General features: G+C 38.2%; 1 protein-coding gene across 1 annotated transcript; it reads left to right on the forward strand.

Moving 5' to 3' along the window:
- Positions 1 to 24,156: 24,156 nt before the first annotated feature.
- On the forward strand, positions 24,157 to 24,957 carry LOC110932518 (proline-rich receptor-like protein kinase PERK9). Its single transcript, XM_022175846.1, has one exon. The coding sequence runs from the start codon at positions 24,157 to 24,159 to the stop codon at positions 24,955 to 24,957; it is 801 nt and encodes a 266-aa protein (XP_022031538.1).
- Positions 24,958 to 72,089: the final 47,132 nt, after the last annotated feature.

Consider the following 72,089-nt stretch of genomic DNA (forward strand, 5'->3'; position numbering starts at 1 on the left):
TCATTTATTTAGAAACCCAACCCTCTGCGTTAAATTGAGTCATTTATGGGTCAATACTCAATAATATTTGCTTATTGGTGACATATATACGTGTTTTTAATTTGTTACCTGGTACATGTTTTTCGTAACGTAAAAAGTATTGATAAGAAAAATCATGAAAATAGACACTTCATCAGTGAAATTACCAAAATAAAGAATGGCCATTGCCCATTGATACATACATACTGTTATCTATGTGGGTCTGGTTATTGCACCGTCGAGGGACCCAAACAACACTATGCATGGGTCACACCAATATAGAACCAAACAGTAGAATAAATAAAGCAGCTAAACAAATGAGAAGTTACCTCTATGCTGGACGACAGAGAGTCGCCGAAGTGCGCCAGTGTGTGGGAAGAATAGCAGATTAGGTATCGCAGATTCACGGGAGTAAACGGAAACCGACCACTGTGAATGCAAAAACATTAGGCATTAAAGATAATGGTTTGAAACAGTAAATCCGCAATAGTTTTGCGGAACATATACAAAATGAATTGACAAAGATAACACACAACAAACCCGCATGTATCGCTCAGCCTTCGTATCAACTATTCTTGCACCCTAGTATATAACACAAATGTAAGAAACTTAAATAAAGTTATGAAACCTTGAAATTTGGTAGTAAACTATTTGAAAATGGTCAATCAGGTTGAAAGTTGCCAAGAGCCGATGTCAAAGATTTGCATTGTCGTAATAATATTGTACATGGTTAATATAACTAACGCATTAACTATTTATTAACATAGTTTCAACAAATTAGAAAGAAAGAGTGTTTTAAAGCTCAAGTTATAATATATTCAGTCAAATTAACAAAACCCCATGTCAAAGAAAATAATAACACATAACAAAAGTATATCCGATCAAATGTAAAACCCGTTAACAACGAACACATCAATGTTAAATATCAAAAACCAACCCATATCAGTGTAGCACAATGGTAAATATTAAAAATGTTCTTCAGGCATTTCATCGAACAACACGTATGAACATTCCTAGTCACAAGATTTACCAAAACCCTCTGTCCCCATCGCATTCATGTCACTTTAAAAAACCCTAATCTGAACAAAAAAAAATGATGGAGAAGATAATTGACCAAAAAATGGGAACACACCATACAATAATTGACATACCTTGATTTCATGAGCCAAGAGAGCGATGGCCTTCAAATCGACAACTTTGATGGTGTGATGACATCAGTGCTTCAACTTTCAGAGAGGTAACTGTTCCATATAAGCAGCATGCTGAAATGCAATAGAAGTCATGAGAAAAAATGATGACCATAAAAATTAACCTATCATCACCCGCGTTCCCAAGCTTGAATCAGTCGATTGTTTGTTGTAGAAATCTTGGAATAACAGTTCAATGAACAGCAAACACAAAGTTAGAAATCAGATACTATATGCGATTTAAAAGAAACTGAACCCTATACCTCAATATGAACTCGTAAAGAAATAAAATACAATCCAGGTTTGTATCTATACAATAAATATCAAGAATTGGATTTTTGAAAGATAAGACAAATAAATTATTCTAATCTATAACATCATATTAGTAATCCACAAAACAATAATATGAGACACATAATTCACTCAAAATCAAACCTTGACTTTGTTTACCAAGACTTAATAGTTACAGCATGTTCACGTAATTGCCATGAAATTGATGCCCTAATATCATTCTTCACAAATTGAATAAATGAAAAAACATAAATTAACACTAATTTCAGAACCATAATTCCAGAAGGTGTGCAAGCTTGTCCAGCAATATCAATTACAAATCAGGCCACAAAAGTTACACGTGCCCTATTTTGAATCAACAAATTTGCTGCATCACAAAAGCCTAATAGGAACCACAAGAACCCTAAAGAAAACAAACAAAGAAGTTCAACTACCTATTGTAAAATTAGAAACTGAATACCTATTGTATCGAAAATTAGGGTTTTCGATAACAGAACTAAATTAAAATAGCAGACGAAAACATAATCAAATAAGAAGAATACATGGTTAATAAAAACGGGATAAACTCAATTCAGATTGAGCACAGGGTTAATCAAATCGGGATAAACTCAAAGATGGTTGAACACATGGTAAATCAAATCGGGATAAACTCAAACGGGTTGAACACATGGTTAATCAAATTGAATACCCGAATCATAATCACGTCTTCAATGATTTAGTATAATCAGGAAAAAGATGAAATTGATTTTTTTTCTTGAATCTGGGTTTTCGAAAAACCCTAATTGATAAAGAAAGCATACATATTAGAGATGAAAAATCACGAATACAAAAGGGGCAGATCTGACCTTCTTGTTTGCGATAAAGATATTGAAGATGAAAGCTGTAGAAGATGAATCGTCAAAGTGCAAGGATTGTCTTAGATTTAGGGTTTGTGATATGTAATAAGATTGAAAAGAAAGAGTTTAAACAGAATGGAAAGTCTGGTGAATTTATTGATGATGAAACGTATCAATCACTCTTTGATAAAAAAGAGCGGACAAATGAGATAAACGAGAATAGAGGTTTGGCGCTCAAAGAGAATTCTCTACACAAAGAGAGTGTCCACATCATCAAAATGATTGGCTAAAAATAGGCCTTGTGGCCAATTCATTTAGTATAATAGATAGATATTTGTTTTTGATTTGTTTTTCAATTTTTCAACTAATTCACTCATATCCTTTTTTTATGACGAATTTTTATTCTTGTTATTTATGAGAGTTGAACTTAAAACCTCCAAACCTAGTTGTTTCTAAAAGTCTTACGTTTCTAGTGGTCCACCAACCCCATTGGTTAATTCACTCATACGATACAACCCATAAATGAATTTCATTCTTTTGTGGCAAATTAGATTTAAATAATCCCAACTCAGTTATTTGCCGATGATAATCCAAACTGCTCCACTTTTGGCCGATAATAGTCTACGTTAAAAATAGATTAACGGAGTTAAGTTTTTTTCCCAATTACAAACCTATGTTTTAGGACTTTTGATTAGAATGAGGATACGAGTTGATTGATGTAAAATTTACCTCGTACTGCCCCAAACGATGAAAACGGTGCTTCAATTCGGGTGTTAAACTTCCAATTAACAAAAATCAAGCCCTTTGGAGCACCGTTTCGAGGTAAGTTTGACATAAATCGACTCGTATCCTCGTTCTGATCAAAATCTCTGAAACATCGGTTTGTAATTCGGAAAAAAACTTAACTCCGTTAAGCTATTTTTAACGGCGAACTATTATCGGCCAAACGTGGATTAGTTCGAATTATTATCGGCAATAACTAAATTGAGATTATTATCGATCAAATTGAGAAAGTTATGATTATTTAAATCCAATTTGCCTTCCTTTCTATATTGATCGGATCATAAATGCATTTCATTCTTTGTATATTGATCGGATAAGACTTGTGACAAACATACACAATAGACAGTGAATGCTTATTGTTTAGTAGGATTAGAATAAGACAGATGTTGATAAATCTTAGTCTAATATGCGATTATAGAACTATATTTTATTCCCATACTCCATTATTACCTTAATTTTTATTTACTTTTATTATCCAAGGAATTAAAAATATGAAAACTAAAAAAACAATAGATTAGTAGATTTCTCTATTACGAAAAGACAAAGGAAATAAAAAAAATAGATTAGTAGATTTCTTTATTACGAAAAGACAAAGGAAATAAAAAAGAAAAAAGTTTATGATTATGGTTTGGGTAAACAGGTATAGGTTGGGCGCCACTTAATACAATATCCGCGAATTTCTTTGAAGCTAATTTTTTTATCTGTCAGATTCAGATTTGGGTTCTGGTTTGATTGTCAACCCTGATAATGTTAAGTCATTGGGTTCGACCAGCAATTCATTTATCATGGCGACTTTTGAAACAATTCCAACAACAGTGAAAAGAATACAAACAATCATAGCATGGAAAGATCTCTAGAAAATATTAGCAAAATAATTATCATTGACCTGAATGGGTAGCATACATTGTGTGCCAATTCCGTGGTTTGAAAGTCATTTTTTCTCCCTGGGACAAAGAATGCAATGCTCACGGGAATTGTACGCGATGAAAGTAACCAAGCCCCTCACCACACACGCTAGTATTCCTAGACAATCATGTCTTCCTAACCAATATTAGAACACAACCCACGCAACCACAAGCCCGTGAATCTTCTGGCGGGAACAACAAATGGCTTCTTTTTTCAAGTACACTGCCCAATCCGAATTGGCTCCCGCCATTCCAACCAGACCCATCACACCTAATAACCAGACTTGAAAACCTCTATGATGTCAGAACTAATCTTACAGTACAAACCCAATTCCTGAACCCATACTCAACCTATTGAATCCCCTTGTCACTTTCCTAAGAAACCTATAACTGACTCATGACGTACTAGCAATGATCACCCCACACCAGCAAACACCACATAAACCGACGCGCAAATCCTTGGAAGAATCTTATCGTCCCCGTCATGCCAAGTGAACGAGCCTAAAACTCATTGACCATCACTAAAATAGACAATAAGAGACGAAAAGGCTCACCTTTAGAATGACTTCGGTATGACTTCTTTATCCACAATACCAAAAACCCTAACCCATGGTTTATGTGAAATACATTGACGCCCATACGAACCTAGACGCCCTTCATCTGTTGAAATGTCTGAAAGATAATATGATTTTGTTTTTTAATAAAATAACCCATTTTAGTGTTGTTTGTATGCAAATCCTATCTGAATTGATTAATGTGTATTATTTAAGTGATTTTGTAACGCCCCAAAACTCGAATGTTTAATTCACTAGTATGTTTCCATGTTATATGGCATAATGTGATTTAACTAGTTTTTTTAAATAACTTAGTTAAAATATAAGTTAGATAACAAGGATTTAAGTTTGGGGCAAATGGAAAAGAATGGCAAACATGAGGGACTAAAAGTGGTGGATTGGGTTTAAGTTTATAAAACAAAACACCCGAATGTGCAATGTGTGTGTGTGTGTCGTGCACGGAGAAGGAAAGAGAAGAGAAATCACCTCTCAAGAATAAATATACAAATTCAGCCTAAATCAAGGCCAAAACTGAATGAAAAACATTGCATGAATGAAGATTTCTCATCATTTAGCCCGAATAAGCATGTGGCAAGTTGTTGAATTTAATTTGGTGATTTTGTATGAAGTAGGTTTATGATCAATCAATGAATTAGTATGGAACTAAGCATTGATATATGTTAGAATCACCATATGGGACATGAATTATGCCCACTTGTAGTAGTAAGGATGATCATATGGGTGAATCACCCATGTCTAATTCTTGTGAAATTTTGATGTATGATGTTGCATGTGATGAATTCTTGTTAGATAAATTAACAATGATATGGAAATAATTGATGGTTAGTTATGTTGATGAATGAAAGCAAGAAGTAGGAAGTAAAGCATGAAATACTTGTACATTATGCTTAGATAGTGGTATGCACACCAAGTATTTGATGAAATGCCTAGGTGAAATAAATAGATAAAATTGTATGCAAGTGATGGATGAAAATGTATAGATTGTGGATATGATGAATTTGATAGTAAACTAAACTTGAGAAATATGTTTTAGATGGAATACATGTATGAAATTTAATTGATGAGATGATTTGCTAAGAAGCACGCATTAGGGGCTTGTACTCTATGCTTGAAAGGTGTGATACACATTATGTGTTTAATTGATTGTGTAGTTGGGTCAAGAGGTGAAATTGGTTTCATTGTAAGACATGTTGATTTACTAGTAAGGATAATGTTAGGATCATGTTAAATTAGCAAATCTTGAATGATGTTGTCAATCGTAGAATCACAAGAATAGTAGAATGTGTGGGATTGCATATAAATGTCTATGTGTGTGACTAGTTGATCATGTGGTTTGATGGGTCATACAATATGAGTATGAAGTGTGTATGGTATGGTGGTTATGCTCTAATATGTCAAGATGAATGTGTGTGTCTAATTGGGAAGTTGGAATACTTGATAGTTGACTTTCTAAAAAGTCAACGAATGTGGAAATGATGTGGTTAGGTTTTCTAACATGATTGTAAGATTAGGAAGATCATGTGGGGCATGATAGATCATTATGTGTTAAAATTGATGATATGATGAATTGTATGGATTTGGAATAATGAATTGTTAATCTATGCCTTGTGGTTGTTACTTTTACAAATGAAGATCAATGTAAGATATGAGTTGGATATGATTTGATGATATGTATGATCACGTATGCTAACAAGATTTGAATGTAATGACATGTTAAGTGTAACACCACGTAAAAACGTGTCCAATTATGTATAGACACGTGTCCTAAACTCTAAATATGTGAAAGATTGAGTTTGAGGGACTAAAGTTGACAAACAAAGAAAATACGTAAGCGAAGGGACTAAAAGTGTCAACATGCCAAACTTGTGCCTCTGAATGACCATACGTGAAGAAAATATTCTTAAATTGGTGATTAATTGGATTTAAGAAGCCGTTTATGAAAATAATCGGAAGATTATAAAACTACAAGGGTTAAACGTGTCAACATGTCAATTTTGACCTCTAAGTGACCTTTTAACGAAATCGAGGCTTCGAAATATTCAAATATACTCCCAAGGATAAGTGATAAAAATTTCATGTGGTTTCGAGATCGTTAAGCATGTTTTCAAGGCTTTGGGCTATAAGTGTCAACTTGATGAAACTTGCATTCATAATGATATTTAATGAACTCGAGCCTAACGAAGTTAGTTTATTCATCCTTGAGCTTCATCAAACTAACTACAAGGGCCATATATGTCAACAATTGTCACACCCCGATTTCCACGTGTATCACCGGTGGGCCCGGTGGGGGATTACCGTGACGTAGTTGGCAACATTATAGTCAAACCACACAATATATATGAATGCACAGCGGAAGCAATAAGATAATGTATTTCAACATTTAGTGTAATATCAGTGTAGCACCATTGTTGAAATAATAATCCACAGGGGATCAAATAAAAATATCAAAAATATTGTTCAACAGACTTCAGGCATCTTAAGCTTGCGAGACTTCTAATGATGCTAAGGAGAAATCCCAGCCAATTACGCCTAGTACCTGCATTTAGTCTTTTTTGGGAAAATATGTCAGTTTACACTGGTAAATACATTCAACTGACACTTTTGTAAAATGTTTGATAAAATTGGTTTAAATGCTCAAGACACAAACTCTTTATAACTTGGGATAATTTATAATCAAATCTTGTAAAGAATTACATGTTACTATGCGTTTGGTCGCCCGAGTCGTATCGGGTTAAAGTTTAATAGACACACCACATAGTATAAAACCGTGGCGGGTAACCAACGGCTACACTTTTATAATTATAGACATAATGCCGGGTGTACGCCTACACCGGGATGTCAAGGTCGTGGCCATTCGTAAATGCTGCCAAGGATATCCGGGACATGGTCATTAAGCCCCCAAAGGCTTTAAGCCAACAAAACAGTTTTTAAATGGGTCACATTGATAATACCCAACTACTAATGAGTTGGGGTCAATTGCCCGACCAAGCGGTATTTTAGATACCGTAACCCAAGCCCGTATAACGGAAAATAAGTTAAAGTATTTACCTTTGCAAGTATAATCCTTAATTGAGTAAATCACAGATAGCTTTTACTGGTCTCCTACTCTGGAACGAAGTTTTTAAAATAACCTATTAGAATCCTAACGGGTCTTTATATTTGCCGTAGCCTAGACCGGTTAGTTTCAAAGTATAGTTACGGTTTAATCGCGTGAAAGGCGAAAACCGTGAATGGAGTGTGATTTTGACCCAACAAGTTTGAAGACTTGTTTTATTTGGGTATAATAATCATACTCTGGATTTTGGGGTTAAAACAATATGGTTTGACCCGTTTCGGCTAACTTATGTAAACTAGTTACATAAGCCGAACCGTGCGCGCTAAAGGCGCAACGGGTAACCGTAGGAGTCCTACACTGTTTTCCTAAGTCAACATGCCTTAAAGAGGTTGTGGTATCAGTAGGATACCTTTCATAATGCCCGTAACGAGTTTAAGTTGTTATTATGCCCCGTAGGGGTATTTCGGTCTTTTTAAAGATTATAAAAGAGGTTTTAGAGTTCTACAGGAAATATGAGTTTCCCAAACAGTTTATAAAGTCTAAGATACTTTATTTATTATTTAAAATCAGTAGCAACTGGAATCGGGTCAAAAGACCTTGTAGAACTCAAGTTATGGCCGAAAAGGGCATATTCGGTATTTACCGAACCGTTGCCATAACCGCAGGTTATGAGCAGGTTAAAAATAATTAAAAATCTTTAAAAATCCCCAAATATTATTTTACAACAGTGAGTAAAAGTTTTGGTGTCGAAATCCAGGTTTAGATAGGCGTTATGCTAATTGCGCTATTTAATTACTAAAGTTTCGCAATTTGCGCTATTTAGCATAACTCCTATTCTGGACCTCGGATTGACATGAAATTTTAGGGACATGCTTAGAAATTAGTAACCAAGGTCATGATCCTTTCACGTGTCCGAAATTCTCGTTTTAAATTAAAAAGGGCGTTACGGTCAACTTTTAAGCATTTAACGGAAATGTGTAAAAGACTCGGACAAACAACGAACCGGTCACAGAGGGTTATACCATCATGTAACCTGGTCCTAAGAGAGTCCTAAGGCATATCTAAATCAAAATTTAACGGGTCAGAACTGAAGTCAATGCAAAAGTCAGACTTTTGCGACTTTCGGCTCCGAACTGGGTCAAAACAACAAATGGCCGGATCAAACAAGCTTAGACTAGTTTATATACTTATTATCATGTTTTATGAGTGTTCAAAGAGGTCATATATCATCTACATTACAGATTATGCACGAAATCGCAAAACGACATTTCTGTTGACTTTTTCTAAGCACGTTTGACTCGATATTTGAACTAGTTATAGTGGGAATCAGAGGGTGCCCTTTTAGGGGTTTAATGCCCACATGATTACCATCATATAACTATCTTTGATCCGACAAATCACTGGACCATTCGTGATTTATCGCCATGTCAATCGTTAATTACGACGGATTGACTTTTAGGCTAAAACTATTGAAAAATGAAACCACAAAGGGTTAGGCAACTTACAGAAGCTTGGTGCGCGAATTAGGATGCTAGAAGAAAGCTTTGGAGCTCCAGAAGTGAGTTAGAATGCAGGTTTGAGTGTGATTTCACTTATGTGCAATGTATGCCCTTTTATAGTGGATTTCCAAGCACAAGATCATTACAACTCAACCTACAAGGGAGTATGGATGATCAGCAGGTGGCCTTTGGTGCTAGGAGGCAAGTAGAGGGCGCCCATGCATCATTTATTGCACTTTTGATCGTTCACAACTCCAAACAACAAGTCTGTCCAAAGTTTCTGCATCTGGGCGGTTCACGCGGCCCGCATTAGATTTCATGCAGCTTGTACGCGGGCCGCATGGATCTTCATGTCAGACGCGTATCCACAGATGGCTCGCGGCCCGCTTCAACTTATGTGTTTCACTCAGGCGGGCCGCCTGAGGCCTGTTTTCAAAGATTTTTAAATCTTTTGTAATGATTAACCGAATCTTTGTAATTAATAACCTGACCTTTCGGGTTTGAAGGGGTAACTTTGCAATTTGGCCCTCGGTTAATTACAATTAAGGGCCTCGTGCCATTTACCCGCACTGTCAAGTCCCCGGTTAATTTAGTTACTATCCGGAAAGCCTTAACTTTCATTGTTGACGCTTTTAACCCTTCTCGTACGAATTTGATCATAACTTTCTCGTTTTAAAACGGAACTTCGCGGAATTTATACAGTACATTCTAGTGAGCGTATTTTACTGTTACAAAGCCTCGGGTTCGTCAAAGGGCCACTCAGAGGTATAATTAAACATGTTGACACAGTTAACCCCTGCAGCTTGTAATCTCTCACTTTCTTCCGTGTTTCGCTTCCGTACGATCCATGATTTATTCGTTTGAAGGTACGAGCATCGTTTAGGGTTACTATACAATATATTTACCCTTTGTTGACATTTATAACCCTCGAATTTACATACTTTCAAGGTTTGTCAACTTTAGTCCTTTATTTAATATTTAATGCCACGTGTAAACTCATGACACGTGTTAACACATTATTGGACACAAAATTTCGAGGTGTTACATCCTCACCCCCTTAAAATAAATCTCGACCCAAGATTTACTCGAACAAATAAGGGTATTTCTCTTTCATCGTGGCTTCAACTTCCTACGTGAATTCGGGACCTCTACGGGCATCCCACTTGACCTTTATTATAGGTACATGCTTCCTTCGAAGCTTCTTCACCTGTCGATCTTCAATCGACAAAGGTTTTTCCACAAATTTTAAGCTCTCATCTATATGCACATCTGTGTGTGGGATCACCAATGATTCATCAGCGAAGCACTTCTTTAGATTGCAGATGTGGAACACATTATGAATTCCATTGAGCTCCTCCGGTAAGTTTAGCTTATAGGCAACTGACCTGACCCGTTCAATAACCTCGAAAGGTCCTATGTATCTCGGGCTTAGTTTGCCTTTCTTACCGAAACGCATCACCCCCTTCCAGGGTGATACTTTAAGTAGCACTTTTTCACCTACTTCGAAGTGAAAATCTTTACGCTTTGGATCCGCGTAACTCTTCTGCCTATCTCGGGCAGCTTTGAGACGGTCTCGAATCTGGACAATCTTGTCCGTCGTCTCGAAGACTATATCTGGTCCTGATAACTGGACATCTCCAACTTCCGCCCAACAAACAGGCGATCTACACTTTCTACCGTATAATGCCTCGAAAGGCGCAACCTTAATGCTGGTATGGTAGCTATTGTTGTAGGAGAATTCGATTAGGGGTAGGTTCTTATCCCAACTACCACCCAAATCGACAGCACATGCACGCAGCATGTCTTCCAATGTTTGAATAGTACGCTCACTCTGACCGTCTGTCTGAGGATGGTAAGCCGTACTAAAATTCAAACGTGTGCCCAAAGATTGCTGGAAACTCTTCCAGAAATGCGACGTGTATCTAGTATCCCGATCAGAGATAATAGACACAGGTATGCCATGCAAGGCTACAATCTTATCAACGTATAACTGGGCTAACATGTCGGAGCTATAAGTCTCCTTGATGGGTAAGAAATGCGCTGATTTAGTCAGCCTATCAACGATAACCCATATTGTGTCATTTCCTTTCCTTGTCTTGGGTAACTTGGTAATAAAATCCATAGTTACACATTTCCACTTCCATTCGGGAAGTTCAGGCTATTGTAGCAAGCCAGATGGCTTTTGATGCTCAGCCTTGACTTGCGCACAAGTTAAGCATTTCGCTACATAAGCGGCTACAGACTTTTTCAAGCCTATCCACCAATAATTTGCCTTTAGATCCTGATACATCTTATCAGCTCCCGGGTGAACAGAATATTTGGAACTATGGGCTTCCTGGAGGATAACATCTCGTAGTCCTCCATAAATTGGAACCCATATTCGTCCATTCAAACGTAAAATTCCGTCCTTGCTAAGAGTTAACTGCTCCTCAGTTACTCCTAACTTTTCCTTAGGGTAATTAGCTTCCAACACAGCCTCTCGCTGTGCAGCTAATATCCTTTCAATCAAATTATTCCTGACTTCAATGCTCTTGGCATTGATTCGGATGGGTTTCACCCTTTCCTTTCTACTCAGGGCATCAGCGACTACATTCGCTTTGCCGGGATGATATCTGATCTCACAATCATAATCATTTAAAGTTTCCATCCAACGGCGTTGCCTCATATTTAGCTCCTTCTGATTAAACAGATGTTGAAGGCTCTTGTGATCTGAATAGATCACGAACTTGATACCATACAGGTAATGCCTCCACAGTTTTAGTGCGAACACAACGGCACCCAGCTCCAAGTCATGGGTGGTGTAATTCTTATCGTGCACCTTTAACTGTCTTGAAGCATAGGCAATAACTTTGCCTTTTTGCATGAGCACACACCCCATGCCAGTGTGTGATGCGTCGCAGTAAACTACGAACTCCACGGTACCTTCCGGTAGTGTCAACACAGGGGCGTTGCTTAGCTTTTGCTTTAAAATATCAAAGGACTCTTGCTGCTTAGGGCCCCAAACAAATTTTTCCTTCTTCTTGGTCAAGGAAGTTAAGGGTGCAGCAATCCTTGAAAAATTTTCAATGAATCGCCTGTAGTATCCTGCTAACCCCAGGAAACTACGAATCTCAGTAGGCGTCTTTGGCTCTTGCCATTTCATGACAGCCTCTACTTTAGCGGGATCCACCTGGATACCACGCTCGCTGACAACGTGTCTAGAAATTGGACTGCTCGTAGCCAGAATTCGCACTTAGAGAATTTGGCATAGAGTTTCTCCTGATGTAGCAGCTTCAGAATACAGCGAAGGTGTTTCTCATGGTCAGCTTGGTTCTTCGAGTATATAAGAATGTCGTCGATGAAAACAATGACGAATTTATCTAAGTACGGCTTGCAGACGCAATTCATGAGATCCATGAACGCAGCCGGTGCATTAGTGAGCCCAAAAGGCATCACTAGGAACTCGTAGTGACCGTAGCGAGTCCTAAATGTTGTTTTATGTACGTCCTCATCTCTGACTTTCAGTTGATGGTAGCCTGACCTCAAGTCAATCTTTGAAAAATAACTTGCTCCTTGTAACTGATCGAACAAATCGTCGATCCTCGGCAAGGGATATCTATTCTTTATCGTGACTTTATTAAGTTCGCGATAGTCGATGCACAGACGCATCGATCCGTCCTTCTTCTTCACAAACAAGACAGGTGCTCCCTAGGGAGACGAACTAGGTTTGATGAAACCTTTAGCTAGCAGTTCATCCAGCTGGGTCCTTAACTCCTTCATTTCGGTCGGTGCTAGCCTGTAAGGCGCTCTAGCAATAGGTGCTGCTCCAGGGATGATATCAATCCTGAATTCCACTTGTCTATCTGGTGGCAACCCAGGTAGATCTTCAGGGAAAACTTCTGGATACTCCGAAATGACGGGAATGTCTTCTATCTTTGGTTTAGGCTCTTCAATGATCACCTGTGCCATGTAGATGACACAACCCTTCTTTAGACATTTTGAAGCTTTGAGCATAGTCACTTGCTCAGGCAATCCGTACTGGGTATCTCCCCGAATGGTAAGCGATTCACCAGCTGGAGTCTTTATCACAATCTGCTTTCTGTTGCAGACGATTTGGGCCTGGTTGTGAAATAACCAGTCCATACCCAATACTAGGTCAAAACCGGCCAATTTAAAGGGAAGTAGAGATAGAGGAAAAGAGTGGTTCCTAATGGATATCACACATCCATCTAACACAGTGGAGACGGTTTCAATGGTTCCATCCGCTAGCTCTACCTCGTAATTTACATTTAAGGTTTTGACAGGCATATTCAGCAATTTGCAAAATTTATGATCTACGAAAGACTTATCAGCGCCCGAATCAAAAAGTACTCTTGCAAAGATATCATTTACGAGAAAAGTACCTGTGATTACGTTGTCATCCAGCACTGCTTCTTTCGCCTCCATCCTGAAGACTCTAGCATTGTTCTTCTTGGCCTCTTCAGGCTTCTTGGTATATTTAGGGCAGTTGCTTTTAATGTGCCCCTTCTCATTGCAGTTATAGCAGGTAGCATCTTTTATTTTCTTGCAGTCCACGGTTTTGTGGTCCTTGGACTTGCACAACCCGCAAGCATACGACCTCGACTGGGTCTGCGAGTTTGACTCGAGCCTACACTTTCCAAAGTGATGTCTCTTGCAAGTCTTGCACTTGGGCTTCTCACCAGTCTGTTGCCCATCTTTCCTTGACTCCGATCCTCTCTTGTTATCACCGTTTCCACGGTGTTTCTTGCTCGACCTTCGTGAAGTTTCATCTTCACGCTTTCTCTTTTCAGCTTCTTTGTTCCTTAGCGATCTTTGTCGGACCGCATCCAGAGTAAGGGACAAAGATATATCGGCTACAGATCGAAAGGTCGCTGGCCGAGAGGCCTTCACGCTTGCCTTTATTTCGGGGGCTAACCCACCGATGAAACGAGCGATTCTTTTTGGCTCCGGGGTTACCAGGTATGGAACCAACCGAGACATCGTGTTGAAGCTCGTCAGGTAAGCTTGGCAGTCAAGGTTTGTCATCACTAATGATAGAAAATCAGATTCTATCTTTTCCACCTCATGTTGAGGGCAGTAATTCTCCTTAATGAGAGAAACGAATTCCTCCCATGTCATGCTGTATAGAACAGCCTTTCCCGAGGCCTGAACCAACGAACTCCACCAAGCCAGGGCCTCGCCCTTGAATGATTGAGACACAAATTTTACCACGTCTCTTTCCGCACAGCCGCTGATGTCCACCACGGTGTCCATCTCGTCAAGCCATGTCATGCAATCGACCGCTCCTTTCTCCCCGTTGAAGTCTCGAGGCTTGCATGATACAAAGTATTTGTAGGTGCAGCCTCTGGCGCGAGATGCGTCAGTATATACTCTTTCTTGACGGACACTGTTCTCATTGGACGAATGATTATCATCGTCCTTTTTAGGTTTGGACAGCGGTTTGCTGTGAGATTTGGTGTGGGTCTTTGGCTTGGAGTGTGGTTTGGATATGGTTCGGCTCCGAGATTCAGTATATTCCTCATATTGTCGGTCCAGAGCTGCCTTGACAGCATTATCGACAAGAGCTTTCAACTCTGCGCCCGTCAGATGAACTTGGGCGTTATCATATTCGTCTTCCTTCGTGTGGCTATTTTCTCCTCTAGAATCAGCCATGGTAACTTGTATATGTTACAGAAGATAACAAAAATTTTATTTAGGAGTTTATTATGTAATTGTCTTTTATGGCAATTCATTAACCATGGTAACAGAGACCATATCTGGTTAATTTATTACTCACTTTTATTTAGGATTTGAACATACCTATCCTAATTACAAATAATATTGTTATTGGCACAAAGCCTAGTCACGAGGACGTTATTATAATATTAGCCGAGATTACAGAGAATCAAGGTATGAAGGTTTGAACCGTAGTCCTTTTACCCTTTCTGACAGGGAGTCATAGACCACCACTGTCTTTTGTCTTATTATGACAACAATTATGGCCCATAGGCACTACATCACTAATGGATGCTTAATAATTCGGTCCGTAGGCACTACATCGCTAATGGATGTTTAACAAGTTCGGCCCGTAGGCACTACATCGCTAATGGATGTTAAATAATTGATCATCTTTATTGACGATTTAACCCATGATTTATTATATCATTAATTTGGGCTTTGAAATCCTTAGAAGGACTCTTATATAAGAATGACGCGTGCGATTTTAACGAATCACATCTGCCATGAACGTTAACATGATTACAGAGGTTAACTGGAATTCTGAATCTTTTAATCAGGTCTTACCATCTTGGCCGGGTCTAAAAGACACCTGGCTAGGTTTCACTCTTAAGATTCTTTATTTAGGCAGATTTAAATTTAAAAGGAATGATTTCGATTTATTTCATATATAGTATAACAAAATGAAATTCATAACATAACATTCCATAACTTCAAATACGATTACACGCGGCCCTAAACGGGACTTTTAAACAAGTACATACCTACGTAGAGGTTAATAACGAGACAAGTCCACGTAGGGACCAATACAAGATAAGTGTCCACGCAGGGACTAAAGGATAAGTCCACGTAGGGACTGAAATACGATAAATGTCCACGCAGGGACTTATTTAAAATAGACATTACATTAGAACATATATAAGGACTAATGGTCACGTTTCTTCTTCTTGCCCTTCAACAGGTTTGCTAGGCCCTTAAGGAATCCCCTGTTGTTCTTTCGTTCTTCCTCGAAATCTCGCTCCACACGACTTAACCGATGGAGGAGTTTCTTCTTGTTCAGGAGGAGAGAAACGTGGTTGTGGCACCGGTTGCGGAACTGGAGGTCTAGGAGGTGCTGGATACCCATGAGCTGAGTAATCCGGTATTCCTAGATTTCCAAAAGCTCCGTCGGGATAGCGGGCATTATACCTAGCCGCTATCACATATGGGTCGCGATCATAGTTGTAATTGTAATGCGCGTGCGACGACGATTCGAACGGGTTGTAAGCCGTTGGACCCGTGTATGCAGGTATTGGGTGGTCATACCCAAATGGTGGCGAAGATGGTGCAACTGGTGCAGAGTTCGCCTCCTGTACTGGACTTGAAGGTCCTTCTTCAGGTACTGACGGATAGTGACTAGCACTCGAGTGGCGAGGGGTGCTGAAATGGAATTCCCCTCCTCGGGTAGACATCCGTGCGCCTGATCTTCTACGCCTTGGCGGATCTGGAACTACTGGTTGAACCGGTGGCGGTGGCGGTGGCGTAACTGCCACGAAATGTGGATCCTCGGAGGGATCTTGTTGTTGTTGCTGCTCGTGTTGCGATGTCTGATGGGAGGGTGTGAATTACCACTCGTGCTGGTTGAACAGCGCTTGAAAACTATCTGGCCCCTGATAAGGTGTGCCGTGAAAAGGAGATCCATCAGAGATCTCAATAGGATGTGTGGGTGTACCACGAGCAGGTTCTACGGGATCTGTGTCCTCATCCATATGGTCTTCTGAGAAGTGATCCTGTGGTCCTAACGGGACAAAGCCTGCAGGTTCCTGAATGTAATCTGCTGGGTTAAATTGACCTCTGAAGTAAGGAGCGGGATCATCAAAAGCACGGTGCGATGCAGATCGCTGTAAAAAGGATGGTTGAGGGTTATCGGGATTATTTTCCGAGTCTGGTCCAAACGAATGGCGGTATGAGGGTGTTGAGCTAAGCGAGGTAGAATGTCTCGCAGGTTCAAAAAGATTTCTTCGTCTTTGTGGTTCTTCACTCCTTGTACTGGAAGGAGCTCGCGTGTTCGAAGGTCCAGCTTCGTGATCATGGTGAGTAATGATCGTTCCTCTGCCTCTTCCTCCTCTTCCTCTTCTGATTGCAGGTGGCATTTTTCCTGCTTTTAAAACTTTAAATAACAATAAACAATAAAAAGACAAACTGGAATAACAATTCGAATTTGTCCTATGTTCTTGTCTAGACTCAAGTATGTGCAATTGTGTAACTGAGATTAAACACAAAAGGCTAGTGTTTAATTCGCTCAGTGTTGGCTCCGATACCAACCTGTCACACCCCGATTTCCACGTGTATCACCAGTGGGCCCGGTGGGGGATTACCGTGACGTAGTTGGCAACTTATAGTCAAACCACACAATATATATGAATGCACAGCGGAAGCAATAAGATAATGTATTTCAACATTTAGTGTAATATTAGTGTATCACCATTGTTGAAATAATAATCCACAGGGGATCAAATAAAAATATCAAAAATATTGTTCAACAGACTTCAGGCATCTTAAGCTTGCGAGACTTCTAATGATGCTAAGGAGAAATCCCAGCCAATTACGCCCAGTACCTGCATTTAGTCTTTTTGGGGAAAATACGTCAGTTTACACTGGTAAATACATTCAACTGACACTTTTGTAAAATGTTTGATAAAATTGGTTTAAATGCTCAAGGCACAAACTCTTTATAACTTGGGATAATTTATAATCAAATCTTGTAAAGAATTACATGTTACTATGTGTTTGGTCGCCCGAGTCGTATCAGGTTAAAGTTTAATAGACACACCACATAGTATAAAACCGTGGCGGGTAACCAACGGCTACACTTTTATAATTATAGACACAATGCCGGGTGTACGCCTACACCGGGATGTCAAGGTCGTGGCCATTCGTAAATGCTGCCAAGGATATCCGGGACATGGTCATTAAGCCCCCAAAGGCTTTAAGCCAACAAAATAGTTTTTAAACAGGTCACATTGATAATACCCAACTACTAATGAGTTGGGGTCAATTGCCCGACCAAGCGGTATTTTAGATACCGTAACCGAAGCCCGTATAATGGAAAATAAGTTAAAGTATTTACCTTTGCAAGTATAATCCTTAATTGAGTAAATCACAGATAGCTTTTACTGGTCTCCTACTCTGGAACGAAGGTTTTAAAATAACCTATTAGAATCCTAACGGGTCTTTATATTTGTCGTAGCCTAGACCGGTTAGTTTCAAAGTATAGTTACGGTTTAATCGCGTGAAAGGCGAAAACTGTGAATGGAGTGTGATTTTGACCCAACAAGTTTGAAGACTTGTTTTATTTGGGTATAATAATCATACTCTGGATTTTGGGGTTAAAACAATATGGTTTGACCCGTTTCGGCTAACTTATGTAAACTAGTTACATAAGCCGAACTGTGCGCGCTAAAGGCTCAATGGGTAACCGTAGGAGTCCTACACTATTTTCCTAAGTCAACATGCCTTAAAGAGGTTGTGGTATCAGTAGGATACCTTCCATAATGCCCGTAACGAGTTTAAGTTGTTATTATGCCCCGTAGGGGTATTTCGGTCTTTTTAAAGATTATAAAAGAGGTTTTAGATTTCGACAGGAAATCTGAGTTTCCCGAACAGTTTATAAAGTCTAAAATACTTTATTTATTATTTAAAATCAGTAGCAACTGGAATCGGGTCAAAAGACCTTGTAGAACTCAAGTTATGGCCGAAAAGGGCATATTCGGTATTTACCGAACCGTTGCCATAACCGCAGGTTATGAGCAGGTTAAAAATAATTAAAAATCTTTAAAAATCCCAAAATATTATTTTACAACACTGAGTAAAAGTTTTGGTGTCGAAATCCGGGTTTAGATAGGCGTTATGCTAATTGCGCTATTTAATTACTAAAGTTTCGCAATTTGCGCTATTTAGCATAACTCCTATTCTGGACCTCGGATTGACATGAAATTTTAGGGACATGCTTAGAAATCAGTAACCAAGGTCATGATCCTTTCACGTATCCGAAATTCTCGTTTTAAATTAAAAAGGGCGTTACGGTCAACTTTTAAGCATTTAACGGAAATGTGTAAAAGACTTGGACAAATAACGAACCGGTCACAGAGGGTTATACCATCATGTAACCTGGTCCTAAGAGAGTCCTAAGGCATATCTAAATCAAACTTTAATGGGTCAGAACTGAAGTCAATGCAAAAGTCAAACTTTTGCGACTTTCGGCTCCGAACCGGGTCAAAACAACAAATGGCCGGATCAAACAAGCTTAGACTAGTTTATATACTTATTATCATGTTTTATGAGTGTTCAAACAGGTCATATATCATCTACATTACAGATTATGCAAGAAACCGCAAAACGACATTTCTGTTGACTTTTTCTAAGCACGTTTGACTCGATATTTGAACTAGTTAGAGTGGGAATCAGAGGGTGCCCTTTTAGGGGTTTAATGCCCACATGATTACCATCATATAACTATCTTTAATCCGACAAATCACTGGACCATTCGTGATTTATCGCCAAGTCAATCGTTAATTACGACGGATTGACTTTTAGGCTAAAACTATTGAAAAATGAAACCACAAAGGGTTAGGCAACTTACAGAAGCTTGGTGCACGAATTAGGATGCTAGAAGAAAGCTTTGGAGCTCCAGAAGTGAGTTAGAATGCAGGTTTGAGTGTGATTTCACTTATGTGCAATGTATGCCCTTTTATAGTGGATTTCCAAGCACAAGATCATTACAACTCAACCTACCAAGGAGTATGGATGATCAGCAGGTGGCCCTTGGTGCTAGGAGGCAAGTAGAGGGCGCCCATGCTTCATTTATTGCACTTTTGATCGTTCACAACTCCAAACAACAAGTCTGTCCAAAGTTTCTGCATCTGGGCGGTTCACGCGGCCCGCATTAGATTTCATGCAGCTTGTACGCGGGCCGCATGGATCTTCATGTCAGACACGTATCCACAGATGGCTCGAGGCCCGCTTCAACTTATGTGTTTCACTCAGGCGGGCCGCCTGAGGCCTGTTTTCAAAGATTTTTAAATCTTTTGTAATGATTAACCGAATCTTTGTAATTAATAACCTGACCATTAGGGTTTGAAGGGGTAACTTTGCGATTTGGCCCTCGGTTAATTACAATTAAGGGCCTCGTGCCATTTACCCGCACTGTCAAGTCCCCGGTTAATTTAATTACTATCCGGAAAGCCTTAACTTTCATTGTTGACGCTTTTAACCCTTCTCGTACGAATTTGATCATAACTTTCTCGTTTTAAAACGGAACTTCGCGGAATTTATACAGTACATTCTAGTGAGCGTATTTTACTGTTACAAAGCCTCGGGTTCGTCAAAGGGCCACTCAGAGGTATAATTAAACATGTTGACACGGTTAACCCCTGCAGCTTGTAATCTCTCACTTTCTTCCGCGTTTCGCTTCCGTACGATCCATGATTTATTCGTTTGAAGGTACGAGCATTGTTTAGGGTTACTATACAGTATATTTACCCTTTGTTGACATTTATAACCCTCGAATTTACATACTTTCAAGGTTTGTCAACTTTAGTCCTTTATTTAATATTTAATGCCACGTGTAAACTCATGACACGTGTTAACACATTATTCGACACAAAATTTCGAGGTGTTACAACAATCATGTTAAAAAGGGTTTAAAACAATTAGGGACTGAATCTGCCAGCTTTGAAACTTGTTTTGCCAGTAAAACAGGCCTACGCGGCCCACGTAAGCCCCCTCTATGGCTTACGCGGCCCGCCTGAGAATACCCAGCGCAGAAAATGAATGCCAGGTGCAGGTCAATTTCTCCAAACCGCCATAACTTTGATTGTATCGACTCAATGGGCTATATGTCGGTTTATTCCATCAACTAGGACACCTGGGGTGATCCTAGGATGTCCCATAACAGGTGTGAATGATATAAGCTCATGGAATTTAGTATTTAAGGGCCTTAGTTCTTGAGTTCATGAACTCACTTCTTGCGATCAACTTTCAAACACTTGCTTCTGGAGCTTGCATCAGTAGGAGAAGATTACCAAGTGTAGAAAAGAGAGCTAGGACCATTAGTAAGCTTCTAATTACTTGCTTAGTCGTTTTAATTAGCTTAATTACTCAAAAGTCAAACTTATCGTAAATTAGATTTGACTTTCGTTTTAATCACATATGGACTAGCCACTGATCAAATTGAAAGTGGTTATGGAACCATATTAAGGTATGTGATTAACCCCTAAAAGGGCACCTCCTAATTATCTCGTTTGACTAGTCAATTGTCGGGTCAAAGTAGTTTGACAAAAAGTCTAACTGGACAGAATGTTTGAAAATGATTAAAATTAATAAAACAGAAGTTCTAAATTATATTTTAACATTCTAATGACTTGGTAATTAATATTAAAACATGTTTTATCAGTCCTAACCCGACAATTAATAGTCTAAGGTCAGTTCTGACCCGTTTAAGCTTATCTCTCCCATGTTTTAAGCTTCCATTAGGACCACATTACTCAGTAGTATAACCCTCTGAAGTTATATTGCATGATTCCTAATGGTTTGAATTATATGCACATGATCGTTAATATGCTTAAAAATGCCATAAACGCCCTTTTGACACACAACTGAGATTTTTAGCAATGTGAATGGACAAACACCTTTGCTACTGATATTTAGAGTTGTCCCGAAAATTTGACATCAGTTTGAGGTCTAGATTAGGAGTTATGCTCAGTAGCGTAATTAGAAAGCTTTTTATAATTAAATGGCGTAATTAGCATAAAGCCTATCTAAACCCAATTTTTGATACCAAACTTTTTACCTACTGATGTAAAATAATATTTTGGGATTTTTGAAGATTTTTATTTATTTTTAGGCTGAGCATAACATAGGATTATAGCTTGATTTCGGTAATTGTCGGTTTTACCCTTTTCATGTATAAAATGAGTTTTACATAACATTTGGATGTCAAAATTTTTGCTACTGATTTTATATGATAAATAAAGTATTTTGAACTTTATAAACTGATCAAAAAATCAGATTTCCTATTTTAACCCGAATATCCCTTAAAACCGACTTTTTAGCGTTTTTAGCGCATAATATAAGTTAAAACTATATTTGGCTCATAAAACCTATTACCTACTGATGTTTTAAGTTAATTTATATAATTAAACAGTAAGCCAAAGTGTTTAAACTCAGAATTCTATTTTGACCTTTAAAGCTTATGTGAAATAACCAAAATGCCCCTAAGGTGCATAGTTTGGTTATATCAGATAAATTTCACATATATAAAATACCCTACTGTTATAACTTATAAAAATACATATTCTTACTGATTATATCAGACCTGAAACTCAGTTTAACATTTAAGCTCTTTTATGAGCATTAAAATTACCCAAATGCCCTTATGGGACTTAAATTAGTTTAAATTACTTTTTGGGCATATATGTTAACATCTTACTGATGTATTAACATAGTTTGAGCATAATAATGATTGAGACCTGTATATAATTTATTTGGTTACCCGTTACGCGTTTATGCGTTCGGATCGGCATACGTGACTAGTTTACGTTAAATAGCCGAAACGGGCTTAACCTTATCATTAAATTCTCATTTTCCAGAATGTGTTTAGTTTACACATATTATACAAGTATCCAAGCTTGTCGGGTCTAAACCACATTCAATTCCGATCACCGCTTAATCTAGCGTTTAGAAACGTAAGGTTTCCTTCTAGCTAGCCGGTCTAAGTCCTTGACTTAATTAAAGACCCGTTAGCATCCTAATAGGTTAATAAACCTTCTATACAGATTAAATAGCTTCCGGTAGAAGGTGCCTTCAAAAAGCTTTAGGATTATACTGCTAGCATAAGGTAAACACTTTTAACTTATTTTCCCTTATACGGGCTTGGGATATGGTATTATAATAATACCACTTGGTCGGGTATGAAATAATTTAATCGGATTGTGATTAATAAATTGCATAACCCATTTTAATCTGCTTTTTTTTTTGATAACATGAACATTGGGGGTTAATTCAACCGTGTCCTGGATATCCTCGGCTCATTTCATTTGAAAATGGCCACGACTTATGCACGGGGTGTAGGCATACACCTGACAAATGCAAATGCTAAATAATATATATAAACCCACATGTTGGGGATAACTCCTTTTTGGGTTCTATAAGTGGTGAGTCGGTTAATCACGTCCGGCTTCCAACCGGCCCCAATTGTATGACAAACATGTAAACTGTATACAAGAATATCTTTAAATAATTGTCCCAAATTATAAATGATTTGTGCCATGCACACTTAAATCAATTTTCATAAATGTTTTCAAAAAGAGTCAGTTAATTGTATTTACCAGTGTAAACTGACGTATTTTCTTAAAAGACTGATTGACAGGTACCTCTCGTAATAGGCTGGAGCTATTAGGTGTCATAAGAGGATCTTGAAAATCCATAGATACCTGAAATCTGTTGTTTTTGTTTCTTTGTACATTTATGATCCGCCTGTGGATCTTATTACATTCCAGTCTGTATATTCTTAAACTCGAACACTCAGACATTATGGTTTGTAATAGTTTATTCACCAAGCCTCCCGCTGTGCTATTATATTGTGTATATTGACAATGATGATATCAACTACGTCACGATACTCCCCACCGGTAATATGTGGAAATATCGGGGTGTGACAGGTTGGTATCAGAGCCAACATTGAGTGAATTAAACACTAACCTTTTGTGTTTAATCTCAATGACACAATAAGCACATTCCTTAGACTCTCGAGAGTAGGCAAATGACCTAGGATTTATTCTTAACTTTCCTTTGCTGTTTATATTTTATTTTGTTTTGTTTTCTTGTTTTGACAGGAAGTTCAGCTACAATGCCTCCAAGAGTTAGGGGTAAAGGAAAGGGCCCCATGCGAGGGGGACCATCAGCAGCAGGACCTTCACATCGACGCACTCCATCTGCGTCATTTTCCAGTTCTGACTCTCACAATCTGTGGGGTCACTCTTACAAGCCAGGGAGACATTCTATCTCGTTGAGCTCCTCACCTTCATTCCATCCATCATTCGGGCCGCCTGTCCCAGACGAGCCTCAGCATTCGCACCATTCTCAACACTCCCATCACTCCCATGAATCTCACTAGTCTTACCATTCGTTGCACTCTCATTCTTTTCATCATTCGGATTCTACCTACTCGCCGGCACAGTTTAATCCGAATGATTATGTTAACGACTTTTTGGGCTACAACCCTTTGGGCCCTGAGGACCACTTTTCTCAGGAAATGGAGATGGACGACGACCCAGACCCGGAGATGCAGACCGGAACACCGGGCCACCCAATTAGCATCTCAAGTGGTTCCCCATTTCAGGGATCACCGTACCGTGGGCCCGATTCCTACCAAGAGAGAATGGCCGCGTATGATTGGTACTTTACTCCTTCGTACCATAACTCTCCTGCCCAACCACCTTTGGTTGAACCCCAGCTTCAAGCAGTTTCACCTCCACCACTTCCTGTTGAGGAGCCGCCTCAACAGCCACCTCAGCCACCTCCCGAGCCTCCGACGCGAAGGAGGAACGCACGAATATCTGTGCGAGGAGGACCTCGTTTTAGCTCTCCACAGGGTTCAAGTTCTTATCCTCCTATTCCCGAGGACCCCCAAATGGGTGGACCCTCGAACGCGGTGCCCGAGAACGATCCTCCGCCAGCTTCTTATGCACCACCACAACCGCCTATGGGTTTCGACAACCCGATCCCGACTTACCCAGGTTCTTCTGGGTACAATCCTTTTGAAAACCCAACTGGTTACCCATCGGATTATGGAACTCATGATCCGTACCTTACAGCTGCAAAATACCATCATCTTTACCCTTCTTCTTACCCTCCAGTTTATCCAACTGGATACCCGTTGCAGGGTTATCAATACTCGCCTTACCAGCAACCTCCTCCTCCCCAGCAGCAGCAGCAAACTCAGGAGATCCTGGAAAGGTTAGATAGGGTTGAGCATGAGGTAAACAAGACCAAGAAGCAACATAGTAGCTTTATGAAGGGCCTCGCAAACCTTATTAAAGGAAAGAAGAAGTAGGAAATTGTTTAATTTTCTTGTATTGTCTTTTAATCAAGTCCCTGTGAGGACATTATTTTATTTTCAGTACCAAGTCCCCGCGTGGACTTATTTCCTATTTCTGTAGCCCCTGCGTGGGCATTGTTATGTTTCAAGTCCCGTTTAGGGCATCCCTGTATTAGTTTCATGGTTTAATGAAGTTTATCTTTAATTTTTAAGTATGTATTTTATTACATCATCTTATATCATTTCAATTTTAAATTGATCTGCCAATGAAATTCTTAGAGGTATAACCTAGCCAAAATATTAACTGGCTATGATGGTACAACCTTTTTAAGACAGTAAATCCTTGTTAACATCTGAAAATATGTTAACATTCCTGGCTGTGCGGTACGAGAAACCACACAAGCTTCCAAAAATGTATTTGCATTTTTCCAAGTCTCTTATGTATAGCCTGAATGATCAATACGAATCATGGCTAATAAACATCAATATGATGTGTACACCGAAACATCCATTAGAGATGTATGCTTATAAGCAAAGGTGTGATAATGACAATGATAGTTTTATTTCATAAACTTCTTGTCAAAAAGGCGATGAACATCGTTCGACCCTTAAAAGACCAATGATCCAAGAGATCATTGGTTATGTTTTAATCGTCTTAGTGACAAGGCCTTTTAGTGCCATCTAAATCTCCTTCGAGATGAGCCTTGTGCTAAATAAAATGTCCTTTACGACATTGACAGTTGTGAATTCTAATTCCCCTGTCTAATAAATATAAAGAATATTATATTCTATTGATTATTTAATTATTACTTAAAAAGGGTCTAAATGGTTTAATAATACCATGACCCACTAATCATCAATGCGATGATACATTATATAATTTAAATATCATCATTGTTTGATACAGTATTCAAAAATGGCTGGCTCGGATGAAGCAAACAGTCATCCTACAGAAGGCAACAACACCAGGATTAATATCACAGGTGCCGAACTGCAAGCAATGATCACCGCAGCAGTTACTCAAGCGATAGATGCTAAATTTAAAGAGCCAAGTATTGTTCGGTCTCAAACTCATTTGAGATCCCATTCTCAACCTCACACTCATAAGAAAAGTGAGTCTCATCACTCATCTAATCAAGGAAGCGAGTCGAAAAGGCAAATTATCCTTGAGCCGATTCCCAGGTACACCAAGGGTTGTACCTACAAGTACTTTGTCTCCTGTAAACCAAGAGATTTTACAGGAGAAAAGGGAGCAATTGATTGTATGAAATGGTTAGACGAGATGGAGACAGTGATAGATATCAGCGGATGTGCTAAAGAGGATATAGTGAAGTTTGTATCACAATCCTTCAAGGGTGATGCCCTCACTTGGTGGAAAGCATTGGTGCAAGCCACTGGGAAGGTTCCTTTGTACAATCTTTCATGGAACAAATTTGTTGATTTGGTTAAGGACACCTATTGCCCTCAGCATGAAGTCGAGCGGATAGAGACTGATTTCCTCACCTCAGTAATGAAGGATCTGGATTGTAGATCCTATGTGACTAGCTTCAATTCAACGTCAAGGCTTGTGCCATATTTTGTCACTCCTGAGCCCAAACGCATTGCGCGTTTCATCGGTGGTTTGGCCCTTGAAGTAAAAGGGAATGTCAAGGCCTCTAAGCCAACCACTTATAGATCTGCTGTGGATCTATCTTTGTCCCTCACTCTAGATGTCGTGAGGAGTAGGGCGAAGAAGGTTACCGATGAAGGGAAAAGAAAAAGAGAGGAAGACAAGTCTCCTCAGTCGAACAAAAAGGGCATGGGGAACTCTGGTTCCAAAAAGGAGCAGTCGAATGACAGGCCCAAGTGCAAGACATGTCACAAAAGGCACTTTGGAAAGTGCAACCAAGACCCACAGGCCAAACCATGTGGGATTTGTAAAAAGAAAGGGCACAAGTCGGTTGAGTTCCGAAATATCAAAGATGTAACTTGCTATGGTTGCAATGAAAAGGGGCACATCAAAACTAATTGCCCCAAGAATGCAAAGAAGCCCGAGGAGGCAAAGAAAACAAATGCAAGAGTCTTCCAGATGAACGCGAGGGAAGCGATGAACGACGAGAATGTCAAAACAGGTACCTTCCTCATCAATAATAACTATGCTAGAATCTTATTTGATTCCGGTGCTGATAAGTCTTTTGTAGACCATAAGTTCTGTAAGATATTGAATTTGCCCATTAAGACTCTAGACATAAAATATGAGGTAGAGCTTGCCGATGGTACCTTAGAAACAACTTCCACTCTTCTTGATGGATGTTCTATATCCATTAAGAATCATTCTATCCCGCTATCCCTCTTGCCAATGAATTTGGCTGGGTTTGATATAGTTTTAGGCATGGATTGGTTGTCTCATAACCAAGCCCAAATTGCCTGTGATAAAAAGCTAGTTATTATCAAAAACCCTTCTGGCGAGTCAGTCACTATTCAGGGAGATACACAATATGGATTGCCCAGCAATGTGTCTATTCTCAAGGTATCACAGTGTTTGAAGAGTGGATGTGTCATTTACATGGCACAAGTGACTGTGAATGATCCGAAACCTAAGATTCAGGACATTCCAGTCATCTCAGAGTATCCTGATGTTTTTCCTGACGAGTTACCTGGATTACCTCTTGAGAGGCAAGTAGAGTTCAGGATAGACATTCTACCAGGATCTGCATCTATTGCACGAGCTCCTACTGAAATGAAAGAGCTTAAAACTCAATTAGACGACTTACTGGAAAAAGGTTTCATCCAGCCCAGCTCTTTGCCTTGGGGAGCTCCAATACTGTTTGTGAAAAAGAAGGACAGATCAATGCGCTTATGCATTGGTTACCGTGAATTGAATAAGGTAACGATCAAGAATCGTTATCCTTTACCCAGGATCGATGATTTATTTGATCAGCTCCAAGGGGCGAGCTATTTCTCAAAGATTGATTTGAGCTCTGGGTATCATCAACTTAAAGTGAGAACTGAAGATGTGGCTAAGACAGCATTTAGGACGAGGTATGGACATTTTGAGTTCTTAGTGATGCCTTTTGGGCTCACTAATGCGCCTGCAGCATTCATGGACCTCATGAATAGAGTCTGCAAACCATGCCTAGATAAGTTTGTCATTGTCTTTATAGACGACATACTTATTTACTCTCGTAGCCAAGTTGATCACGAAAAGCACCTCCGGTGTATCTTAGGATTGCTTCGACAAGAGAAGTTGTATGCTAAATTCTCCAAGTGCGAATTTTGGCTTCGTGAAGTCCAATTCCTTGGACATGTTGTTAGTGAAAGTGGTATCCAAGTTGATCCTGCCAAGATAGAAGCCATTATGAGTTGGGAAGCACCAAAGACGCCTACAAAAATTCGCAGCTTTCTAGGTTTAGCTGGATATTATAGAAGATTCATTGAGAACTTCTCAAGGATAGCTGCACCATTAACTTCTTTAACCCGCAAGAATGTGAAATTTGATTGGGGTCCAAAGCAACTATAATCTTTTGAGATTCTTAAGCAAAAGTTGAGCAATGCTCCGTGTTGACCTTACCCGAAGGAATTGAAGAGTTTGTCGTATATTGTGATGCTTCACACACCGGCATGGGATGTGTACTTATGCAACATGGCAAGGTGATTGCCTATGCATCACGACAACTGAAGGTGCATGAAAAGAATTACACCACCCATGATTTGGAATTGGGTGCTGTTGTATTCGCACTTAAGTTGTGGAGGCATTATTTATATGGAACTAAATGTGTGATCTACTCGGATCACAAAAGTCTCCAACACTTATTCAATCAAAAGGAACTCAATATGAGACAACACCGTTGGATGGAAACTCTAAATGAATTTGATTGCGAGATACGCTACCATCCAGGTAAAGCGAACGTGGTCGCTGATGCTCTAAGCAGAAAGGAAAGAGCTAAACCAATCAGGATCAATGCCAAGAGCATTGAGTTGAAGAATAGTTTGAATGAAAGACTATTAGCTGCATAGAAAGATGTTGTTTTGGAAGTTAATGTTCCAAACGAAAAGTTAGGTGTAACTGCTGAGAAGTTAGCACCTGGGAAGGATGGAATCCTCAGAATGGATGGAAGAATTTGGGTTCCTATTAATGGAGGAATTCGAGATGTAATCCTCCAAGAAGCCCACAACTCCAAGTATGCAGTTCACCCTGGAGGTAACAAAATGTACCAGGATTTGAAGACTAATTATTGGTGGATAGGTTTGAAGAAATCTATTGCCACACACGTAGCTAAGTGCCTGACATGTGCTCAGATTTAAGCTGAACATCAAAAGCCATCAGGACTACTTCAATAACCAGAACTCCCTACATGGAAGTGGGAGATGGTAACCATGGATTTCATAACCAAGTTACCTAGAACAAGGCATGGAAATGATACCATATGGGTTATAGTTGATAGACTGACCAAGTCAGCACATTTCCTGCCCATCAAGGAGACTCATAGCTCCAACAAGTTAGCCCAGTTATACGTAGACAAGATTGTAGCTCTTCATGGAGTACCGGTGTTTATTATCTCTGATAGAGATACTAGATACACCTCTCACTTTTGGAAAAGTTTCCAACAGTCTTTGGGCACACGTTTGAATTTTAGTTCTGCTTACCATCCTCAGACGGATGGACAGAGTGAGCGTACAATTCAAACTTTGGAAGACATGCTTCGTGCATGTATTATTGATTTAGGTGGTAGTTGGGATGACCACCTGCCTTTGATCGAGTTCTCTTATAACAATAGCTACCATACAAGCATACAAGCTGTGCCTTTTGAGGCATTATATGGTAGGAAATGCAGAACGCCTGTCTGTTGGGCAGAAGTAGGAGAAGCTCAATTATCAGGACCTGATATAGTCCTTGAAACGACGGACAAGATTGTCCAGATTCGTGATCACCTGAAAGCTGCCAGGGATAGGCAGAAAAGTTATGCCGATAAGAGGCAAAAACCTCTAAAGTTTGAGGTAGGCGATAAAGTTTTACTGAAAGTGTCACCCTGGAAAGGCGTGATGTGTTTTGGTAAAAAGGGCAAGTTGAGCCCTAGATATATTGGACCATTCAAGATTATTGAATGTGTCGGCAGTGTAGCTTATAAGCTAAACTTGCCTGAGGAGCTGAGTGGGATTCATAATGTGTTCCACATTTGTAAACTAAAGAAATGCCTAGTCGATGAATTGCTAGCTATGTCTCATCAAGACGTACATATTGATGAAAGCTTAAGATTCGTTGAAAGACCTATATCGATCGAGGATCGACAGGTTAAAAAGCTCCGAAGAAAGCATGTTCCTATAGTAAAGGTCAAATGGGATGCTCGCAGAGGTCCCGAATATACGTGGGAAGTCGAGTCCACTATGAGACAGAAGTACCCTCACCTATTCCAGTAAATCTCGGGGTCGAGATTTCTTTTAAGGGGGTGAGAGTGTAACACCACGTAAAAACGTGTCCAATTATGTATAGACACGTGTCCTAAACTCTAAATATGTGAAAGATTGAGTTTGAGGGACTAAAGTTGACAAACAACGAAAATATGTAAGCGAAGGGACTAAAAGTGTCAACATGCCAAACTTGTGCCTCTGAATGACCATACGTGAAGAAAATATTCTTAAATGGGTGATTAATTGGATATAAGAAGCCTTTTGTGAAAATAATCGGAAGATTATAAAACTACAAGGGTTAAACGTGTCAACATGTCAATTTTGACCTCTGAGTGACCTTTTAACGAAACCGAGGTTTCGAAATATTCAAATATACTCCCAAGAATAAGTGATAAAAATTTCACATGGTTTCGAGATCGTTAAGCATGTTTTCAAGACTTTGGGCTATAAGTGTCAACTTGATGAAACTTGCATTCATAATGATATTTAATGAACCCGAGCCTAACGAAGTTAGTTTATTCATCCTTGAGCTTTATCAAACTAACTACAAGGGCCTTATATGTCAACAATCATGTTAAAAAGGGTTTAAAACAATCAGGGACTGAATCTGCCAGCTTTGAAACTTGTTTTGCCAGTAAAACAGGCCTACGCGGCCCACGTAAGCCCCCTCTATGGCTTACGCGGCCCGCCTGAGAATGCCCAGCGCAGAAAATTAATGCCAGGTGCAGGTCAGCTTCTCCAAACCGCCATAACTTTGATTGTATCGACTCAATGGGCTATATGTCGGTTTATTTCATCAACTAGGACACCTAGGGTGATCCTAGGATGTCCCATAACAGGTGTGAATGATCTAAGCTCATGGAATTTAGTATTTAAGGGCCTTAGTTCTTGAGTTCATGAACTCACTTCTTGCAATCAACTTTCAAACACTTGCTTCTAGAGCTTGCATCAGTAGGAGAAGATTACCAAGTGTAGAAAAGACAGCTAGGACCATTAGTAAGCTTCTAATTAATTGCTTAGTCATTTTAATTAGCTTAATTACTCAAAAGTCAAACTTATCGTAAATTAGATTTGACTTTCGTTTTAATCACATATGGACCAGCCACTGATCAGATTGAAAGTGGTTATGGAACCATATTAAGGTAGGTGATTAACTCCTAAAAGGGTACCTCCTAATTATCTCGTTTGACTAGTCAATTGTCGGGTCAAAATAGTTTGACAAAAAGTCAAACTGGACAGAATGTTTGAAAATGATTAAAATTAATAAAACAGAAGTTCTAAATTATATTTTAACATTCTAATGACTTGGTAATTAATATTAAAACATGTTTTATCAGTCCTAACCCGACAATTAATAGTCTAAGGTCAGTTTATGACCGAAAGTCGCAAAAGCTTGACTTTTGCTTTGACTTTCAGTTCTGACCCGTTTAAGCTTAACTCTCCCATGTTCTAAGCTTCCATTAGGACCACATTACTCAGTAGTATAACCCTCTGAAGTTATATTGCATGATGGCTAATGGTTTGAATTATATGTACATGATCGTTAATATGCTTAAAAATGCCATAAATGCCCTTTTGACACACAACTGAGATTTTTAGCAATGTGAATGGACAAACACCTTTGCTACTGATATTTAGACTTGTCTCGAAAATTTGACATCAGTTTGAGGTCTAGATTAGGAGTTATGCTCAATAGCGTAATTAGAAAGCTTTTTATTAATTAAATTGCGTAATTAGCATAAAGCCTATCTAAACCCAATTTTTGATACCAAAACTTTTACCTACTGATGTAAAATAATATTTTGGGATTTTTGAAGATTTTTATTTATTTTTAGGCTGAGCATAACGTAGGATTATAGCTTGATTTCGGTAATTGTCGGTTTTACCCTTTTCATGCATAAAATGAGTTTTACATAACGTTTTGATGTCAAACTTTTTTCTACTGATTTTATATGATAGATAAAGTATTTTGAACTTTATAAACTGATCAAAAAACTTAGATTTCCTATTTTAACCCGAATATCCCTTAAAACCGACTTTTTAGCGTTTTTAGCGCATAGTATGAGTTAAAACTATATTTGGCTCATAAAACCTATTACCTACTGATGTTTTAAGTTAATTTATATAATTAAACACTAAGCCAAAGTTTTTAAATTCAGAATTCTATTTTGACCTTTAAAGCTTATGTGAAATTACCAAAATGCCCCTAAGGTGCATAGTTTGGTTATATAAGATAAATTTCACATATATAAAATACCATACTGTTATAACTTATAAAAATACATATTCTTACTGATTAGATCAGACCTGAAACTCAGTTTAACATTTAAACTCTTTTATGAGTATTAAAATTACCAAAATGCCTTTATGGGACTTAAATTGGTTTAAATTACTTTTTGGGCATATATGTTAACATCTTACTGATGTATTAACATATTTTGAGCATAATAACGATTAAGACCTGTATATAATTTATTTGGTTACCCGTTACGCGTTTATGCGTTCGGATTAACAAACGTGACTAGTTTACGTAAAATAGCCGAAACGGGCTTAACCTTATCATTAAATTCTCATTTTCCAGAATGTGTTTAGTTTACCCATATTATATAAATATCCAAGCTTGTCGGGTCTAAGCCACATTCAATTCCGGTCTCCGCTTAATCTAGCGTTTAGAACCGTAAGGTTTCCTTCTAGCTAGCCGGTCTAAGTCCTTGACTTAATTAAAGACCCGTTAGAATCCAAATAGGTTAATAAACCTTCTATACAGATTAAATAACTTCCGGTAGAAGGTGTCTTCAAAAAGCTTTAGGATTATACTGCTAGCATCAGGTAAACACTTTTAACTTATTTTCCCTTGTACGGGCTTGGGATATGGTATTATAATAATACCACTTGGTCGGGTATGAAATAATTTAATCGGATTGTGATTAATAAATTGCATAACCCGTTTTAATCTGTTTTGTTTGATAACATGAACATTGGGGGTTAATTCGACCGTGTCCTGGATATCCTCGGCTCATTTCATTTGAAAATGGCCATGACTTATGCACGGGGTGTAGGCATACACCTGACAGATGCAAATGCTAAATAATATATATAAACCCACATGTTGGGGATAACTCCTTTGTGGGTTCTATAAGTGGCGAGTCGGTTAATCACGACCGGCTTCCAACTGGCCCCAATTGTATGACAAACATGTAAACCTGTATACAAGATTATCTTAAAATAATTGTCACAAGTTATAAATGATTTGTGCCATGCGCACTTAAATCAATTTTCATAAATGTTTTCAAAAAGAGTCAGTTAATTGTATTTATCAGTGTAAACTGACGTATTTTCTTAAAAGACTGATTGACAGGTACCTCTCGTAATAGGCTGGAGCTATTAGGTGTCATAAGAGGATCTTGCAAATCCATAGATACCTGAAGTCTGTTGTTTTTGTTTCTGTGTACATTTATGATCCGCCTGTGGATCTTATTACATTCCAGTCTATATATTCTTAAACTCGAACACTCAGACATTATGGTTTGTAATAGTTTATTCACCAAGCCTTCCGCTGTGCTATTATATTGTGTATATTGACAATGATGATATTAACTACGTCACGATACTCCCCACCGGGCCCACCGGTAATATATGGAAATATCGGGGTGTGACATTAAGATACCCAACATGTTAAAATGATTCAAGCATGTGAGGCTAACGGGTCGGAAGGAAGCAAGGAAGCAAGCACGGTTATGGAAGCTCGAGGTAAGTGATTCCCAAGCTTAATTTATGTTTGTGTAAATGAATTGATATAAGAAAGAAGACTGGGAATCACAAAGGGGTGGATTATTAATATTGGTGTCAAGGTAAGAAAGGCTGTAATGGTCAACATAGTTTAACTAGGCTTGAATCCATATGGTGGGAGAAAGGGGACATAAATAAGAAAGTAACTTAGTAGTATGTTTAACAAGGTAGTTGGTATAATCGGGTCAACAACGATGTAAATTGACCTTTATGGTGGTTAACATGGGATTCGGGTTAAACATGTGTTCTGGAGGCTTACATGAAGGAACAATGTGGTGCGATGGTCAAAGAAACAAAAGAAACAAGAGTTTGGAAGTTCCAGGTGCTGTAAGCCTTGGCCACAATTCAGACAACCATGGCTGTAGACCCCATGTGGGCCAAGCTGGCTAGGGTGTAGCCTAAGGCATGGGGAGTAGGCTATGACCGTGTAAACCCCTTTCAAAGCACCGTTAGACCCCCAATATGCACCCTAACCTTACAAAATAGTTGTGTGAGGTGCGGATTAGTATGGTACTTGTATTTAAGCTCCCAAAATGTACCCCAAACTTACCAAGGGGTGTTTATTAGGTGCGAGTAAGAATGGAACGTGTATGCAAGTATGTATGGGAATGAAATAAGTATGTATGCTTGTAAGAATGGATTTAATTATATGTTAGTAGATGGGGTCCATAGATGAGCATGTACGGTTTTTGTATGTATGGATGTTTATGTCTAGGATTTGCATATTTGAATGTGCTAGAGATAGCGTTTCAAGAAGTGGAGACTTTAGCATATCTTTTTCCTAAAAAGCATTCATTATAAAAAAATAATGTAATTGTTGAATATTTACCACTGTTAGCTTTTCTTTCTGCGCCATTTTAGATATGTTACTATGAGGATTGACGTATATTTGTACTACTTTACATGATGCATTAGAATTGTCCTTAGATCCATTATTGTTGTCGACATAATTGACCTACAATTTGTCGAAGATGGGTAGATTGGTAATGGCAGGACTTGTGTAGACAGATGAGCTAGAAGTTAAGTTTGTTAGTGGTATCTGCCATATGCATGGACAAGGTCTGAAGTTCATCTTCTTTCTCAGATTCAAATATGCTATTTGAAATTTACATTGTGGAATTCGTTCCTTTGATGACACTTTTGTTCGAGGAACACGCCAATATCTATTGAAGTCACTCCATAGCCAATCCTTTTTACTAAGTGGCTAATAACAATGCTTTTTATCAAATTCATAAGTGATCATATGTATTAGTTTTTAACCATATCATTAAAAAACTATCATGGAAGTTGCTCACATTTAGCCACTTTTTTTCTGCTATGGTTAGCAAATGTCACATTTTTAATCAAAGCGTGGCTAAAGGTTTCGAAAAGAAAAAAAAATGTATTTTTCTTCGCCTGAATCAAAAATCAAACTAACAACATGACAGGATGTCACATTTAGCCACACTTTCGAGTTTGGCTAATAAATTTCACATTTTTTTCTTAAAGTGTAGTGAAACGTTTTAAACTGTTATACAATGATAAGATAAAATAATAAGATGGGTAGCTAAAAGTGTTAAGAAATGTTATTTATGACCTATAGCCACACATTTACTCAAAAGTGTGGCAGGATGGTTGAAGGTAATGTGTAACCGTAAGCTCTTTTTAACGTAGTGTGAACACCCTAATAAAATGTAAAATATGATCAAATATTTGATTCATACAAAGCTAGAGGTATCGAAGTGTGAACACCCCTAATAAAATGTAAAATATGATCAAATATTTTACTCATACAGTAATCAAAGCTAGAGGTATTGAAATGTGAACACCACTAATAAAATGTAAAATATGATCAAACTTAACCAATGGTTAAGTCCGTAATTCAGAATTCTCCATTAATAAGAACTCTTCTTAGAAAAGGTTTGTTTGGAAAGAAAATATTGTAACCTAGACAGAGACAAATATCAAAACAACCAATTATTATGTATCGTTTAATGACTTTGAATGCACAGAGTTCTTTGACGAAAGTGGCTATAAAGTCAAGAAACGTACAAAATTTCTACAAAACTATTCCTTAAACTATAAAGATTTCTACAAAAGAGTTGTTGAATTTATGACACCAAATGTTAGAAAATGACATTTTGCTTCAAATAACCTTAAACTATAAAGATTTCTACAAAACGAGTTATTGAATTTATGACACCAAGTGTCAGAAAATGACATTTTGCTTCAAATAAAATCAAAATAGAAAATGTGCACCTCGATATAGAAAGTGTGTAAAAATCTTTCAAGCCTCGTGCATGTTAGTAAAACAAAGGCAGCTCCACTTCATTGAGTATACAAAGCATAAGTCAAACTCTTGAATTATTTATATCAAACTTTTGAGTCACTTTCTCTCTAAAATCGTCGTCACTTGGTGACAGTGTAATTAAGAAAATTCAACATATTATTTTGTGTACTTTATATCACCAAGCTAAAGTTAATTTATAAGATTAACATAACTTTATCAAACCATTCATATGGAAACGAGTTTAATACATAGAGCCGAGCTAAGAGGAAATGGGTAAAAGTCATAAATAAACTGTTTATGAACACTTACCAAACGCAAATAAACTCAAACAAATGTTCATGAATATAAATATAAATGAACACAAACAACGTTTATGAACACAAATATATACATACGAACATATATTCATTTTGAAATAAAATATGCATTTTTCAACACGAAGATTAAATGAATCCACCAAAAAGTAAATAATCACTTAACATAATTATCTAAACACAGTTGATATAATTATCATAAACATAATTAACACAAAATTAAGAAGTTTGTCAAGCTTAAATATAAATTGAAATTCAAATGGTCAAGTGAGTGATGTTGGAAGAGACATATAGTATGAATAGGGTTTCAAATTTTTAAAAATTAAAAACAATAAAACAAAAATCCAACATATAAAACCTTTAAATAAATGAATACAAATGAACATAAACAAGCGAACATAAAAGAACCTGTTATGTTCACGAATATAAACGAACAAACACAACCTCCATTCACGTTCATTCGTTTAACTTAATGAATGAAATTTCTTATTCATGTTCATCATTTATGAAATGAACCCCATTTATGAAATGAATGAACATAAACGAACGTCTAGCAGAACGGTTCACGAACTATTTACTGAACATTTGATTCGTTTACAGCTCTAATTGTAATAAATGAATGAATATAAACGAACTTCTAACTGAATAGTTCACGGACTATTTACTTAATATTCGATTTGTTTAGAACTCTAACTCTAAGTATGACATAATCATACAAAAACATTTAGGTGTTATCTTGTGTTGAAGTTAACATTAATGACAACCACTGCCACTTTGTCATAACCATAGCGACTACCGTCGTAGAATTATGTGTACATAGTATGATAAACTAGACAATAATTTTCGAAAGGATTTAAAGTGTATGTATACTTGTATAGCCTTTTAATATTTTTAAAAAATGCAGGTGTAAAATCTATTATATTGAAAGCATTTCTCAATCCAGTTATGTTAAAACCTCTTTTGAGTATTAATCAGTTACGGATGTTAGGCTATAGGGTGTGGTCATGACCCTCATGACCACCATGATCCTCCATGTTAATGTCATGTAACTCATCTTTAATCCACCATCCAAAACCACTACCCTAAGGGTATGGTCATGACCCAAACCATTAGCCCCTTATTTATTATCTTTGTTTAAACAAAAAAGAAATGATTTATTGAAAAATGGAAAGGAGGACCATGGTTGCCATGGTTTAATCCATGCAAACCATGGTGGATCAATCAAGGGGGTGGTGTAGCCTTACATTCATGTTCCTAAATGGCAAATCATGTCCCAACCATGATCCCCACACCCTATAACCTTATACCTGTTTAACTTTATCAAAATCTAGTTTCTATATATTTATCAAAATCTAGTCTCTCTCTCTCTCTCTTTATATATATTTATATGATGCAACTATTTATATTAAAATTATAACATTTAAACTGTATCCTATCTTAGGATTTTTTTTCTTTCAAAACTGTTTTTAACTTTAATCAAACATTTTCTAATATTAACTTTAACTAAATTAGAATCTTAGTAATTGTCTCATATTTTATATGGAATGTCAATTTTTTATAACAAAAAAGACTAGCGAGACGCTATGCAAAACAATTACAATTTACAATATAGGATGAAACAAAAGGGGATCTACACCAACTATTCCATACTCAACTATCCATTATAGCTCTAAATTTCATATGTTTATTTGTAAAAAACTATTCGGGATATTCTTATTATTAAAAGTACATCCCCTTGAATGTTTTTTTTTAGTTAGCTAACGCGAAAAGAAAGGTCAAATATTATACGGCAAAAATAGTGTAACCCATGAGAAACAATTAATAATGACTCATATTATCTGAATTAATCCTTCTTTTAGAAGACTGCATGGATCCTATACAGTTTTAGATAAACTCCATGCGCTTGAATGATCAACTCCTTTGTCCTTGTATGATGTTAATCAACTTCATGAATTGATTGGCTTTTTCTTGTCTTCTTCTTCTTTTTATTTAAACAATTAATAGAAAAAAGAGTTAAATGCCCGGATAGTCCCTGTGGTTTGCCCTTTTATCATCTTTAGTCCCTAACTTTCTAAACTTACAGCTATAGTCCCCAATTTTTTAATTTTCGTTCCCGGATAGTCCCTGGACCTAACATTAGTTAATTTTCTCATTTAAGAGGGTGTGAAATGACATAAATACCCTTTCCTTAAAACATTAAAAGAAATATATTTATTTATTTAATCAAGTGGGCCCACCATTCTTATCTTCATCAACTCACCCCACCCCACGCCACCCACTTCATCTTCCCTACTCCTCAGTCCATGGGCAATTTGGACTGTGAATTTGCAGCGAACGGGTTTGTGATCACTCTCGGTTACATCCATACAAGCTTCATACCTGTAGATGTTATCACAAAGAAATATGATTTTATAAAATAAAATGGGGTGTAAAAAAGGGAAGTTCCCAAAGAGACCTACTGCCAAACTGAAGCAACAACGGGGCATGCTAAACCGCATTTGGATGCTGGTGATGAACGATTGTGTCGAAATAGTATTCTCTCACACCCTGCGGGTATACGTTTTTTCTCTCCAGAATCATATACTGGAAAAAAAATAGTAAAGCAACTTTTCATGCGTTCTTCATAGGCAATCTTCTGTGACAATTTACTTGTGAATGGGTCGATTCTGATTATGTTTTATCTATGCGTGTTAAAGTTAAATAATAATCAATATGGGTCAAATGGATCTAACGGCTTGAAGATCGCCCAAATGTTTTTTAATGCAAAAAAAAAATTCTAAGTCATTCAATGCAACAAATATAGATTGTTACTCAAAGGTTATATTGTTCTTTTACAATTGAATGCCAAAAATGTCTTTGCAAGGCGTTGCTTCTCTGCAACCGTAGTATTTACACTACCAGTGGTAGGGCTGTCGTCCATCTGTATCAATAACAACAAAATTACAGCGGTGATGATGGCGGCGGTGGTGGTTGTGGCGGGATGGTTGTGGCAGTGGTGGTTACGGTGAAGTGGGTGGGGTGGGGTGGGGGGGGTGGAGATGGTGGTGGTGGTGGTGTGGAGTGGGGAAGATGAAGTAGGTAGGATGGGTGGTGGGTCCCATATAAATTGTAAAATATTAATTATATTTCTTTTAACTTTTTAGTTATTAATTTGATAGTAAGGGTATTTTTGTCATTTCACACGTACCTAACATCAAAAACTAACCCTCATCCACACCAGGGACTATCCGGGAACGAAATTCAAAAACTTAAGGACTATAGGTGTAATTTTAGAAAGTTAGGGACTAAAAATGAAAAATGAGAAAACCACAGGACAATTCAAGCATTTTTCTCTAGAAAAAATAAAATCCTAATGAATCTAGTTTACATGTATACAATTACAAAAATAAGAATAACCAGGCCGGTTTGCAAACTCTAGTAACATGCCGTGTAAGTTTTCCTAAGGATATGGGGTGTGGGGCATTGGTTGGGGCGGGGGTCGTCAAGTAACGCTGGCTAAATAACACCGGGCCAGCGTTGGCCACGATGTTGCCCCCCAGGTGTGGGTTTGAAGCCATGCGTGGGGGGGGGGGGGTGATGTGGCTGGCTTGGATTGGCTGGTGAGAGATGACCGTTTGGGTTAGCCGTTGCCAAACGGCTACTTTATTTAAGAAAATATTTCTTTTTTAAACATTATAAATACTCACCCATTTTTTACAATTTTTTACCACTTCTCTATTTCTTCTATCTCTCTCTCTCTCTCTCTCTCTATATATATATATATATATATATATATATATTTATAAATTCAACCTACTTAATCCTCTACATTGCATCCATTTAACCGAAACTACTACGACCCAACCAACCCCTTTGGTTACCAAGAGAACCCGAACCCTAACTCGTCACAAAACCGTCAACCAACAAACCCAACCCAAATACCGCTTACACGCGGCCATCCACACGGTTTAGTATACTCATCGTGTCCCGATCTAGCAAGATTTGCGTCGTATTTAGGAAACCGTGTATTCACGAACTTTCCATACGACGATTCATCTATTTCAGTTAACCGTTCCCACCCCGATTCCGTACCCGAAACAGAACCGCAAGAGTTGGTGATTCGTCATCCAAACCGGCCAAAAAAAGAAGTCACAAGGAAAAAACAGAGCGGTGAAACCAAGGCCGACTTTATCAAGAATACCATTATATGATATAGAGAAAACAAGAAGCACGAGTTCAAGTACATGCATTGTTGGGATGCATGTAGGTACGCTTCTAAATGAGCGAGAGTCCCTACTGCTAGCGAATCAACTTCATCCAAAAGGGCAAGAACACCCTTGTCCTAAGCTTAGTCTGATGCTCGTGATCAAGAGCTTTATCTTCATTTGGATGATTTTGATGATTCTCCTTCCCGCCCACCCGGTAGAGACACGTCAAAAAAGTGGATTCAAAGAGGGAGATCGGGTTCGGCATCGGGTTCGACCACTAGTTTGGCCTCGGGTAAAGGGTTGTATACCGATCAGTTGGAAGAAATTGGGACGAAAATCGACACATTCTATTTCATCCAATAACAAAGGATCGAGATAAGGAAAAATATCCAAGCGTCGTACGATAAAAAATATCTCTAAAAGAAAAACGCGAAAATATGAAAGTTCTCGCCATGCCCGTCAATCACCTTACCGGCCCAGAATTGAAATTGACGTTACAAATGAAACAAGGAATCTTGAAAAAACATAACATGGATAAATTATGAAGTTTTTAATATTTTTTTAATTTTATATAGCTTTTTATTTTATTTTATGTAGTTTTCTTAGTTAAATGAAATTTTAAATAGTTAAAAAAAATCAAAATCCATATGGCTTGCCACGCCAGTCGAAGCCACGCCAACCCACACCTCTTCTTTTGAAGAATTACCTTATGAATCTCACATCACCACATGTCGAGCAATGACCCCAACTTGGGCTGTAAACGAACCGAACGTTCAGCGAGCAATTCGTGAACCGTTCGGCGAGAAGTTTGTTTATGTTCGTTCGACTAGCTTAACGAATGAACACGAACAAAAAATTTCGTTTGGTTAGCTTAGCGAACAAACACGAGCACAGGTCTCGTTCGTTCGACTATGTTCGTGAACGTTTGGTAATATGTCCGTTTATGTTCGTTCGTGTTCGTTTGATTATACCAACAAAAAAAAAATAATAAACCTTTTATCCAAACATATTGAAAACATGAAACCCTATTTTTTCTAAGTTAGCTAAAATTTGGACATTCTAAGACATTTTTGGGGATAATTATGTCTAAATTAGTTAAACTTAATTCATCGTTTGATGGTCTAGCAGACTTCTTGTGTTTTGATTTATCATTTGATGGTTGTATTTAACTACTTATATCAAATGTTTAAGGATAATGATATTTTTATTTTGTTGTTTTCAAGTTAAATGTTCGTTTGCGTTTGTTTTTATTTGCTTGCGTTCATTTCTGTTCGAGAATAGTGTTCACGAACTGTTCGTGAACAACTGAATTTCCTTAACGAACGGACACGAACATAAAATTATGTTCGGTATGCGTTCGTGAACAGTTTGTGATCATATTAATTTCCTTAACGAACGAACACGAACATGGCCTCATTCGTGTTCGTTCGGTTCATTTACAGCCCTACCCCCAACCCAAGCCTCCTCACACTCTGCGGTCTAAAACCAAAACAAGGTTAAGTGCATGCATGTTTATTTGACATATTTAACTCTTAAAAAAGGGGAAAATTCTAGTCCTAAAGTTTATTTGTCTATAACTGGGTAAAAATACCGCAAACATGACAATATATATATATATATATATATATAGGGTCAGGATTTAGAGAAAACAGGTGAAAGTGTGAGAACGGTGAGAACGATTATGGATCGTCAGATCAAAACAATCTATGGACTAGATGGCGTGGTGGCATTTTCGTAAAGAACATAAACTTTTTAAAGTTTCCATAAGGGCAAAAAAGTAAATGTTCATCTACAAAGCGTGACCGAAACATATATACTTCCCAGAGAAACCTCCCAAAAAACCAACGTAAAACGCAAAAACCCTAGAAAATGCGAAACTAAAAAAACTATGGCGTCAAAAGATCAAACCAGATCCAGAGGCAAAAAACATAGTGAGTTAACTTCGATTTACATTGTGCTAGTTTATGCTGCTTTTGGCGTTCTAATTTTAACAATAAATTTGCAGTTTCTACGAGTGTGGAAGGGGAAGGGTCATCTACTCCAAAACGCCAAAAACCCAACGAGCAACGAAAGAAGACAACAAGGGGACATGGTACAGAATGTTACTTTTCGTGATGTTGTAGATACACTTTGATACTTTGTTGTTGAAACGCCAAAATTTATATCGTTTGTTTATCAATGTATGAGAACGAAATTTTACATAATGTCATTGTCTTATTGAAAGAAACATATATCATTCGTGTGTTACTAAACACCAAAACATGTATAGTTTATGTTATAAACGCCATGTATCCTTTGTTATTGTCTTATTCAACGTCAATCATCTGTGATTGATTTAAGAAACGACATACATGTATCATTTGTGTTATTAAATGCCATAAAATAAAATGCCATGAATTCATTTTTTATAGGCAAAGAGAGGTTGAGATTGAGAATAAATGTCCACACTGGCAAGGCCAATAACGCCAATTAGATGAAGGCATTAAGTCAAAATGTTAAGGTTGAGGAAGAACCATATCATGAGTTCAGTGGGGCTAGGGTTTTGTCAAGAGTAAAACCTACAAACTTGACTGCTTGGTTTATGAATCTAAACTAAAATCAAAGACAGGCAGTACACCAAATGGGGTTTGGTGCTACACTAAAGTTGAAAATAGACACCGTACCGACAATGCTTGGGTACTGGTTGGTTGAAAATTAGAATGAAAAAACGTTGGCAACCATACCGTACATATGAATGAAGAATTGATAATCTCTTTAACGGGTATACCGAATGGAAGGTTGCCCGTGAACATGAAAAAAAGACCAACAACTAAAGACCGGGTGGTGGCTGAGTGGAAAGCACAGTTCGAAGGGTCTGACTGGGTTAGCAGACCAAGTGTGAAGCTCTACTTTGATGACCTTTTGCCTGTGATGCATGGCTTTGGGAGAGACTTCTGCCTAAATTTCCTTTTAGCATTATTCATTATAATGGGGCATGCAAGAGACAATGCATTCGTCAACGAACAGTTCTTGCACAATGTTACACCTGACGTTCAAATAAACCAAATGAACTGGTGTGGTTATATCATCCAATGCTTGCAACACGCCAAAACCGCATGGTCTCCAACAAAGCATTACACAGGGCCATTGATCATACTTACGGTAAGAATAAAATTTCCCTAAATAACATATATCATTTGTGTGTCATTAAAACGCCAAAAATTTCTGTCATTTGCAAAATCTATTTTTTTACAGCTTGCCTTGGTGAACGATGCTTGTAATAGAAAAAGATGGGACCGAAAAGAAGGATACCCTGTTTAGTGGGCTACAATAGATACTCTTCACTTGTTTGAGAGTGCAATGGCAAAACGCCTTGTTGGCAATGAAGTAAAAAGGAAAACAGTTAAAAAGGCTAAGGAAGGCAAACTCAAAAAAACAAGAAAAATGCAGGTTATTGTTGATGATGAAGCTGATGGTGATGATGTTGAGAATGAAGATGAAGATGATGTTGACAACGTTGATGACCATGCTGATAACGATGATGATGAGTTTGATGATGATGATGATGATTTTGATCATGATGATCATTATGATTATATTGGGCTCCACCCTGTTGTGCAAAACGCCATGCACATCAATGATGAGAATGAGAATCAAAATGAAGATAATGAGGATGAAGAGGCTTCGCTTCAAAGGATGGTGAATGAGGATAGAGAAAGCCGAGAAATGATGTTTGAAGTTTCTGCATCAGGGAACCATGCTCTTGTCAGAGGAGTAACACAGTATGACAACATTTTTGCTGATGAAGAAGAACAAAACAATGAAACTGAAGAGGTATGTTGTTCAAATAATAAAAACCACAAAACGCCATGATCAACAAAATCCTTTTTTTTAATTTAACAGGAAATGGCTGATAAATTGGATGGGGCATACAAAGAATTAGAAGACTGTTACAATAAAATGAGCACATTGTTAAACAGTCAAAGACTGAATACCCAAACAGCCTCGTGGTACACATTAAATACTCACAATGTTTGACATTGTTGGAGAACATCCAAAATTTGTTGATGAAAATGCCAAGGAAGTGCCAGCTGAAAGAGAACAAGGTAAATATGAAACTGAGGTTGAAAATGAGGTGGTACTAGGAGGTGAAAATGAAGAAGAAGGGGAGAAGGAGATGGCTGGAATAGAAAACGCCATTGAAGTGCAAACAGTTGATGAAAACGCCAATGAAGTGGAAAATGAAGGAGAAAGAGAAGGAGGTGAAAATGAAGAAGAAGGGGAGAAGGAGATGGCTAGAATAGAAAACGCCATTGAAGTGGAAACAGTTGATGAAAACGCCATTGAAGTGGAAATAGTTGATGAAAACGCCATTGAATTTGAAAATGAAGGAAAAGGAGAAGGAGAAGGAGAAGGAAAAGGAAAAGGGGAAGGAGAAGGAAAAGGAGAAGAAGGGGAGGCGGAAGGGGATGGAGAAGGTGATGGAAAAGGAAAAAGAGAAGAGGAAGGAGAAGGGGAAGGAGAAGGGGATACGAGAGTAGAAAAAGAAAGGGATATGGCCGGAGAACAAAACACCGAACCCTCAACTGCTACAACAACCCCGATATATGATGATGATGAGGAACCTATATTATCAGATGAAGATATAAATGAAAACGATATTGAGAGATGGAGTTGTGATTTCAAGACACTTGAATATCACATTTCCAGATACAATGGGGAAAAATAATTAAAAAGAATATTGCTGAGGTTTTGGAGCTGCCTGGACAAGACATTTGAATATCACACTTCCAGATACAATGGGGAAAAATAATTAAAAAGAATATTGCTGAGGTTTTGGAGCTGCCTGGACAAGATCTAAAACAAATGATTGATATAAAAGAAGGTCTAGATACTTCAAAGATGGTGGACGAAGCAATTAAAGCAATAAAAAAACGTCTGCAACCTGCTGAAGAGACCCCAAAAATGCATGTATTTGATAAGACACCAAACATCCCCCAACGGAAACACAATACAGTCAGGCATTCATCACTGAATTAGAAAAAAACTGAAGGGGAGATGGTAAACAAAAGTGTTGACCAACAAGGTGCAGTGTTTGACAAAACGACATATGAGCAGCCACCATCTACAGCTAGGAAAAACCTCTTGAAAACTTTTGAAGAGGAAGAGACACCCAATAAACCCCAAAATGAAAACCCCATCAACACATCACCACCAAAAAGGCCAAATAGGTCAGTAGTGCAGGAGAAGGGCGATGAGGACAAAACTCCAGACATCACAAAGTTGATGCAAGAAAATACAATTTTAAACCCTGAAGAGCTGCCTGGTGTTGAAAAAAGCTGATAAAGATGATGAAGAAGATGAAAATATAAACAAAAAAAATGTGGGTGAAAAGGAGAACAGAGTTAAGAAATTGAGCAGGGCATGTTTGTCACCTTATGTAAGGAGGCAAGTGGTTATACATGAACCAAGGACGAACCATGAAAATAAACTTGCCACATACATCTTCACTAGATGCGGCGAATACGAGTATGTACACTTCTCTCAAAATAAAACGCCAAACTTTCCATTTATCATGTTTACTTGAATATGCATGTAAAAACGACCAAAACGCCATGTATTATAACAGAATGAATTTGTATAACTAAAACACCAAATGATGTTTTGTTAGGACTGAGGTGTTCAAGATGGGAGAAAAGTTTCTCATGAGGGTGATTTGTGAGAGCATGAAACCAGGATTTCAAGCACACGTCTCAATCCACTTGCGAGATGTAGGGAACAATGCGAGACAAGATCTTTTGAGTAAGGGAGGTCAACGGTTGAGCGATTTTCGAAAAATCCTCAATAAATCTGCGATAATACCCAACTAAACCTAGAAACTGACGGATCTCGGTTGGCGTCTTCGAAGTTTCCCAATTCTTGATCGCCTCGATCTTGGTGGGATCCACATGAATTCCATCTTCGTTTACCACGTGACCTAGGAACTGAACCTCAGGCAACCAGAACTCGCACTTTGAGAACTTTGCGTATAATTTCTCTTTCTTGAGCAGCTCTAAGATGGCTCTAAGATGTTGCTCATGCTCTTCCTTCATCCTTGAATAAATCAAAATATCGTCGATAAATACAATTACGAATTTATCGAGATATGGCTTGCAAACTCTATTAATCAAATCCATAAATACTGCTGGCGTGTTTGTCAACCCAAACGACATTACTAGAAACTCGTAATGTCCATAACGAGTTCTAAAGGCAGTCTTCAGAATACTCTCCTCTTGAATTCACAGCTGGTGATAACCTGACCGGAGATCGATCTTGGAGTAGTAACTTGAACCTTGAAGTTGATCGAAGAGATCATCAATTCTCGGCAAGGGATACCGATTCTTGATGGTTAACTTGATTAGCTCTCGGTAGTCAATGCACATACGAAAACTACCGTCCTTTTTCTTGACAAACAGTACTAGAGCTCCCCAAGGCGAGAAGCTTGGTCTAATAAATCCCTTGTCCAAAAGCTCTTGAAGTTGCGTTGACAACTCTTGCATCTCAGAATGCGCAAGTCGATAAGGTGCCTTGGCTACAGGCGGCGCCTGGAACCAAGTCAATATGAAATTCGACTTGTCGTTGAGGCGGCAATCCTGGCAAGTCTTTGGGGAAGACCTCAGGATATTCCCTTACAACTGGGATATCTTCCAGCTTCGACTCTTCGACCTCTTTATCCACAACGTGCGCCAAGAAGGCAACACATCCTTTCTGCAAACACTTTCGGGCCTTCAAACAACTGATAATCCTTAGAGGCGTATCATGCTTCTTTCCATGCATCACAATCGTCTCTCCATTCGCCATCGGGATGCGAATGATCTTCTAGTGTCATACGATCTCAGCTCGGTTACTTGATAACCAATCCATTCCAACTACCACATCAAAGCTTCCCAACTTGACTGGTAGAAGATCAAACGTAAACTCACGCTCTCCAAGTTCCATCACACAACCTCTAATGACTTCATTCGCTTCTACTAGCTTTCCATTAGTTCTATTGAATATGGAATATCTAGCTTACTGGAAACTAACCCAAGTATTTTCTTAAATTCTAAGGATACAAAGCTATAATCGGCACCAGTATCAAACAGTACAGATGCAAAGTGTTGGTTGATAGGGAACGTACCCGTAACTACGTTCGGATCTTGGCGAGCTTCCCTAGCTCCAATGTTAAAGACTCTCCCCTAAGCTTGGTTGTTCTTTGGGCAATCTCTCTTGAAATGCCCGACATCACCACAGCTAAAACAACCTTGTCTATTCCCAGTACCGCCCTGATTGCTGTTTGCCCCACGATTTCCACTACTAGCTTGGTTTCAAGAACCACCACGATTTCCACTGCCATTTCCTCTCTGGCCACCATTCCCACGTCCAGTACCAACCCAACACGTCTCCTTCGAATGACCATTCTTTCCACAAGTTTCGCACTTCCTAACTCTACACTGGCCGGCATGATGATACTGACATGCATTACATTTGTGCAAGGTGCCCAAGTATCCTTTCCCTTTGATCTCAACCCCAGTAGCAGCACCAGTAGCAGCAACTTGTGCTTCAACTGGTGGGTTAGCATCCTTACGCTTGTTGGCATTGCTCGCACGAGTACCCTTCTTGAAGTTGGAGAATTTCCGCTTGTTCTCTCCGGACGACTCGACATGAGTCTCCTTCTTCTTTCCATCAGAGTTTGAAAACTTGTTCAGCCTAATCACTTCTTCAGTCAATGCCACGCTTAAATCAATAGCCTCAGTGATCATTGAAGGCTTTGACGTCGTCACCATGCTCATGATTTGGGGTGCCAATCCCCAAATAAAAAGCTCGATTCGCTTGAACTTCGAATCAACCATGTAGGGAACAATGCGACATAAGTCATGGAATCTTTGCACATACTCGGCAATCTTTGGACCATCCATCTTAAGATTCCAGAACTCGGTTTCCAATTTCTGTATCTCAGCCCTTGAACAGTACTTCTTGCGCATAAGGTCTTTCATCTCGTCCCAAGTCATAGCATATGCAGCCTCTTCTCCCAGAATTTGAACTTGGAGGTTTCACCATGATAGAGCTCCGTCTAGGAAAAGTCCAGAAATGTAGGTGACCTGGTGCTCCGGCGCACACTTGCTCATTCTCAGCACAGAATCAGTTTTCTCAACCCATCTAACGAAAGCTACAGCACCTCTAGTGCCGTCGAAACTCAGAGGCTTCCAGTCAAGGAACTGCTTATAGGTACAACCATGAGGTGGGTTATTTCCTGAGGTACCTCCGCTGTGTTCTGAGCGCAAGGCCTCGTGCTGTGCTATTGCTTGTGAAATCCGTTCTTGTAGTTCAGCCTCTGTTGTGGGCAACTGGTTGTTTCTTCGAGGAGGCATCTTCTAAAGAAGATTGTATAGGTCAGGTCTTATGCATATAATAAGTATGTAGTACGTGTATGTAATAGCATTTATCAACACAAGTAAGCATATAACATCACATTCATATTAACAAATGTATAATTCAACAATGCATATAATGAGAATGTTGCGATTGAGCTTTCATAAATCATCGACCACATATACAGTTACATGTTCTACAAATGTATCGTATCACATCAAAAGGGACTACAGGGTCACACCACCCTTGTCCAAAATGTCTATCAGTCTACAACAATCATATACTCAAAAAGCGGTCTCCAAAAGGCTTTGCAAGCTAGGCTCAATAGCGACACTCTCATCAAAAGCAAGCTACCTACATAAAACCAAAAACCGGCTATGCTGATGGCGGTGGAGGAGGAGGTGGAGGAACAGGAAGCAAGCTGCGCACATGCGCGAGCTCCTCATCAAGATCATAAACGTGACACAACAGATAACTGATCTGCTGCTCCATGGTGAGAAATCGAACATCAAAATCTGGATAAGGGAAAAGAGGAGCAGGTGGAGTCGCAAAAGGTGACAGACACGAACAAGGTGGAGGACGTGGAGTCCTCTCAAGCTCCATAACTCTACGAAACAGGATCTCCTTCTGAAGCTGCAATGACAAGAGTAGCTCATCCCTCGTGTAACCAATAAAGTGGGAAGGATGGTATGGATCAGAAACTGGCATAGTGTTCGGTGGAAACCATACGAGTGGCTCGCCTGGCGGTGAAGAAGTAAAATGAGCAGTAGGTTTATACTGAGGCATGTGAGGTAAAGCTGCTGACACGTGTGGAATATGGCTAGGTTGCTGGCTAGACGGGCCTTCCCTTGGACGGGGTGCGGCAATATCCTGCAAGAAAGTGATAGGTAGGTCGCTGCGGTGAACATTGGACACAATCGGGTGAAAAGGGGCAACATCAACAGGTGCAGGTGCATGTGGGGGAGTAACGGGCTCAACAAAAGGGGGGTACATCATCATCTATCCACCCATTGCTGGTGAAAGCGTATCGGGGGTCTATCTGACCGGCAAAAGCAGCAGTGTCAGCGGGTGCAGGAATCGGGTCTGGTATGAGCGGTGCAACAACAGGTGTGCTAAGTGGTATAGGATCAAGATCAGGCAAAGGCTCAGGAGCGAGTGCCCGCTCGGGATCAGCAGGTATCAGCTCAGGATTAGAGGGTGCATTAATAGGCTGATCGACAGGAATAAAATCATGCTTAAGTCCAGGCTCAACGTCATGTGGGGGAATCGGTGCAGCCGACATGGCTGTGTCGTCATCAGTATCAGGGGTGTAACGTCGCAGTGCCACTGCATGCAAGGCGGTGGATGACACAGACTCGAAAGAATCTGGAACTGAATGATCAGAGGAAACCTCAATGATAGGAATCTCAATGAGTGGAACAACAATGACATCATCAGCTAAAACTCCATCACCCTGGGCATCATCAGGGGGACCATCAATGAAAAGATCGACATCATCATCAGATAAGTCATCAAAAGGCAAATCCTCGAGAGGAAAGGCCGCAAGAGGCAAAGCGGCGAGGATCAGAACCACGACAAGCTCACCATCGGGATGTCCGAGGATGAGATGGTCCTGGTCAGGAATAGGAATAAGAAAGGGATCCTCGTCGGGGAAACTATCAGCATGCGGTACATCGTCGCCAAAATCAGGCAGCGCAAAAGGCTGGAAATCATCATCGTTATCCGACATCATCTCCGGGTCACTCTCGGTGTCAGAGGTAAAAATCTCTGGCTCTGGGATAATCTCATCGTCAGAAATAATGGCCATGGGGTCGACAGTATCAGAAGTCCACTATCAGACGAAGACATGGTGTCTGTAACAAAACAATCACAACATATGCACATATATCAACAATCATCAATAGGCATGTAATTAATAACAATGTATTCATGTATCCATCCTAGTCTTTCCCGACTATCCCACCCAGCCTCTTAGACTGAACTTCCTAGTCTCTCAGACTAAACCTCCCAGTTTCTCAAACTGAACTACCCAGTCTCTTTGACTAAATCATAAACATAACCCTTGAAACGTGTTTCGTGCCTTTTGTTTGTAAAAATGTTTGTCTTCCTGGATCTGGGCGTTTCGTGTATGCAATGAAAGTATGTCGTGAAAACATTTTCGTGAGAGCCCTAGTGATTGTAGTCTAGACTCGAGAAGGAATCCTAGTTCACTACAATCGAAGCTCTGATACCAAGCTGTCACACCCTGACTTTTGTGGAAGCGTGATTATGGTGTGACTTTCTTAATATCATTGCATCCAATCATAACAACAACTATATGATAAAATCATACTTTTGTCATCCATTAAATAAGTTTAAAAACGTAACAACATTGTTTTAAAACGCAGACTTCAAATTCAAGTTTACAAACCATACGAATTGTTTAGGAGTTCAATAAGGACTCGTCAAAAGATATTAAATAAAACCAAGATTTAGAAGACGTGTCTCGTCCAGGAGTAAGACACACTGACCAAACCCAAGGACCATGGATGACATCTTTATTCCTAACGCAGCATAAAACTTCCAACGCCCGCCAGATCCACTTACTAATTCCCTGAAATACATGTAGTTTGAAAACATCAACAAAAGTTGAGCGAGTTCATGTGTTTGTTTGTGTGTATGAGTAAACCTTTGAATGCATGTCTGTATGTATGTAAATCCTGGTATGAAAGCAACAAGGAAAACAGATCACCAATGGTTTGCAAGGCCATTGATATGTGTGAAGTGATGCAGGAAAACTCAAACCTAGCAGATTTATCTCCGGGAATAAGACATAGTCACCACATGGGCCACCCTGGTCCGCATGGGTGTGGGCTCGCTACACCCAAATAGATCTATCACTCATGTCTCTCGGTCATACAACGAGTATTAATGGCCTTAAGTGTTGTACCCACTGTTGGACCCAGTATGGCCTTAACAACTTCTTTTTACGTAATATGGCAAGTGATTTCCGTATATGTGAAAAAGATGTGTGGAAATGGAAATCAGACTTTCAAGAAACAAGACCTACAGAATTATCAAGTTTATATCACTTTGAAACAAATTAGTTTAACAAGGTGATTGTAAGATTATTATCTAATACAAATGAATCTTGATTTCTGTGGGTGAGAAGAGCAGTGGAGTTTGAGTGTTTGTATGTGAATGCTAAGCTTCAAACTCAAATATCTTCTGCCTCTCGAGCATTCTATTTATAGACGGCCGTGGACATGAATAAACAATTGTTTATTCATGCAATAAGTCCTGCATAAAGTAGCAATTTGACATATTCATTGAATCCATCGTTCAAGTTGCATTTGTAATCATGAAAACCAATAATGTCATGCTTCGGTCATGGGTAGCAGGATAGAGTTGTGATTTTAGACAAGTGGGTCTTTCATCAGAATTTCTGATAAGCCACTTCATCAGAAATTCTGGTGAACAGATCATCAGAAAGTTTGATGATCAGAATTTGTCAGAAACTGATGATATTTCATCAGAAATATCATCAGATCCATCAGAAACGACCTTCTCTGATAATCCAAATCAACTCTTTATCAACTTGAGATTCTTTGTAGTAGATACTTTGCTTTTTAGTTGTCCCAACTGTTTTTCTTCATCTTGCTGTGTTCTTCAGGACTATCATCTTCTTCAGAGATCCAGTTGATTGAGATTTTCTTCAATACTTACAAATAAAGTTTCCTAACAAGTTCTTTTCTATCTTGCTTGAATCCATTCTTCAATCATTTGCTCAATTTCTTTCCTGCTTCCTTCCAAGTTCTTTTCTATCTTCTGAAGATGTTCCTGTCTTTTGTTCATGGTTTTTAAGATGTACCTCAGTGTTTGGTTTGAGTACTTACAGATATCAATACTTGTGAACAGAGCTTTGTTATTGTCTTGATCTCTGAAGATTACACCATATTCTTGTTCTCCATCTTTGCTTGTCTGCATAATGATGTCTCCAGATCTTACATCATCCAGTATTTCTGAGGGAACTTTTGTCTTAGGTGATCTAAAGTACACCTTTTTGTTGTGCACATGCTCATAATTGATGCATAGATCAAAGACTGAAAAAACCATTCTTTCAAATAGTGATATTCCAGCCTTTGATATGCCATTCAATGCCCCTCTGACCTCTTGGTTATTTTTCTTTTCCTTTTCATAGTGATCCTTCATGAACAAAATGTCCAAAGGATGCAACTGGTCAGCTAATTCTTCATCAGTCACCTTCTGTTCATCCCCCTTTTCTCTTTGAAGTGTGTATCTGTTTTGTACATAAGTTCCTCCTATATCATTAGTTGCAACTTTCACTTCATCCACCTTTAAAATTCTCCTTACCGGATTCTCATTGTGTTTGTGAATGCTGTATGGCCCTTTTTTCATTCTTTCTTCTCTTAACCCCAGTCTGGTAGGAGATAGTGATCTTGGTATTTCATCTTCTTTTGTCAAGTAGTAACTTACCAGATTGTATTCAGGAAACATCTGTTGGACCGTGTTCCGACCCTAAACAATCAGTTGAGAACGTTCATCTTCACATACAAAGGCGGAATCAATGCACACGAAGTTACACAGCTTTTCCTTTTCAATTCCTTCTCTATTTATGCTTTCTGGCTCAAATTTGACAGAGTTTGGTTACACAAAGCATGACCTAGTTCCGCTCCAACGTACACGAATAATGACCTGGTTTCGCTTCAAATGCCTATATACAGTTCATGTAGTTTCGCTCCAATGACCTGACAAATAAGCGAAACTACTAACTAACCATATGAGCGAAACCTTTCTGACACATAAGCGAAACCTTATACAACCTATGACACATAAGCGAAACTACAACATAATAACCTAATTTTGACTTTCTAGCTCCTATGTTGACCTATCTTGACCTAAGACTTAATGCATACGTAGTCAACAGACATTCCATGCATCAACAGACTCCCCCTTGGATGTTGACGAAGTTTTCTGCTCCGAGTCTTCAGTCTTGGTCTTTTCTCAAACTCTCTGTCTTTACATCATAAGCATTCTATCTTCACAGGCTTCAGGATCATTACCTGACTCTAACTTCCATCTTCCCTTCGACTGTTGATCCAGACTCCCCCTTTCACAGACTCCCCCTCTCAATATGCTAGAATCTGAGGTCTTGTTCTGGTTCAAGCTTTGACAGTTAGCTTCAGTTGGGAATAATGAAGTCCAAAAACCTGTTACTCAACCAATAACATTACAAACTATCTTTTTCAACAATAAATCACAAACTTAATCAGCTTTAGAAATCCACTCAAGTATTCAGGTCCAAGTTAATGACCCTGATCACTCGATTAATCTACCAAGTTCAACTCAATGACCTTGGTTGATCATTTGACGAATCAAACTGATTTTGAAAACATTTTTCAAACAATTTCGGAAAATAACAAGTATCAAGTTAATGAACTTGTTTTGACTTTTCAATAAATCAAACTCCAATAAGATAAGCTCTCCTCATTCTTCAGTCCAGAATTTCCTGCATCTGCTTCAATCTTCGAGAATCAGACAATCAACTTTCCACTCTGGTTTGTCTAAAATAACGCAGAAATGAAAAATCTTTTTGGATTTTATCAAAGTATTCTAAACTAAGAAATAAAATGCAGAAAACTTAAATTGCAGAAAGTAAACTATTTACAAACTTATTTTTGGCGAGCGTGTCAGGGAATCATATCAGCTTTTTAGACAAATTACTAGTACCATTAAGCTTCATTTCATACTCAGACTTAAACAATTCACCTCGATTGTCGATATACTGATCCATCTTAAATTCTCACACAGATTTCAATTTATTCAGGATATGATTTAGATGACTTATGAACTTAGCTCATTCATGTGTCCCACCTCTTGAATATACTCTCGTATCCAGAATCCCAGATATTCAGTCTTACAGGTGAGTATACCACAAATGATATCTGTAAGGGGTTAAATGCGAGGGCCGTGAGAGCTCAGGTCGATACTTCCGTATACACAGAGAGATGACGGCTTCGACTTTCTGGTGTGTCCCCTTTAGAGGATCTTTTAGTTACAACAGCAGCGACTATCAATTTTATTGTTTCATCAGCTTGCTGAGGGCGATACTATATTTCAAGTATTTGCAGAAAGTATTATTCGGGGACTAGGTCAGTAGTTCCATAGAGTAGAAGTCCCGGAATAATACCCCAGATATCATAGAGTATAAAGACCTAGTATCTCAGAATATGGGACCTTTCAAACGAGATTTCAGGGGTTACCTATATATCCAAGTAGTGTTCCCCACGAATTTTAGAAGTTTGAAATTTTAGGTTTATATCCTGAATAAATCTACTAAATGTGCGAAAACCTATTGACACATCATTAGTGAGACTGTTTAACTCATTTAGTCTTTACAAATCTTTAGCATATTGTAATCGTCTAGCTGATGTACTATCATTTTCCCTATATACACAAGCTCTTTTTCAGATTTTGTATTGTTTTTGGATTTTTGCATTTTTTACTGTTTTTGTATTTTCGCATTTTTTACTGTTCTTGTATTTTCTGAAAATAAACAATTTACATTTATTTACTCCCCCTAAATACCAAAACAGGTAAAAAATTGACAAACCATTGCAGATTGTTTCTCGTCTTCATCCGCAACAATACTCTCATGAACGCTAATTATGCCGTCCGACACCGACAAAAGCTTCATACCGTTCAGTTTTAACAAATATTTAAACCGATTTTTATCAAAAGCTTTGGTATGTAAATCAGCTTTCTGTTCGTCAGTGTGGATTTTCTCAATTCGTATCAACTTTTTCTCGAAACAATCGCGAATAAAGTGATGAAGAATTTCTATGTGTTTAGTTTTAGCGTGATGTACTAGATTCTTTGTTATATTTATAGCGGCCTCATTATCAACAAAAAGAGGTGTGTTAAGAAACTGCAAACCGTAGTCGCGCATCTGTTGCTGTATCCACAGGATCTGAGAGTAGCAACTGCTAGCAGATATGTACTCCGCTTCACATGTAGATAACGCCACAGACGTTTGTTTCTTACACTGCCAGGTAACCAATCGAGGTCCAAAGAACTGGCATCCTGCAGTTGTTGATTTAGCATTGACTTTGCAGCATCCGAAATCCGAATCGGAATACCCTTCGAGGATAAAATCGCCTTTTCTAGGATACCACAACCCCAAAGAAGGAGTTCCTTTCAGGTAGCGTAATATCCTCTTCACAATAATCATGTGCGAAGCTCTCGGGTTAGATTGATATCTTGCTGCGAGGCACGTTGGGTACATGATATCAGGACGTGAAGCTGTTAAGTACATCAATGAACCTATCATAGATCGGTAGAACGTGTCATCAGCCCTGTCTCCCGTGAGATCTGGATGAATCCCATGATTTGTTGCAAGTGGGGTAGCAGCTGGAGTAGAACTTGACATCCCAAATTTCTCTAGAATATCACGAACGTACTTCGTCTGATGAATGAAAATTCCCTCAGGTAGTTGTTCAACTTGTAATCCCAAACGAATTTCATCTCCCCCATTGATGACATTTCGAACTTTTGCTTCATCACTGATTCAAAGTCTTTGCACAGACTTTCATTTGTTGACCCAAAAATTATATCGTCCACGTAAATCTGTACTATCAGAAGATGACCGTCGACATCTTTAGTGAAGAGAGTGGCATCCACTTTTCCACGTATGAAACTGTTGGCTAGTAGGTGTTGAGACAAAGTCTCGTACCAAGCTCTCGGGCCCGGTGTAAACCATACAGCGCTTTGTCCAATAAGTAGACCTTGTTTTTGTGGATCGGATCGGTGAAGCCCGGTGGCTGACCGACATAAACCTCCTCTTTGACTTTCCCATAAAGAAACGCCGATTTTACATCCAACTGATATACTTTGAAGTTCTTCCAAGACGCAAATGCAAGGAAAATTCTGATTGCTTCTAGTCGTGCCACAGGAGCATAGACTTCAGTAAAATCAATCCCTTCCTGTTGACTAAAGCCCTGAACAACGAGTCGAGCTTTGTTCCTTACAACAACTCCTCTGTCGTCTCTCTTACACTTAAATACCCATTTAGTATTGATTTTTCTATGACCACCCGGCAAATCCACTAACTTCCACACTCCCAACTTTTCAAACTGACTTAACTCTTCTTGCATTGCAATGACCCAAGAGTCTTCAGTAAGCGCCTCTTTGTAAGTTCTCGGTTCGATCTGCGAGATAAAACAACTTAATGAAAATTCAGTTTGTAAAGGTGCTACTGTAGAATAAAAACATGTTAAGCCCTGGTCTATTTGACGTCTTGTGCGAACGCCTGAATGCAATTCTCCTATGATCAACTCCTCTAGATGATAAGAAAGAGTTCGCGGCATCACTTCGCTTGGAACATCCACATCACCTTCCAGATTAGTAACATTTTGATTTGCACTTTGTTCACCAACTTGGTTTATTTGACTTGAATCCTGAATCTGCTCCCCCTCAGAATCTGAATCACCATGATCAAATAATGGCATGTTATCAGCTTCTTGATTATCATTCTAATCCGACTGATTACCAGGAACAACTTCATCATCATGTCCACCAGCATTGCTAAAACCTGCTTCATCATCATTTGAAGTTTCCCGAGGTCTTCTAGAATACTCAGCTGGGAACCTTAGCTGCGATTCATATTCACGCAAAATATCCAGCTCCTCAAAGAAATCTTCATCTTCCTCTGATTCTTCTCTCATGTCAAACGAATCCCAAAGTTTGTCATAATGATAACACCATGAATCACCGGGATTCTGTGAAGGCATAGTATAACCTTGACATTCAACATTTGCAGCTTCAATAATCCGCTTCTCACTTGGAACGAAGACATGTCGCATTGGATTTGCATAACCAACAAATATTCCCTCAATGCACTTTGGACCAAACTTTCCATGAGGCTCTATAACTGTACAGGGTGACCCGAACGGTTCTAGATACTTCAAATTCGGTTTGCGATTATTGATCAGCTCAAAGCATGTTTTGTTGAATTTCTTGACAGTAAGAACCCTGTTGAGCGTATAACATGCGGCGGAAACAGCTTCAGCCCAAAAATTAATTGGTAACTTTGAATCTGCGAGCATAGTTCTAGCCGTCTCAATTAGTGTCCGGTTTTTGCGTTCTGCGACTCCATTCTGTTGCGGAGTATACGGAGCACTAAACTCATGCAATATACCTCTTTCATCACAAAATTCTTCCATCTTGCTGTTCTTGAATTCAGTACCATTATCACTTCAAATTCTTTTGATGCGCCTTTGGTACAGATTCTCAATTCTCTTGAACAATGCCATCAAACGTTTCGTCTTTTGTCTTCAAGAACGAAACCCACGAAAATCTGGAATAATCATCAGTAACGACCAAACAATAGTAATCTCCTATAATACTTTTGACATTCACAGGACCAAATAAATCCATGTGAAGTCTCTCCAGAGGTCTCGAAACTGAATTGACTTTCTTTGTAGGGTGTGACTTTTTCTTTTGCTTGCCTTTGACACAGCTAATGCACTCCCCTTCCAGATGAAAACCTTTGACATGAACTCCTGTAACCAAATCGTTGTGCACCAAATGATTCATTTTTCTAAGATGTATATGCCCCATCTTCCGGTGCCACAATCTCGATTCTTTTTCAGTTGCTCTGGACACAAAACAATGAGCCTGACCCATGGTTGTAGTAGCTACGCTCATATCCAACACATACATATCATTAACTCTCGGTGCCCTCATGATAATCCATTCCTCAGGAATTACAAATCCCGGTTTCAAAATCAAACATTCTTCGTCAGTGAAGTGAGTGGTATACATCCTTTCACAGATCTGGGAGATACTCAGCAGATTATTCTCCAGCTCAGCAATGTAGTTAATTCTCTCAAACGTCACAATCTCGTTGGATAACGTTCCTTCACCAATAATCCTTCCTCCTTGATTACCCGCAAAACCCACGTATTCTCCATTTATATTTCTCACATCATACAGCAACGCAGTCTTCCCTGTCATATGTCTTGAAGCTCCACTATCCATGATCCATCTGGATACAAGTTTTGGAAGATCCTTCACATAACAAACTTTGACTTAACCAACTTCAATAAAGATGCCGATTCATGCTTCGCGATCAAGGAAGCTCCGACAATTCAAACTGTTTAATCAAACATTAAGTCCACCCAGGCCTCATCAGCCTTAGGTGTAACCTTGACTCTCGCAATTTGAATTTTGAAATTTTCAGCCTTAAGAGGTGGAAAATTTGCATCATAATCAATCGGAATTGAATCTTCAGCCTTTTTCACCTCAAAAGTTGAAGTTTTCGTCTCTATTTTTGGTTTCCACACTTGTTGAGATAATGCAACCCGTTTATAAAACTTGTCGTTTTTAGTTACCACTTTCTTACAGGTTCATTTTTCACTTTGGTGTTATCATTTTTCACACTCTTTTTCTCAACAACCATTGGTGCTTTACCCTTCACATCAACTTTCTTCTGTTGGACCTTCACAGTTTCAGTCTTAGGCTTTACATTGGTACACTTTCGTGCAATGTGACTCACTTGATTACATCTAAAGCATGTTCGAGTATCAACAACTCGACTTGTGCCTTCAGACTGAGCCTGTGAAGTTTTTTTCTCAAAGAATTCTTTATTTGATCTTGTAAAAATTTCTTTCTCTTCATCAGCAAGTGAACTCGAACTGTTCACAAACTTTTTCTTCTCAACAAACCTTTTGTTTGGAACATTTCTTTTCTGATAAGGCTTACCCCCCTGATAACCATCTGACCAATTGTTTCTGTTGTTATTATAAAAACGTGGTGGATTGGCAGACTTCTTGTAGTATGATTTATCTTTCTCAAAATTCATTTTTCTCTTTGTTTGACTCAGATTGTTCACTTCTGACAACTCAACTTCGACCAATTTGAAAACATTTATCAATTTGTTCATGTTAACATTCTCAATCGGAAACTCTGAATCCGAAAACAACTTATCCGAACCCATCATCTTGTACATGACAAGATTTGATTCTTCATTTAAGTTGTTCTTGGACTTTTGTTTCGAAATGTATTTGTCCAAGAAACACCCATCTTCCTCAGTAGTGTCACTATCCGTTTTTAGCACTTTTTCAACACCTTTTACAATATCATTTTGGACACTATCGTCATTGGAAGATGTGAACGTGACATCAATTGAATCCGGAAGATTCATTTCACTTTCTTCTTCGATTTCAACCAACCCAGATTGCTTTTTAGTGTAATTATCCAAAATCGGCGGTGGAACTCTATGAAAACCCACCCCGGTTCCATCAGAATAAACATCTTCGCCAGCTTTGTTTTTCCCGATGGGTTTGGGAACAATATGTTGCAAAACAAAGCTTGCGGAGCTGTAACTGTTAAGCTTCAACTGGATTCGCTCGTTTTCAATTTCAGCCTCTTGAAATTTAAGTTTCAGTTTAGCGATTTCATCCAGTTGTTGGTTGATTGATTCTTCTTTTATTCTAAGCACTGCTTTTAGATGAACATTTTCTTTATATGTTTTACCATTTCGATCATCATTATCTTTTATTGTGCTTTTGAGCTTTTCAAACTTTTAAGAAATCTGACGGTTTTCAAGAATTAACTTTTCATTTTCCTTTTTAACTTTTTCATGATCAATTTTATCTTTTTCAATTTGACTAGTTAATTCTCTTATCCGTTCAGTTGAATCTTTAACTGTTTTGTCACGATCGAGAATTTGATTCTCAACGCTTCTGACCTTTGCTGTCAGATCTTCAACTTTCTTACCGTTGAGATACGTGACTGTATTACAAAATTTGCACTCTTTGTTGCAATTTTTGCAATCAACATTTCCATCAATTTTCTTACCTGACGCATTTGTTGACACGTTTGAACTGACCTGGCTTTTTGACTCAGACACGGAGTTAGAGTCTACCTCAAGTGCCTTAGCAGCCAGCACTTTGTCAGCCATTTTTCCCAGGTTCTCTGCAGTCAACTCCTGCGTTGTGTCAATAACCCCAGTACCAATCTTCTTTGATTTTTCCTGCTTTTCTTTCTCCTTTTTCTCTTTCTCTTCTTTCTCCTTCCTCTCTTTTTCTTCTTTCTCTTTCTCGTCTCCAGTTCCCCACAATTTATTCTGCCAATACTCATCCTCTTCTTTGTACTCCTTGATTATGGCTTCGATATCAAGCATTTTGTCATCGATTGCAATATTTCCATATGGGTCAAGATAACACTCCCTGTCCGGATCCCATCTTCTCGCTCTCCTCGCTTCCAGATAGATACCAGAAATTCTAATGATTCTGTTTTCAGCCAACATTTTTCTGTATCTATACTTTTGCTCTTCAGTTCGGTTATCTTTCCAAGGAATAGGTTCGTCGTTTTTCGCCATGAATGCGTAACCAACTGCATCTTCTTCCGGTAGAACCTCTTTACTCCAATCATACCCTTCATCATCATAAATTACCGCAAGAGCTCTAGATTTCTCTTTGTTGTCTTTAACCTGCTTCAATCTAGGCGGCTCAGATTTATTCTGGTGATAAATTGCCTTCTTGTAGTAATCATCTCTGAAAGGGTTCTCCGACTCATCAGCATAAGCGTTTCTGCATTCACGCTTGAAGTGACCTTTCTGCTTACACTTGAAGCAAGTCGCCTTGGACTTACCGAACCCCAATTTGGTAGGTGGACCACCAATTGTCTTCCTGCCGGTAATTTCCATGAAACGCTGTGCTCGACGAACAGCACTGGCCATAGCCCAACGAATATCGATCAGCTCCATTTCTTCAGGATCTATCTGATCATAATCTTCTTTCGTTAAGTTGGTGTTGCCTATCTTCCCAGCTACTAACCCTTCATACGATTCCAACACTGATGCTAGGAAGATCATCTGCTGTTTGGCTGACTCCTCATCAAAATTCTGAGCATTCTTCTAGTCTATTGCAATGTTGCATTGAAAACGATTCTTTGCATCAGAATGACTTGCAGATAATGAAGATCCACTGTGATAACCACTGTGATTTCCACTGCTTTGACCACTTTGACTTTCTTTGCTTGATGTGGACACATTCTCAGCATAAAAAGCAGTTTTGGGAGAAGTTGCTTTTGGCATCATGCTTTTTGCGTAATACAAATCCAAATTTTGTTGGTAAGATGAGTAATTGACTTTGAATGTCTTCTTTAGTTCCAACTCGTGACTCTCGAGTTTCTCAATCAGCAAATCTAAAGTCAACTTTTCTGGATCCTTGATGGTATTCTTCAGCATCAACGCATAATATCTCCAATCCATTTCGTCGGGCAACGAATCGAACAATTTGTCGATAAGCTCATCCTCAGGATATATGATATCATGTCGTGCTAATTCCAGCTTCAGATGACCAAACCTTTCTATCATTTTACAAACTGACTCGTTCTTTAAACATCCAAAAAGATCAAACTCTTTTCTAAGAAGTTTTCTTTTGTTTTTCACAATTTCAGAACTTCCTAAACATTTTGTCCCTAGCTTCTTCTAGAGATCTTTTGCATTTGAATAATCGATCAAGGCAATAATGTCTTCCCGAACGGACTGAAATAACAATGCCACACATTTTTGTTCAGCTACAAATGAATCTCCTCAGCTGATCTTAAAGTTTCACCATTTTTGTTTCCATTTTCATAACCGTTTTTCAAACTCTTCCAGCTAGGAAATGCGAATGCCATTAACCAATCTTCAAACTTTCTTGACCACCGACTGTATTCCTCGATAGCCATTAGCTTTAGAGGTTTATTGAATGTTCCAAAGGCACTTTCCGATTCCCAAGCTTCCGTTATCTTTTTCTTCGCATTTGGCGGATTCTCATTCGCATTGCTAGAAGAGGTATCATCATTTCCGGAATTTACGGTAAACGCGTACATATCGCTGAACGGGTTCAAGAATATATCATCCATCTTGAATGTACCTGCAAAATCAGCAAACACTTAGACAAATTTTTGAAATTTTTGAAAAATGTGACAAAAGAGCGAAATCAGCTTGAAAGTGACAAATAAGCGAAATCTGTATGTCACTATAAGCGAAACTAGCAAGTGTCCGAATAAGCGAAACTATCAGTGTCCGAATAAGTGGAACTATCAGTGTCCGAATAAGTGGAACTACTCAATGTACAAATGAGCGGAACTACAATGTACGAATAAGCGGAACCACAATGTACGAATAAGCGGAACCTTATGGTTCGTATGAGCGAAACTATACGTCCGTATGAGTGAAACTATCAGGTTCGTAAAAGCGAAACTATGTAATTTTGAGCGAAACTTGTGATGTCTGAATAAGCGGAACTAGGTTTTTAACTGATTTTTACCATTTTTAAGCCGTGTTTTAACCTGAATCTTTCTAGAGTTTGTTAATTGTATGTTTTACACGTTATACTCAAAAATCAGGCCATTTCAACCGTAGGAACCAGTTCAAATCGAAAAAGTATGAGAGAAAGTGAGTAGAAATGAGAGAATTCGGTAGAATCAAGCTGTAGTAGTATGAACTCCTCGTCCTGAGCTCTGATACTGCTTGTTGGACCGTGTTCCGACCCTAAACAGTCAATTGAGAACGTTCATCTTCACATACAAAGGCGGAATCAATGCACATGAAGTTACACAACTTTTCCTTTTCAATTCCTTCTCTATTTATGCTTTCTGACTCAAATTTGACAGAGTTTGGTTACACAAAGCATGACCTAGTTCTGCTCCAACGTACACGAATAATGACCTGGTTTCGCTTCAAATGGCTATATATAGTTCATGTAGTTTCGCTCCAATGACCTGATAAATAAGCGAAACTACTAACTAACCATATGAGCGAAACCTTTCTGACACATAAGCGAAACCTTATACAACCTATGACACATAAGCGAAACTACAACATAATAACCTAATTTTGACTTTCTAGCTCCTATGTTGACCTAGCTTGACCTAAGACTTAATGCAGACATAGTCAATAGACATTCCATGCATCAACAACATCATTACATCTCTGGCAATTTCTTTGACCATGATAGACTTGGTTTCTGAGATTTTTCTCTTAACAATCTTTGACTTTGCCTCTGACTCACCTTCTTGTTCCCATTCCTTCATTGTTTGTATATTCATATATTTGCTTATTGCTGAGTCATCAGATATTGTTGGATTTGGAACAACAGCTAGCATTTTCAAATTTGTAATGACTTGAGGTTTTGCAGCTGCTAGTCTTTTTAGCATTTCTTCTTTTGGAATATTTGGAGGTGGTCCCATCATTGTGGTATCAGCTTTGGTGATTGGTGTAGTTGATGATTGTTGAGGAGTTAACTTTGGAGCTTTCAGATGTGAGCTTGAAATCGGAATTTCCTTTATGAGTCTTTGAGGATCCACTTTGGCTAAACTTGCAACATTGAATTGCATTTTCTCCATTAGTTGTTGTGTTTCTCTTACCAGTTTAGAGTTGCTGGCCAAGTTTTCTCTGAATTTGGTTGAATTCAGCTTGTGTTTTCTTCTGATTTTCAGCACATTCTTTTGACAGCTTCTCAAGGGCATCTGTGATGCTGTTATTACTTGCCCTTAGAATGGTAATTTCTTCTTCCAAAACTTTATTTCCACTGCTTGATTGTCTTGACTCCATCACATTCACAACTTGTGTTTTGATCTTTTCTATTTCTGTGAGAATCTTTTGAATTTCTGATGCAGAAATGTTGAGTTCTGGTGCTTTTTCTTTCATCTTCTGAAGGGATTTTAGTGCTTCAGTGTTATCATCAGTCTGTCTCTTTATTGCTTCCACTGATTCTGATAATGTCTTCATTTCAGCCCTTTGACCTTGTATCTCTGACAGCAACATATCAAGTTTTTCTTCCACTGGATTTCTTTTGCAGATTCTATAAACTTTTTCCAACATTGTTTCCAGATTTTCTTGATTCATGGGTTTTTCAGGGATATTTGGAATAACAGATGTTCCTGCTAACATTCTAGCTACAAACACATTTACTGCTGTTTTGGAAATGATAGGGTCACTTTTTGCTTTACCAGAATTTGGTGCAGCATTAAGTTTACCAGTATCATCTCCACTAGAGGTGAGTGACATACTCTCATCCTGTATTTCCTTATGTCCTTGAATCACATCAAGATGTGATTCTCCATAAGTTTTTAAGGTAAACATATTACCTTTTTTCAGATTTACTTGATCAGTTTTCTGATCTCTATCTGTTGAGACCTCATACTCCTCCTCATTTTCTGATTCAGAGTTGAGATTAATAGCACTAGTAACCTCTTTATCAATATCAGTTTCTTTGTGTTCTAAGTTGTAAGAAACATTTACCGAACTTTCTGAGTTAGTTTGTTTTGAGTGGGTATTAACTAAAACAGTTCTTGAGAAAGATGTACCCGCGATATGAGGTTCATCATGATGTATTACTTCCGTTGTTTCAATTTCAGTGCCACCAAATTGAGCTTCTTCATGAATTCTTCCAGCAATTTGTGATTCTGCATGATGTTCTTGTGCTGTCTCTTGTAGTATATCAAAATCTGGATGAATTCTTCCTTCATGAATTTGATCATTTTCAGCATCATTTGGTGTGTTGGTAATCATCAGAATTCTTTCTCCTCCTGCTTCTTTTGATGATTTTGACTTTTGTTCTTCATCTCCTTCCAGTGATGAAGAGCATTTGAAAACTTCTCTGCTGGCTTTTTCTGTTGTGGAGTCTGATTTGGTTAGAAGAGTCTCATGCTGTATTCTAAACTGTGAATCTTGTGAAATGAAACATAGCATGCTTTCTGGTAATATAGGAATATCTTTGTCAGATTCCCATCCATGATTAGAACTCCAGGCCTTCATTGTGTTTGATTTCCACAGATTTTCCAGAATTGGAATTTCCATTTCTCTTGCAGCAAATGTTTCAGAAATAAAAATAGAAATTAATCTTGGATATGGCAAATGTGAGATTATTTTTCCATTTTTGGTGATGATTGACCTTTTGATCAGGTTAAAAATTTCTAATCCATAATCAATTCTGAACCCAGTTATGAGTCCATACATGATTGTTAGAATAGCTTGATTAATCTGATCAGTTCCTCCAATTTTTGAAGTGAGACATTTGTTTAATACTTCCATCATCACTTGCCATATTGCTGGTAGTTCATTTCTTCTGATTGTAACAATTTTGTTGATCTTCTTGTTCTTGTAACCAAGCCCAACAATAAAGCTTAATAGCTCTTTCCTGCTTGGTGCTTCAACATAGTTATCAAGAATAGGTAGTTCAAGCCATTCTCTTACCCTTGCAGGAGTTAATGTTACGGAAACATTTTCCCATACATGGGCAGAGAGTTGGTTTTCTTCAACTTCATCAAAGGTGTGAACAAATTGTTGTAGCAGCTTTTCTGGTACTTCTTTCTCTTTTGTTAGAACTCCTGTAATTGGACAGTTCATGAGATATTCTATCAGAAGTTGACATCTCACATCATATTCTGAATGCTCTGTATTCATCAGCAAATTGTTTTCCTTCATTGGCAGAAATTCATTGTCTTCAATGAAAGGTACATCATGTTGAACAATTGGGATGTTGAGGTTTACTTCAGCCATTTTTTTTTGAAGTTTGTGAATTAGGGTTTGAAATTTAGGGATTTTTGAGTAAGGAACAGAGTTTGTTTTGGTTTGGAATTTGTGAGGAAGGTATGATTTTTGAATTTTCTGCTAAGGGCTATATAGTGAAGATTTTTAGCAGAGTGTTGTGGGTTTATGGAGTTGAGAGTATATGGAACGTGTCATGTAGTGGCGGTTAAAGGATCATTAATTGTCTTTTGTACCGTTTGATCATGGGGTGTCGGTTTTTGATTCATGATATAACCGTTAGATTGTGGGTATCAAGACTTTAATGATGATTAATCGTGTAATCGTGGTTGTGCCCTTTCAACTTGTTCTTTTTGTAGTTTCACTGAAGTGCTCCATCTGAATTTAGATTTGAAAAACATTATCGGTTGTATGACATCTTTCCTTCTTTGTGGACCCTACTCTTTTGAGGAGGTCCAATTAGCTTTCTTCATCTTCATTCTTTCTTTTCTTGCAAGTCAAAATTCCATTTCTGTGGAAATAAAGATTGAGGAATATGTATTTCCTTTGATCATCTTCCTCCCTTTCGATCAAACAGAAGTCAACAGAATTTGATATGTTTTTCCCCCTAAATTTGTCACCCCTCCTCCTTTTTTTTTTTAAATTAATCCTTCCTGTTTGTTAAGAAAAAAAAACTTTTCTGATGTTTTGTATCAAATTTTTCAGTTTTATCTGGTGAATTTGAATCAAATTCTGATGATTTGATGAAGTTTCTGATAAATTTTATCAAATTCTGATGATTTATTATATCCTATCAGATTTCATTTAATTCTTACCAGATTTTCCTTGTTAGTTAAAATAAAATTTACTTATGAAGCAAGATTTAAAGCAAAACATGTAGCATTTTATATAAACATATATACTACATACCATCTACACATATAAGATCTATTTATGAAGGGTTTTTATCAATATCTATTCCTTCTCCATATTCAATCTCAAGAAGTACCCATTGTTCAGTTACTAAACCAAAATTTTTATTTGTTGGTCTAAGTAAAGCTATGCTTGTATTTTGTTGAAGAATCAACTCTGCTCTTTGATAACCAGCAAGAATTCCACCAAAGTCCAGTTGACTTGAGATTATCTTCATCAGAAAGCGAGGATACATCAAAAATGGCCTGCTTGACCACATGTTGCTTGCAAAGTATCTCATTAAATAATAAGAGAAGTTGTAAGGAACTTTCAATGTTACCGCTCGGCAAATTTCTAACAACTTATTAGATGCTTCATGATGATTTATGGTCTTCCTTGAGAAGCATGCACCCAGTTGAGTGATCAGAAACTGCCATGGTTTGATGAAGCCATTTTTGTTGATTGATCTGGGATCATTTTCAGGATTGTACCCCATGTGCTCCAAAGTTTCTTCAATCTCATCGTCTGAAAACATCAGAACATTGTTGTCATCATTGAGTTGAAGAGCTGTTATGATGGTATTTTCAGTTATTCTGATAGTTTAATTGAGAACTTTACTTTCAACATATATCCACCCTCTATCTTGACTTTCTGACAATGTTGCATTTTGCCAGAATGTTTGAAGGATTTTAGGGAATATCGTTATGTTGGCAGTGAGAGCATTTCCTAGGTTACTTGCCATAAGCATGTTTACCACAGTTTGACATCCATCCCAGAGAGGACCCTCAAAACTGGTTTTGAGTTTCAGGTTGTGGTATGGATGTAAAAGAAGTGGAAAATGATCAGCTCGTATGGTAAGCATTTTTTTTAAGTTGAAGATCTGTATCTGTGAAGAAGGAAATGAAGAGATTTTCTGAATTTATAGATGAAGGTGATTGTCTTTGCTTAATGTGGTAGACATATATAGTAAATTTAAGAACTGCCATAAATGTTATCTACCCACTGTATCTTGTCTACCACAATCTTGGTTATTTTATTGTTTTATCAGGTGATCTTAAGAATAACCCAGATTGAACCCTTCTTCATTAAATGATTTAGGCGGCTATTTTTCAGTATTCTATCATGATTGCCTACCGTTGTCATTTCAGTGTATTTAATGAAGAGGAAAAATCTCTACATCTATTAACAATTTCCAGAAAATCTTCTGTCATGTGACGTTTGCCAAAGAGAATAAAATAAACAAAAAAAATTTAAATTATGATTTTGTCAATTTTGAGTTATGAATAAAGGTGATGAAATGTATGAACTTGTTCAAATAATCGTTCGACAATTTTGTTTTAAGAAGCTTTCTGATTTGTTACCAGAAATTCTGATAAATTTGTTAGATTCTTCTAATGATGTATCAGATTTTCTTAAAATTTATCAGATCTTCTGGTGTTTTATCAGAAAAGTACCTTTTCCTTTTTTTTTATTTAAACAAGTTACAAATCACGGAGAACTTTATCACACTTTTGACCATGATTTAGCAGAGTGTACCTTAAGCCTCTATATGCCACTTTCTTCAATGGTCAGATGTTCCTTTCATTTATTTCATTTTCAAAAATTCACCATTTTACCCAGCTTCGAGACAAAGTTGCTGAGTAAGCTCCGATCTCCAGTCATGTGCTTGGAGCTTCCTGAGTCGCAGTACCAGATCTGCTGCACATGATGGTCCTGAAATGAAATGATTAGAGGGTTTTAGGTACCCAGGCATGCTTGGGTACACTTTCTGATGATATTCTGGTTCTATTATTTCTTCAAGATGACCTTTCATCAGAATTTCTGTTGAATGCTGAGCCATTAACAGAATTTTTGTTTTTCTTTTTCTTCTGGAGATGGTGTTGAACAAGCTTCAGTATTTCAACACACATACAGGAGTCATCAGAAATTTCTGATTTTCCTTCTTGTGATGGAATGAAGGGATAGTTTTGTAAAGATGAGTGAACTGCTTCTGGAGTTTTTACAAACTCTTGACTGCATTCACTTCTTTTTGGTTCAAAATTTTGCTTGTCAAAGGAGTATTCAGAACATGTTGATTTGCAAGTTTGAGAATCAGATTCTGATAAGTATTTATCAGAAGTCTGTTGAGTAGCTTTTACAAAGACAGTAGGTTTGTTATTGTTTGTTCTTACATAACCCAACCCTTCTCCTTTGTTCTTTGGAGTGGACTCTATGAAATTTATGAATTCTTTTGCTTCTTGAAAACCTCTTACATTAATTTCTTTATCATTGATTTTCTTGTAAAGATCTCTTCTTTCATTTTCATAGAACTCAATTTTAGCTCTTTGATCTAAACTTTGTTCTATCAGTAATTGGTTTTCAAGAATGATTTTATTCAAGGTCCTCTGCAACTCATCAAATTTTTTACCATCTGATTGGTGTTTAACTTGCAAGTTTAAAAAAATCTGACATGAGCTCATTTAGCTTGTGTTCAAAATCAAGATTGTCTAAACTTACCTGTTGTCCTGAAGTCTCTGGTATGTCATCAGAAAGTGCCATGAGATAGAAGTTGGCCATTTCTTCTTCTTCTTCATCAGAAGAATCATCAGATAGCCATGTATCTGTTCCAGCAATTAAGCTGACTTGCTGTTGTTGCTTTTTAGCTTCCTCAAGCTTTTTTTCATAGTAAGCAACATCTTTCAACTTCTTGGTCTTACACTCAGATGCATAATGACCTTTTTGCTTGCACTTGTAACACACCACCTCAGCCTTTCCTTTATCCTTAGATCAAACATCTTCTTTAGATCTATCATCCATCCTCCTTCTATCACTCCTCTGGTACCTCTAGCCTCCTCCCCTCAACCTTTGCTCAAATGTTTTAGTGAGCAATGCTATTGCATCAGCAAAGGCTGAAAAATCTGATGATGAATCAGAAGTTTCAAAGGCCTGGCTGTTTGATGGCTGTGGATCATTGGAAGTTGTTTGTCTTTGTGAATTTGAGATAAGAGCTAAAGATCCCCCCTCTTTGAATGGTTTCTTCAAATATTTCTTCCTCTCTGGGGATCAAGATGCTATATAAGTCATGAAGACTCATGTTTCCTAGTTCTAAGGTGGAGGACAAAGTCATTGTAAGACTTCTCCATTCTCTAGGCAAAGCATCAAGAAATTTTATGTTTCTTTCATCATTTGATTTAATTATTCCAAATTTCTTTAGCTCGTTTAAAAGTTTTGTGAACCTTTGATATGTGTCATTTAACTTTTCATTAGGTAAACTTTTGAACCTTTCATAGGATGAGACGTTGTCTGTTCTCTTGTTTCTTTTCATCCTTTCTCCTCCTTCACAGAGATTTTCCAACTGATCCCATATTTCCTTGGCTGATGCACAAGCATCAACTTGTGAAAATATGTCATTGGGGATGGCCATTATTAAGAGTGATTTTGCTCTTTCATCCCCTGCTACCAGTTCCTTGTCTTCCTCACTCCAAAGTATTTAACTTTTGGGAGCTCAGGAGGCAGGGATACCAGGTAGTTGGTCAGTTGCTGGAATTGCAGGTATTTCAGTCATTGGTATATGTGGACCCCTTTCAATGGATCTAAACAGAGCTCGGTCATGACCGTTAAGGAAATTGACCATCCTGATTTTCCATTGGGGATATTCCTCCCTGACCAGAGTCGGAGGTTTTGACATAGAACCAATATTGAAAGCATTATTCCAGGTTTGAAAGCTGGCCATATTTAGAAAAAAGAAGAAGAGCGATTGATCGTTTGAAAGTAATTTATTCAATCTGCTCTGATACCAATTGTTGGACCCAGTATGGCCTTAACAACTTCTTTTTACGTAATATGGCAAGTGACTTCAGTATATGTGAAAAAGATGTGCGGAAATGGAAATCAGACTTTCAAGAAACAAGACCTACAGAATTGTCAAGTTTATATCACTTTGAAACAAATTAGTTTAACAAGGTGATTGTAAGATTATTATCTAATACAAATGAATCTTGATTTCTGTGGGTGAGAAGAGCAGTGGAGTTTGAGTGTTTGTATGTGAATGCTAAGCTTCAAACTCAAATATCTTCTGCCTCTCGAGCCTTCTATTTATAGACAGCTGTGGACATGAATAAACAATTGTTTATTCATGCAATAAGTCCTGCATAAAGTAGCAATTTGACATATTCATTGAATCCATCGTTCAAGTTGCATTTGTAATCATGAAAACAATAATGTCATGCTTCGGTCATGGGTGGCAGGATAGAGTTGTGATTTTAGACAAGTGGGTCTTTCATTAGAATTTCTGATAAGCCACTTCATCAGAAATTCTGGTGAACAGATCACCAGAAAGTTTGATGATCAGAATTTGTCAGAAACAGATCCATCAGAAACGACCTTCTCTGATAATCCAAATCAACTCTTTATCA

The sequence above is a fragment of the Helianthus annuus genome, chromosome 17 (assembly GCF_002127325.2).
Source record: "Helianthus annuus cultivar XRQ/B chromosome 17, HanXRQr2.0-SUNRISE, whole genome shotgun sequence".
NCBI classification, from domain to species: Eukaryota; Viridiplantae; Streptophyta; class Magnoliopsida; order Asterales; family Asteraceae; genus Helianthus; species Helianthus annuus.

What these genes read in the sequence shown, in the direction of transcription:
- LOC110932518 (XM_022175846.1), top strand. Translation starts at nt 24,157, where the DNA reads ATGGAGATGGACGACGACCCAGACCCGGAGATGCAGACCGGAACACCG.